The following is a 72,089-nucleotide window of genomic DNA, read 5'->3' on the forward strand; positions in this document are numbered from 1 at the left end:
TTCTCCAATACAATGAAAATGGAAAATTGATTTACAGTCTAAATGTGTCAGCTCTTCTAAATAGAGTTATAACTAGACTATATAGAATGTCAGATAAAGGAACAGGGGGCTGAATGAAGGAACAGATAACACTTCACTTTAAATGAAGTGTAATTGTTCAATCAATAGTTTGCTTTAAAGATTAGGTAAGATTTCATTACACATTGATCAACCACATATCACATTGTACAGAGATAGAGCAACAAATTGGAAGTTGATGGTAGAAAATGCACAAGGTACCCTTTGCACACACAAAAAATAGAATTAAAAGGATTAAATGCCACTAAAACACATTGCAGTGGATCAAACTAATGAAGGGTTTTTAACTACACCTAAACAGGCTCTCTTTCCCTCCCTCCATGTTAGCAAAGAGTAGCAAAAGTACGCTGGCTATTGAAGGGTGCATTCTAGTTTCAGGTGCTGTTGCAAACATGACAGTTGCCATTCTTTAAATAAGAGATGAGTTCATAAGGTATATGAAATGGTTAACAAATCGTTCACTCTTGAAGCAGACCGGGCAAATATGTGTTTGTCTGACGGTTAATGCCCAAAGTGCTGACACAGCTATTCTGCAACTTGCATAAGCAGGTCTACACCTGCTTTTTAAAAGTTTCAGCAATCTAATAGAGGAGCAGAAATAATGCCATGAGATTTACAGCAAGTTAAGGAATTCAAATGCTCAATAGTCACAGGAAGTAGTTGGCAAGCAATCCATAGGATGATATAAAAAACAAAGTCTAAGTCTAGTTATAGACACTTCATGAATGGGGGAAAAGGCTAAATTAATGTAAATATATTATTTGCTACATATATCTTGCCCATTTCTAGTATGAAGAATACTTTGAGTATATAGACACAGACCTATTTTCTGGACACAATTGGCCATTAGTGTCAATACAAACGGATTGAAGGCTATATCTCCCCAATGGCTCGAGTGTGCTATTTGCATAAGGGCCTGTGAGAGGGAAGTTCCTGGAGAGATTGTGCCTTAGGAGACAATCTCTACAGTCACTGTTCATCCCTGGACAATTAGGATGCTGTAAATTACTATTTCTGGTGCCCAGGCCCTGCTTTGCAGATCAGTGAAAAAGAGGCAGAGCAATAGCTCCATATCTTCCATGCCCACTATTTGCTCCCCAGAGGGACCAAGCAATCCCAGATCACAAAGAGTGTTATTATGATCACCCTTTCACAGGATGAGCAAGGAGGATGCAGGCTCCTTGCCTGCTGTATCACCCGTACAAGTGACAGTCATAATCTCAACCTAAACGCTGAAGTTAATCCATAATAAACCAACAGTCATACCAATTTGAAAGCTAGTATTTGAGCCCAGAATGCAAATCTAGATTCATTTGAGGGGTGCAAGACTTACTTTGCAAACAGATGAGGGCTGCCTTAAAATGTTTTTTTGTTTATGAGACCCTATTGGTAGTAGGGTTTTAGTTGTTGCGGGTTTTTTTTTACTTAAGATTATTTTACATCTTGGGATAAAGAATCTAAATCAGTTATTCAGTGGGATGGAGAAACATGAAGCATACTAATATTGAAAGAAAAGTAGAGTTTGCAATGGTTTGGCCATTTCCTAATTGTAAGAAATTCTTCTACAGAGTTCAGTGGGGCCAGGATTTCTCCCAGTATGGATTTCACATGCATGTAGCATCCTTACCTTAAAAACCTTGTAAGTCCTGTCTTACCACAACTGATACCAAATACATGTGATCATTAGTTGAGAGGAGCCAAAGTCTCAACCTTGAATATGAAACCCATTCAGATTTTCAGAGGATTCAAAATTTGGGTATCTAAAGTCAAACCTGCTCCTACATTTTTGGGATGGGACCCGTTCTAATCGCAGTCCTGAAGATGATGACATCTTTTAAGAAGAGTTGCTCTTATGAAATTTTGGTCAAAGATAGTTGAAATCTTGCAAGGACTGCTGATTTCACCATTTACACCATTTCACGAGATTTCAGCATCATTGAATGTAAATCCAGACCGTTCCAATTTGGCCACAAACCTATACCAATAGCCCTGGCCTAAACCCAATTTGGATTCATATCTGAACATGATTTTCTTGGTCCATCTGTAAATTATTGCTCATTAAGGGGCGGATCTCAATGAAGTTCAGTGACACAATATCTATTCACATCAAAGGCTCAGGACTGGAATACTTTGGCCAAATCCTTCCCAGTTTAATAACTTACCATTAAATTTTGTAATGACTACTACGTGTAGGTGTTACATGTCACCTGTTTAATTTATTATTGAAATTAGATAATCCTCCCCCAACCAAATCATAAATAATACTTTGGCATTATACAGTGCCTTCCAAAAAAAGGATTTCTAAGCACTTTACAATCATTAATGAATTAAGCTTCAGCACATCATTGTGAGGAACAGAAGTATAATTATCCTGGTTTTGCAGAGGCACAGAGAAGTTAAGAAACTTGCCCACAGTCACAAAACAAGTCAATGGAAGCACATGGATTAGAATGCAGGAGTGAAATCCTGACCACAAGATTCCCACTGACTTCACTGTAGGATTTCACCCTAGATCTCGTGACTTCAAGTGCTCTTATTTAACCACATGCCTACGCTTCCACCCACTTTGGACGCATAAGCATACAACACCTCTAACGTTGATTAATGCTATACAAGCTGCACTTGTTTAAATGTAAGATTTTCCATTGTTGTTGATTTATATTTTTATGGTAGACACATTTAAGTAAGAACTGCTGTACTGTGAAACTATCTAAAGTAATATGCAACAAAACTGAAAAAGAATGAAGCAGAAACCAGAAGTACTTACCATTTATAATGGTTCCCAACACTGAAGTGAATGCAAAGCAGATCTTCGTCGTGATTTATTGATGTTCAACCTCAGAAAACACTGAAAATAGAAAAGGTTCATTCAGAATACTAGTCTATTTATCAAAGTATTGTCACATGGCTATAGAACTGCAACAACAACTTTAGCTGCAATTTCACTTGCCAGTTAAATTGCTTTGAAGATTATTTATGTTTTAATAATTTAGTGGCATTTCATTTTAGAAGCGGTCAAACATGCATTGAGACTCATTAAAAGCACACCATATCTGAATTTCTAATAGATCTATAATGTCAGTAAAGATTTTACTACTCTCTGTTTTTTCCTAGAAATGGACAAGAAGTAGTATTAAATTTTTATTACAGTAGCCCACAGAGGCCTCAAATTAGATCAAAGCCCCATGGTGCTAAGCATTGCACAAACACAATCCCTGCCCTGAAGATATTGCAACCTAACCCAACAAGGCAGGCAGCATGTATAGAGGAAACAGAGAGGTGAAGTGACTTGCCTGAGATGGGGGAGGATCCAAGAGCCCGGGCTCCAGTGACAGCCCAAATGTCTGCACCTCTATTTTATATCCCCATATCTTGAGCCCGTCAAGCCTGAGTCATCTGATATAGGCCAGCCATGGGTGTTTAATTGCTGTGTAGACATACCCTTAATGGCGTGAGAGGAGCAGGTGCCCCTAGTAGGGTGACTGCATGTCTACAGGAGAGGGCTTGAGAGATAAAACCCCTGTGTAGGGGTAGGGAAGAGAAGAGAGATTTTCCATCTCTGGGGAAAGAGAAAACATTGCTCAACTCCTCAGAGGGAAGAGAAAGAGAATCAGAAATCATCCATCCTGTGTATGGAAGAGAAATAAAGAATCCCTCTACAAATCCCTGTGAGAAAAGAGAACAGAGCTGCTTCCATCCTGAAGAGAGAAAACTCAGGAGCACATGGGAGGTCTCTGTGGGTATGTCTACACAACAATTAAGCACCTGTGGCTGGCTCAGTCTCCAGGGCTGTAAAATTGCTGTGTAGGCATTTGGGCTCTCACTGGAGTCTGGGGTCTGGGATCCTCTCCTCTTGTGGGGTCCCAGAGCTCAGGTTTCACCCTGAGCCTAAATGCCTACACAGCAATTTTACAGCCCCGCGAGACTGAGTCAATTGACCCCGGCCAGCCATGGCCATGGCACAGGTGTTTTATTCCAGTGTAAACATACCTTTTAAGGCCTCTGTACAAAAAAAGCACTTAAGCTACTGTAAATAGCTACTTAAGCACTTAAGCCTTGAGGGTTTGAGTATGTATGTAATCCCTTCTCTATTCAGAAATAGTCTCTTAAACCCCAGAGAACATAAGCATGTGTTTAAGTGTTTTTCTGAATTTGGACCTAAGACTGGGATGGAGGAAGAGGAACTTCCTTTACCAGGTACTAAAACAAGCCAAACACAGTTAAGTCAGGAGGAGGAGAATGTTAGATGTCCGTAAAATCATGAATGGTGTGGAAAAAGTGAATGTGAATAGAGAAGTATGATTTACCCTTTCCCACAATACAAAAACCAGGGGTCACATGATTAAATTAATAGGCAGCAGGATTAACACAAAAAAGAGGAAGCACTTTTTCACACAGCACCTTTGGAACTAAGGTGCTTTGGAATTAACCTGTGGAACTCATTGCCATGGGATGTTGTGAAAGCCAAAAGTATAAGTATAGGTGGGTTCAAAAAGAACTAGATAAGTTTATGGAGGATAGGTCCATCAATGACTATTAGGCAAGATGGTCAGGGATGAAAACACATGCTGGCACAACCCTAAACCACTGATTGCCAGACCCCAGGAGAGGAAGACAGGTTCAGTCTCTCCAGCTGCACTGTTCAGTACAATCCCCTTAAAGCCCTGGTATTGGCTACTATCAGAGACAGGATGATGGACTAGATGGACCATTGGTCTGACCTATTATGGCAGTTCGTATGTTAAAGTGTTTTTTAACAGACAAATAGTAATAAAAAAGTACATGTCCAAACAGATTTGGATTAATCATGTCCAATAGTACTATATATTTACTAGGCTGTGAAATAATTTAAAGGGCAGAGTGTTTTTTTAAAGCCACGTCCATTGAAGTGGGGTTGGGGAAGTAACTAGAATCCATATGGGTTCCCATTCTGCTTGCAAAGAGCAGTCGGCTGTCGTTATACCTCATAAGAGGGTCAACACCCTGGCCTCTTTGAGGTGACTAGTTTGCTGTAGGCATTAACAGTCACCTAGAGACTGCAATGAGGGATCAGATTGTGGCTTTTAAGCCAGAAAGATGTAAGAGTGTAGTAAATGCCAATTGTGGCTCACAGAATCATTCTGCATGCAAAGAAGTTGAAGTCAATAAGAATGTGTCAAAATAAACAATGAGGAATTGGACCTTCCGGGTGGGAGGGGGGAAGAATAGCATCTCATTGAGTTAAGGATCTTGAAATTATCAAGATGCACTTATTCAGACTCTAATACTAGTGAAATTGCCCTCCCCCTCTCCAAGTTTATAAAAACTGTACTGGATTATATAACAATCTGGAATTCCTTAAAAATCTAGATTATTTTCTGTATAACTGCCTGTAAATAAGAGCCAAATTCTGAGTCATTTACCCTGGTGGTATAACTCAATAAAGTGAAGAGAATTATTCTCAATTTAAATCAGAGTAAGTGAGAATTGAAAACTGATACTAATGAAGACCTCAAGTAACAAAATATAAATCTCATCTATTGGGTATCTTTCTAAGGAAATCTACATCTTATGTTTTTTTTGTTTGTTTGTTTAAATTACTTATTCTTCTTATTCAAAAGTGATTTATTATGGCCTAACCCAAATCCTAATCCTTGCTGTAGCATGCTTTCATGTACTGAGATTTTGCGGTATTATTCTAAACAATTTAGCATATAGTTTCAAATTCAAGTATGGATGCAGGCTATTGGAATTTGAAACATTATTAAGAGTCAACCAAACTCTCCTTATCACTTTATATTGTAAAGCATAATGTTGTTTAAAAAAGAATGACAGTGCAATTATATTATATACATATATACATTTTAATATGTATTTTAATGTTATTTTAATATATTTTAATATATTAGCAAAATAACAAATACTGTAGACTTCTTTTTTAACAAAATTTACAATATGCTACAATGTATCTAAAAACAGCACTTGTTTCCCCACAGCATTTGAGGTGAGAGGCCATTAACTGATGATTGATTGATTGATTGACTAGAAAAGCCTTTTTTATGACTGGTGATTTTAAAAAAAAAACCCTGACATTATTGGGCAAGTTTGAATAATATATTCATCTTTAAATTGAGAAGAAATGCTGAGAAATTAGCTATGCAAATATAAGCCAGTTCATTTGGAAGAAAGATGTGCATGACTATGAGTGTTTGGATCACCATCACCAACTAAAATGAATACCCGAAGAGTTGTTAAAAACAAAACAAAAATATTAAACTGATCACAGCTAAGCAGCAATATACTGCATTTCATCATAATAATCGGGGAAGAAGAAGCATTAAAGGATGATTAATCCAATCTGGAAGCCAAATGCTCCTTGCTTAGAAACATTTTTTTTGGATGTTTTATGTTTTAGCCATTAATTGTTGATTATAGTAAATTAGACACCCAGATGTTTATCCTAGTAATATGTAATGTCAAAAACAAAACCATCCTTTCCCTTAATTGTTAAAATGCTGTAATTTGTCTCTACATACTGTCAATATGGCCTAATTAAAACAATCTTTATTTTTGTTTGAAAGTTCACAGAAATTCGTGACAGATAAGGAATTGCTATGTGTTTGGAATCCACACCCGTTGGAGCGGCCAACAAATATCTTGCATCATTTTCCTTGTGATAACAGTTAGTCTGCTGTGATAGCCCCACCTATCCTAATACAAATAAAAAAATAAACAAAATTCCTTGAGCCAGGGCCAGATTCTGCTAGCCATTGTGCAGAACCTGATCAAGAGTCCATTGAAATTAATGGGAAAACCCCAATTGACTTTAATGGGCATTGGATCCAGCCTCAAGTGCACAAGCAGAGGAGAGGATGCAGAGAGTTTGACACTATGCATGTGCTCTTGAGCAACAGGCAAACAGAATATTGATGCTTGCAGTCCCTCATTGCAGTCTCTAGGTGACTGTTAATGCCTACAGCAAACTAGTCACCTCAAAGAGGCCAGGGTGTTGACCCTCTTATGAGGTATAACGACAGCCGACTGCTCTTTGCAAGCAGAATGGGAACCCATATGGATTCTAGTTACTTCCCCAACCCCACTTCAATGGACGTGGCTTTAAAAAAACACTCTGCCCTTTAAATTATTTCACAGCCTAGTAAATATATAGTACTATTGGACATGATTAATCCAAATCTGTTTGGACATGTACTTTTTTATTACTATTTGTCTGTTAAAAAACACTTTAACATACGAACTGCCATAATAGGTCAGACCAATGGTCCATCTAGTCCATCATCCTGTCTCTGATAGTAGCCAATACCAGGGCTTTAAGGGGATTGTACTGAACAGTGCAGCTGGAGAGACTGAACCTGTCTTCCTCTCCTGGGGTCTGGCAATCAGTGGTTTAGGGTTGTGCCAGCATGAGGTTTCATCCCTGACCATCTTGCCTAATAGCCATTGATGGACCTATCCTCCATAAACTTATCTAGTTCTTTTTGAACCCACCTATACTTATACTTTTGGCTTTCACAACATCCCATGGCAATGAGTTCCACAGGTTAATTCCAAAGCACCTTAGTTCCAAAGGTGCTGTGTGAAAAAGTGCTTCCTCTTTTTTGTGTTAATCCTGCTGCCTATTAATTTAATCATGTGACCCCTGGTTTTTGTATTGTGGGAAAGGGTAAATCATACTTCTCTATTCACATTCACTTTTTCCACACCATTCATGATTTTACGGACATCTAACATTCTCCTCCTCCTGACTTAACTGTGTTTGGCTTGTTTTAGTACCTGGTAAAGGAAGTTCCTCTTCCTCCATCCCAGTCTTAGGTCCAAATTCAGAAAAACACTTAAACACATGCTTATGTTCTCTGGGGTTTAAGAGACTATTTCTGAATAGAGAAGGGATTACATACATACTCAAACCCTCAAGGCTTAAGTGCTTAAGTAGCTATTTACAGTAGCTTAAGTGCTTTTTTTGTACAGAGGCCTTAAAAGGTATGTTTACACTGGAATAAAACACCTGTGCCATGGCCATGGCTGGCCAGGGTCAATTGACTCAGTCTCGCGGGGCTGTAAAATTGCTGTGTAGGCATTTAGGCTCAGGGTGAAACCTGAGCTCTGGGACCCCACAAGAGGAGAGGATCCCAGACCCCAGACTCCAGTGAGAGCCCAAATGCCTACACAGCAATTTTACAGCCCTGGAGACTGAGCCAGCCACAGGTGCTTAATTGTTGTGTAGACATACCCACAGAGACCTCCCATGTGCTCCTGAGTTTTCTCTCTTCAGGATGGAAGCAGCTCTGTTCTCTTTTCTCACAGGGACTTGTAGAGGGATTCTTTATTTCTCTTCCATACACAGGGGTAAATCACACACTCTTGCAGGTACATCTACTTTAGGGCGGTGTGTAGAGTACAGGCACTGTACACCCAGCTAGCATAGGTGTAAACAGCAGCGTAGATGGTGAAGCATGGCTTAGGTGAATTGACTAGAGAGCTTTTGTGCCTGAACCCTAGGGTATATACCCTATTCAGTTCTCTACATGGCCAAGCCATGCCTTCCCCAATCTACACTGCTATTTTTATCAATGTTGTGTCCCACTTCCAGAGCCTTTCCCCAATGCCGGAGCCTTTCTCCACTGCCAGACCCTTTCAATGCTGCATGTACTTACACACCCCAGTGACAATTGGAGTTGCAGCTAGCAAGGGATATTAAGAGTAACAAGAAGGGTTTCTACAGGTATGTTAGCAACAAGAAGAAGGTCAGGTAAAGTGTGGGCACCTTACTGAATGGGGGAGGCAAACTAGTGACAGAGGATGTGGAAAAAGCTAATGTACTCAGTGATTTTTTTGCCTCTGTCTTCATGAACAAGGTCAGCTCCCAGACTACTGCACTGGGCAGCACAGTATGGGGAGGAGGTGACCAGCTCTCTGTGGAGAAAGAAGTGGTTCAGGACTACTTAGAAAAGCTGGACAAGCACAAGTCCATGGGGCTGGATGCACTGCATCCGAGGGTGCTAAAGGAGTTGGCGGATGTGATTGCTGTGGCCATTATCTTTGAAAACTCATGGCGATCCGGGGAGGTCCTGGATGACTGGGAAAAGGCTAATGAAGTGCCCATCTTTAAAAAAGGGAAGAAGGAGGATCCAAGAAACTACAGGCCAGTCAGTCTCACCTCAGTCCCTGAAAAAATCATGGAGCAGGTCCTCAAGGAATCAATTCTGAAGCACTTAGAGGAGAGGAAAGTGATCAGGAACAGTCAGCATGGATTCACCAAGGGCAAGTCATGCCTGACTAACCTAATTGCCTTCTATGGTGAGATAACTGGCTCTGTGGATAAGGGGAAAGCAGTGGATGTGTTATTCCTTGACTTTAGCAAAGCTTTTGATATGATCTCCCACAGTATTCTTGCCAGCAAGAAGTCTGGGCTGGATGAATGGACTATAAGGTGGATAGAAAGCTGGCTAGATCGTCAGGCTCAACGGGTAGTGATCAATGGCTCCATGTCTAGTTGGCAGCCGGTATCAAGCAGAGTGCCCCAAGGGTCGGTCCTGGTGCCGGTTTTGTTCAATATCTTCATTAATGATCTGGAGGATGGCGTGGATTGCACCCTCAGCAAGTTTGCAGATGACACTAAACTGGGAGGAGTGGTAGATACACTGGAGGGTAGGGATAAGATACAGAGGGACCTAGACAAATTAGAGGATTGGGCCAAAAGAAATCTGATGAGGTTCAACAAGGACAAGTGCAGAGTCCTGCACTTAGGCCAGAAGAATCCCATGCACTGCTACAGACTAGGGACCGAATGGCTAGGCAGCAGTTCTGCAGAAAAGGACCTAGGGGTTACAGTGGACGAGAAGCTGGATATGAGTCAACAGTGTGCCCTTGTTGCCAAGAAGGCTAACAGCACTTTGGGCTGTATAAGTAGGAGCATTGCCAGCAGATCATCCCCCTCTATTCAGCATTGGTGAGGCCTCATCTGGAGTACTGTGTCCAGTTTTGGGCTCCACACTACAAGAAGGATGTGGAAAAATTGGAAAGAGTCCAGCGGAGGGCAACAAAAATGATTAGGGGGCTGGAGCATATGATTTATGAGGAGAGGCTGAGGGAACTGGGATTATTTAGTCTACAGAAGAGACGAATGAGGGGGGATTTGATAGCTGCTTTCACTACCTAAAAGGGGGTTCCAAAGATCTAGACTGTTCTCAATGGTACCAGATGACAGAACAAGGAGTAATGGTCTCAAGTTGCAGTGGGGGAGGTTTAGGTTGGATATTAGGAAAAACTTTTTCACTAGGAGGGTGGTGAAGCACTGGAATGGGTTACCTAGGGAGGTTGTGGAATCTCCATCCTTAGAGGTTTTTAAGGCCTGGCTTGACAAAGCCCTGGCTAGGATGATTTAGTTGGGGATTGGTCCTGCTTTGAGCAGGGGGTTGGACTAGATGACCTCCTGAGGTCCCTTCCAACCCTGATATTCTATGATTCTATGAATATTCTGTCATCAGTAGAAGTTCTGCCTGAAGAGTGAGTACTAATTGTAAGACTTTACATAAAATATCAAAAAAACCATCTACCATAATATTTACTAAGCTGTCATCTTCAACAAAGCCCCATAAAACTTTGGGTTGACCTCAACAAGTTGTCATCCAGTCAGATACTGGATTGCTAAGGTTTATTGTCCTATGTGACTTAAATGTCCATGCAGATGCTGACATTTGTAAGTCATTCAACTCTCATAGAACTATATTGGGTAGTTTGTGCCTCAATGTGCAATGCGGGGTGCACTCTAGTTCTTCGTTTTTGGCATAGGATTGGATCACAGGAACTGCCATTCCAGGATGATCCTCTTGTTCACCTCACCCTGGATTGAACAAAGGATCTCCATAGCTAATAACATGAGCTGTTACAGCTTGAGCCAATGCTTTCTAACAATTTAGACTCTCTGTGGACTGAGACAGAGGACATCTGTAACATACACTCACAAGATCACTGATTTATCTAGTCCTGTCTCTGACAGTGACCAGTACCTGAGAAATAGTACGTGAGGGGGATGATCATTACTAATTATGAAAAAATGTGCCAACAGAGAACTTTCTTCCTAATCTCAGACAATCTAAATACACAGCACACAAGGTATAGTGGAAAGGGGAGGAACAAGCAAGCAAAGGGATCAAGGATCACATCTGGATAAGTCTCTGATTTTTTTAATGCAAAGTTTATCTTCCTCTCTTGCCCCAACCTGCAAATTTCCCCTTGCTGATCCACCGCAGTAATGTCCTAACTCTTATCCCCCATGTCCCTAATCTCCCTGCTCCCAAATACACATCCCCTCCCACAGTAAATCAGGAACAAGGATGAATAATTTAGAACAGCAACCAGCAAACAACAAAATAACTTTAAAGTATTTTAAGTGTCTGAATGTGCCTCTCTGGCAGCAAAGGAGGGAAGCAGCAGGGGGCTATTGCATAGCTGTCCTTCATCTCTAAAGTCCTAACAGCTCCAACAACATCTAGCCCCACCTATCTCTATCACCCAGCTGTCCTGGAATTCCATAGGTTAATTATGCATTAGGTTAAAAAAAGTATTTATTTTTCACCAGCTTTAAATGTGTTGTCTTTTGAGGTTACTGAGTTACTCCATGTTTTTGTATCGAGGAAGGGTATTTAGGAGCATCTGATTTACCTCCTCTACCCCATTCATTATCATGACACCTTGTGTCTAGGAGTCCTAATCTTTTCACTCTCTCCTCAAATTGAAATCATTCCACCCCTTGGATCATTTCCATTGCTCGTCTCTACACTCTTTCTTTTTCCACTGTACCCTCTCATCTCCAAAAGCAACTTCAAATTTTAAAAAATTCACTTGTTTCCCATGCTTTGCTTTACAGTTGGTTTGAGAAGGACACAAAGGCAGTCAGAGATGTGCAAACATTGAGGTCATAGATGGTACCTTTATGAAAGACTGGTGAACAATGAAAATTCAGTTCCGGTAGCAGCACCTATATGCCTCTTTAGAGCTAGTACTACTGCAGCATCTTCTCCCTACTGTCAAGTAGCAGCATCAGTAGCTGCCTCCTTCTACATCCTCCCACTCCCAGCTGTGGTTTCTCACTATTCAGGGCAAGGAATGTAGTGGTTAGCCCAGCTGCAGCAACTCTCCCAGTGGGGGAAGGGAGCAGTAGAGCCCCAAGGAGAAAGCAGAGAAGCCTTTGAGAAGGTCCTCATGGAATATGCCCATAGAATTTAATAAAGAATATCTTCTTTTTAAAAACCATCCTATAAAATGTAATAGTAGATAACATCATCCTTGGTATAAAAATCCTTTTTTTTTTCAAAAACCCTATAGAAAGTTCACCATGCCAATATTGGAAACGTCAATCATTCAAAAATCGTAAGTCAGGTCTCCAAAAATCTAGATATTGGTTTTAAAAATAAGAGATTTTCATACAATAATAATTTTGGTGTTCTCTTTTATTTACCTTTTGGTTTCTGAGTCCTTAGAGCGCAGTTGCTTCACATTTCTCAGCTTTTCTCTGAAATTAGCATGGCTAGAGACTTTGTTTTTTAAAGAAAGTTGAGATTCTCATGTAATCATCTGAACTGAGCTACTGGGGCTTGAAGATTCACACAATATCACAAAATTCACCATAAACATCATGCTTGGCAACACTATCATGCTGCAAAATATTTTTGGTTTCATTCCTAGTAAATTCTAGAGGACTCTTCCACAAGGAGTAGGAAGAAAGGCAAAGGAACTGGGATGAGGAAGGCATAAAGGATTGTAAGAAGGCAGATGAGGAGGAAATGGTGGGGAGGGGAACTGTGGGAAGGGAGGTTGAAAGGAGGGAGAGTTACTGAAGGGGGGTAAACTGGGGGAAGCAGAGGGCACTGGAGAGAATGGGAGACAAAGACGACCCAGGAATTGATGCTGGGATTCAGAGGAGACCTGGAAAGAGGACAGAGCACAGACAGGGAGGGAAACGAGTAGGAAAGAAGAGTGGTGGTGAAGAATGCATTGCATAGACTGGGCTGGAAAAAAACAGAAGCTTCAGGAGGTTGTGATGAAAGGGGCTAAGGGATTAATATGGGCTTGGAGAGTTGACCAGGTCAGAAGAGATCATGTAATGTGAGGGAATGAGTGCTCCCCTCCATATCCCCCACATATAGTCTCTAACGTACAGGACCCGCTCTGGCAGGCTGTTAGAACTGAAGTATAACTAATTTTCTTTCTTTGATGTATACTGCAGTTGAGTTTACATAAGAGCACTATAGTAGCTATGCCTCATCCTGCACAGAAGATAACTCCAAGTCTGAGGTCTTTGGGGTCTTGCTTTATAGAAAAAATCCCGATTATTTGCAGAAAAAGAGTTAATCATGCTCAGGCTGAATTGTGAAACCATTCAGTTAAAAAAGTGCTAACTAAGGAGTGACTGATGTTAAAATTAGAAGAGATAATCCTGCTTGAGACTGATAAGGACCCAAATCCTTATCATCTCCATTGCTGGTAGACAGCTCTGTGTCTCAGAGGATTAACTGAACAATTTCATTTTTGCAGCCTAAGCCTGCCAAGTATCCAGTAATATAAGAGCACTCTCTCTCTCTCGGATCCTGCCCAGATAATACGAGGGCATGGAGTCACTTAAGTGCTGGACTTGTGCAGTTAATGTCACATCTGTCAAGCATCAGCAGCTTAAAAACCTGGCAGTGCAGCTAATGCTGAACAAATACCCATGAGGATTGCATTTCATCACATTCTGCTCTCAGCCTCTGTGTAAGTTTTTAGGAAATTCAAACATATGCTTTGAATATGCCATTTGGCATATTGTGTTTAAGTTACACAACAAACCCATGATACACTAGAGAAGGTGCATGGGTCCTTGTTAAAATTCTGCAACCCAAATGAAGGACAGATTAGGATCCCCTTCCCTGGATACTGCCAAATCATCTCTGCCAGGGACAGTATCCTGGGGCTTATAAAAACTCTCCTCAAAAGTCTTATTTTTGCCTTTAAATGGATAAAATCCCCCACCCCAGTAGGTATTTTATTTTAATACTACTACAGTAATAATAAATAATGGTAATCCTAGCTTTTATATATTACTACTCCGAGTAATTTGTATTAGTATTACAATAGAGCTGAGAAACCCCAGTCAGAACTGGAGTCTCACAGGAGCATGGAGCACTTACATAATAAAAGACAATCCCTGTTCCAAAGATCTTTCAAGCTAATTTAAGACAAGGTGCAATAAGTGGACATAACAAGCAAATGGAGGATATGGGAGAGACAGAGAAGGATTGCAATAATAGATATATATGGCTACATACACCAGCTATCTTTGCAATTCACTGGTTTCAGGACATCCGTTTTTTATTTGTTACATTATGATATCAATATAAAATAATATTGATAATACTATTCCCTACTGATCACCTTCTATCAGTTGGCAATTCACTGTAGGCATCATGGTAAGAGTGGGTCTTCAAGAGGAATTTGAAGGACATGGTAGTAGCTTTATTGAGTAGTTCAATGAGAGTGTTCCTTGCATACGGCATGGCATGAAAGAAAATTGAAGCTGCTTGTAGGAGAAGTGGACACACTTTTTCAGGAAGGATATTCCCAATTCCCTCACTCAGTCCAGATCACTAGAAATTGTTTAGTTCAACATTGTTGTCAATATACTCAGTGGGCCAGATCTTCAGCTGGTGTGAATTGGCATCGCTCCATTGATGTGCTGATTTGCACCAGCTGGGATGCTATGCCCAAGTATACTAGCCAAGTATACTAGCCCTCATGTTTTTCAAAAACAAACATTTCAACAAAGTGTATTTGATATACATTTTTGACCAATGATTTTCCTTTTCACTTTCATTACAGGTATGAGCAGTTTTTGTTCAAATGGAAAAAAAAAAGATTCCACAGTCCCTTGTGATATTTTTTTCTGTCAGGCACGCCCACACACATCTGAGCATTTGGTTTGTAATCGCTGTCAAAGGAAGACATCTTTGTGGGAGTCCCTCCCTTGTTAAAATGTTGGCTGCAGAATCATTGCAGCAGACTGAGAACTGTTTAAGGTAGTCCAGTTCAAGGAAATCCTGTGAGCATGGACAAGCATGTGAGATACTAAACATCTTCCTTACACTGATGGGGACAGTGAAAAATAAATGGGACTTGGCCTTGCATCTGGGGACTCTAGGATGCATGGCTGAAATATGAGATATTAAGAAAGCTGAGGAGTATACTTAGTTGTGTGTGAGATTTTTGAAAGAACTGATGCAAAAATGTCCCTTACAGATATATTTTTGGGCATTAATCCAGATGATGTCCATATCCCTAAGACATCCCACTTGTACTAGACTCATGAAAATCACTGATACAGTTTAACAACTCCTTTCTTCTTGACCCTCCAAGCTGAATTTTGCCCAGTGGACAACACAGGTTAAGTGTTTTGAGAACCATTGTTTTCCTATCTATATACGGGAAATGGACGCTGAACCTCCACTTTGACACAGCTGTTCAGAAAAAGCAGAGTAGATATATACTCCAATGGGGAGGGGAGGAGGGGAAAGAGACACAGCACAAGCCTCCATGTTGGCACTAACCCCTTCGGAATTTGTGGGTGAACTGTTAACCCTTCCCATGGTAATTCATAAAAGAGACAAGAGACGAAGGAGGTCATCCATGTGACTCAATATTAAAGAACAATCCACTGTTACAAATAATACTAAATTATTAGTAAGTATATTGTTTGAATTATTTGCTATAATTAAGTTATCAGATAAGTTTAGTACTTTGTCAATCATTTTCAAATTCATCCTGATTTGTACAAATGTATTTGTTATTTGTAAGTAGTCACCAAAGTGTTTGGAACAACAAGATCCACACCTTATTGATTGACTTTGAACTGTTCACCTTGAATATTTGCTATTCATAGTGAGTGATTGGCACATGTTAACAAAAGAATGACTGTACTGGATCAGAACATTTACTCTAGTATTTTGGCACTGTCTGTGACCAGCACCTGATGCTTCATAGGAAGAAGGTTTCAGAAACACTTCAGTAGGTAGTTATGGGATAATCTGCCACAACAGAAAGATTCCTTCTAATCCCCAATAGGTAAAGGTTAGTTTATGCCCTAAAGCAAGGTTTATATCTCTTCCAAAATTGTTTGTTCTTTTAATATTTACTATTATTACTCAATTATTCATATACATGCTTATTTTTTTCATTCTTTTTGATTGGTCACAGAAGTCACATGGTATGATTTCTACTTTCTGATTGGATGACAGAATTGTTAAAAACCAGTATTATGAAAAACAGTTGAAACAGGCTGCACCAATATTTATGAATGATAAATAAGTGGCACAAAGTGAGTGAACTGAAGAGGCACTGGGAATTCAGACTAATATTTGTAAAAATAATATTTGACCATTTCTAAAAAGCAAGCACAAAAGCACCAAAATAAATACATAAATTCTGTTTACTGTCTTCCTCAGTGACACCTTTTACCATTTGCAGTGATTCAAATATGCTAGGATGCAGATGGTATTTCCCATTCTAAAGGTTATTTCATATATACTGTGATAAAAGTAAATAACAGGATGTAATAAAAATCTAATATTTTATTTACAAACTCTTAGATAAAAATACCATGCAAAGGTTTAGGCTATCATGAAGAAAGCAGGAAGCAGGGATAGGACATGTGATTTGTTCTTCTCTCTAGACAGCTAGATCAATAAGTTCAGAATGTGGCTAGCTCTCTCTATTATGGTTCATATAAAACATAGAAGAATTGTATTTATATTATACTGCAATACTGTATTTGAGAAATTGTATAAGACTATATCGTAAAATTATTAAAGCTTTAAGTAATACATGGCAGCTCCTCTAGTCCAATCCCCCTACTCCCCCGCAAAAAAATATAACTGTTATTTCTCCTCAGAAATAAAAGGTGAAGAGAAATATTCTCAGAGAGTTTCTGCAAATTCCTCACTCTTCAAAAGGCTAAAAAAAACCCAACATCTACACATAATGGAGAAAACAGAAAATTAGAACAAATTTTTGCAAAATGTATTAGTGCCAATGGTCTGCTTAGTAAAGAAAAAGGAGAGAAAACAATTTGAATCTGATTATTATTAACCAAAGGGAAATACTGATCAGTTAATATTTAGAAGGAAATGTTCTTTACAATCAAACAGCCCTGTCCTACTCCTATACATTTTTAGCAGGAACTTTTCCACTGACTTCAGATGGGAATTGATTTTTCAACTATAGAGATTCGCCATTGTGGGGTCACTCACTGGCCAGAGCACCCCCTTGGGGCCAAACCCAACGCTGTACTGCTTCTGTGTCAGGCACCCCCTGCCAGCATTTGTTCTCCAGGCCCACAGTAGTCTACTGCTTCTTCAGACTCATCTCTACGAGTGGGTCGCTTATCATCTTTCCCCTTCAGGGCTACCTAAAGAAGTTCCAACAGAACCAAATGTCCAGTGACCTTAGGTTCAGGGGTGCTGGAACAATTGGTATAGTGTGTGTGTGTGGGTGGGTGGGGGGCTGAGAGCCATTGAACCAAACTGTAAACCCTGTATATAATGGAAACCACTTCAAGCCAGGGGTGCGGCAGCACGGCACCCCTAGTTCCAGCACCCATGCTTAGGTTAGGTCTTCAGCTCCAACCTGAAGCTCGATAGTTCTTGCCCCCTAGTGCTCAGGAACATGCACCTCCACTCCTGTGGAAGTTGGAACGAGAACCCAGGCCCTTCAGGTTCCAGCCCAGGGACCTTGTCTTTAGGCAGCTGCTTCTTAAGATCCCTTGTGGCTTCCCTAGGCTGTTCCTACCTCTTGCCTGCTTGGAGACTTTGGGTTTGTCTATACTGCAAATAAACACTTGCAGATGGCCCATGTCAGCTGATTTGGGTTTGTGGGGCTCAGGCTGATGGCTATAAAACAGCAGCTTAGACTTCTGGACTCAAGCTGGAGCCCAGGTTCTGGGGACCCATGATGGAAGCGGGTCCTAAAGCCCAGGTTCCAGTCCGAGCCCAGACTTTGTTCACTGAGCTGTACTCTCTGGTTCTCTCCCCCTGGAAGTCTGGCTCCTTGGGTGGGTTTCTCCCAGTCAGTTGGTGGGGAGTTTCTTCAAAGGAACTCCCAGTCATCTTTTCCTACCTCAGCTATTGCCTTTTATTCCAGCAGTCATCAGACAGCCATTTAGTTGCAGGTAGTGAGATAATTGCTCTACCTATTAACCCTTTTGCAGCTGCTACTGTGTGCACTCTATACACCCCTTAACACAGCTGTCGATGGCAGGATTTGGACCTGACCCTATGTACCACTCTTGCATATTTTAGTTACCCTGATAGTTCTTATTTATGTGAGTTGTCAGCTAGGCTTCCGGGGGACTACTCACATAAATAGTGGTTGTGAGATCTGTCTCTATATAAAGGAATCACTTCACTGCACAATGAAATGCAACTGTATCTGACTCAAATAAGAGATGACTGTAACTTCTAATATGAATAAGCATCAGGTTCACACCTGATACCTCATGATCTAATCCTGTTACCATTGAAGTAAAGGCAAAATTTCCACTTCACAAAAATAGAAACAGGATCAGGCAATTGGATGGTAAAGCATGGGTCGTAAATCAAAGATTCTATACAGTGTAAGGCAGGGGTAGGCAACCTATGGCACGCGTGCCGAAGGCAGCACGTGAGCTGCTTTTCAGTGGCACTCACACTGCCCCTGTCCTGGCCACCGGTCCGGGGGGCTCTGCATTTTAATTTAATTTTAAATGAAGCTTCTTAAACATTTTAAAAACCTTATTTACTTTACATATAACAATAGTTTAGTTCTATATTATAGACATATAGAAAGAGACCTTCTAAAAACGTTAAAATGTATTCCTGGCACGCGAAACCTTAAATTAGAGTGAATAAATGAAGACTCGGCACACCACTTCTGAAAGGGTGCCAACCCCTGGTGTAAGGTATCAGAGGGGTAGCCGTGTTAGTCTGGATCTGTAAAAAGCAACAGAGGGTCCTGTGGCACCTTTAAGACTAACAGATGTATTGGAGCAATACATTGCTCCAATACATCTGTTAGTCTTAAAGGTGCCACAGGACCCTCTGTTGCTTTATACAGTGTAAGTAATCGTTGTTTAGCTTCATTTAGTGGTAACTACATTCAGAGTGTTTACACTCATCCTTTCCCTTCTCTAGTCAATGGGATCATTCCAGGAGTAAGAAGTGCATGACCAGGACCTATATCTTTTATTTCACCAGAAATGTAATAATCTCTGTAGTAAAATCTGGCAACTTTTTGAAAGCTCACATCGGCCCTATTCAACAGTTTAAGGCGGTAGTGAGATTTTCTGCCCCTACGTGGCAGGACTGAGTATTTATAAAAGCCATGTTAAATATTTTAAATAGCTGATCATGCAGGACTTCCTTGGAGTTTTTTAAAATAGAAATATTCACTGAAACCTTCAAAATCTGAAGCTAAACTTAGAAAAAAAGAAAAGAAATCCCTGTTATCCATATAGTAACAAAAGCACTGCAGATACTACATGGGATTTTCTATTAAGAAAAACATAAAAAAAATCAATTGACTGGAAGAAAAGTGAAATAGAAACAGAAAATTCAAAAATACACGGGGCAGATTCTGAAATCCTTAATCTATATGCCTCACATAGTCCCATTAACTTCAATGAGAGAACCCAGGGAATAAACTGCTATACACTTGGAGTAAGCATCTAAGGCCTGGTCTACACTAGGCATTTATGTCGAATTTAGCGCCGTTACATCGAATTAACCCTGCACCCGTCCACACCACGAGGCTATTTAGTTCGACATAGAGGTCTCTTAAATTCGACTTCTGTACTCCTCCCCAACGAGGGGAGTAGTGCTAAATTCGACATGGCCATATCGAATTAGGCTTGGTGTGGATGGAAATCGACGCTAATAGCTCCGGGAGCTATCCCACAGTGCACCACTCTGTTGACGCTCTGGACAGCAGTCCGAGCTCGGATGCTCTGACCAGCCACACAGGAAAAGCCCCGGGAAAATTTGAATTCCTTTTCCTGTCTGGGCAGTTTGAATCTCATTTCCTGTTTGGACATCGTGGCGAGCTCAGCAGCACTGGCAACGATGCAGAGCTCTCCAGCAGAGATGGCTGTGCAATCCCAGAATAGAAAGAGGGCCCCAGCATGGACTGATCGGGATGTCTTGGATCTGATCGCTGTGTGGGGCGATGAGTCCGTGCTTTCCGAGCTGCGCTCCAAAAGACGGAATGCAAAGATCTATGAGAAGATCTCTAAAGCCATGGCAGAGAGAGGATACAGCCGGGATGCAACGCAGTGCAGCGTGAAAATCAAGGAGCTGAGACAAGGCTACCAGAAGACCAAAGAGGCAAACGGACGATCCGGATCCCAGCCCCACACATCCCGTTTCTACGAGGCACTGCATTCCATCCTAGTTGCGGCCGCCACCACTACCCCACCACTGACCGTGGACTCTGAGGATGGGATATTGTCCACGGCCGGTTCCTCGGACATGTTAGCGGACGGGGAAGATGAGGAAGGAGATGAGGAGGATGAGGCAGTCGACAGCGCTTACCAAGCTGATTTCCCCGACAGCCAGGATCTCTTCATCACCCTTACAGAGATCCCCTACCAACCGTCCCCAGCCGTTAACCCGGACACAGATTCAGGGGAAGGATCAAGCAGTAAGTGTTTTAAACATCTAAACATTTATTTTTAACAGAACTGGAATATTAACAATAACAACAATGTGTTTTTCATGATTTGTTTGCCCTAGGCGCTTAATGATTCAGTCCCAACTATTTAAAAAAAATCTAACAATGTCCGGTTTTGCATGATTCTGCTGCCCAAGCTGCTCCACTCTTTAGTCCCTGCCAGTGCAGCTATATTAAAATGCGGTCTATATGTCCGGGGATAGAGCTGCAATCCTCCAGGGACATCTCGAGGAAGCTCTCCTGGAGGTAATTGGAAAGCCTGTGCATCAGGTTCCTGGGGAGAGCGGCCTTATTGGGTCCTCCAAAGTAGGAGACGTTTCCGCGCCAGGAGATCATCAAGTACTCCGGGATCATAGCCTTGCACAGCATGGCGGCATACGGCCCTGGTCTTTGCAGGCTTTCCCGAAGCATTCGTTCTTTATCGCTGTCTGAGATCCTCATGATTGTGATGTCGCTCATGATGACCTGCTTTGAATTAGGTAGGGGACTGTTAGTATTGGGACTGCTTGCCCGTTCCTTTACAGAACTGTAACCGCCGGTTTACAGCCACGCGGTGGAGGCGGGAGAGGGGCAGCATACAGGGATCTTTCCCTGGGACAGCCGCGAGGGGGTGGGACAGGGGCAGAGTTCATGCTTGGCCGATTGCTGGCAGCAGAGACTGGCATTGCTTTCAATGTGAAAGGAGGCCAGTGCTACTATTAAAGTTTTAAGCAGCCACAAGTCTATGGCTTACCATGTCTGCCTGCTACAGAAATTCCGGTGTCCTGCCCCGCTTCCCAGATCGGCAGTGCAAGACCCCAGGCACTGAAGGCGAGGTCCGAAAATTCGACCTTGTCCTGAGTGCGCATGTGATAGGTGCAGTGCATGGTCTTGTTCACAGAGAAAGACAATGTTCTTTGTTCACAACTACATTTATCTTTCGGAGGAATTCACTACCTTTTTCTCATTCCCACAGCCACATCTGCGACTGTCTCCCAACCCAGCCTGGCATCACACTCCCAGAGGCTAGCGCAGATTAGGCGGAGGAAGAAGAAGACGCGAGAGGACATGTTCTCACTCCACCCCTGCAGACTGCTCAAGCACCAGAAGGCTGTCATTCCCCAAAATTTGAAAAGTCCTTTCCTTCCCGCCTCACCCAAGCCCCCGTCCAAGTTTCACCCCCCAGTTTCATGTGTGGTTGTTAATAAAAAATACGTTTCTGTTCATTACTGTTTCCATCATGTTCTTTTGGAGGACAGTCTGTCTGAAGGGGGGGAAGGGGCTTGGTAATTGGACAGGACAGTCACCTTTAGCAGGGTACAGAGGCGGGGGCAGGTCCAGCAGCAGGGCACATACACAGTGCAGTGACTAGTTACCCTGGTCAGTCTGGGAGGTGGTTTTCATGTTCTGGGGGGGGGGGGTGTTGCTCTGTGACTTTGTGGCGGGGGAGGGCAGTTACAGATCTTATGCAGTGGTCCTTTTCCTGGATCACAGAGCCACGCAGCAGGGGATCTGTAACCCTCCTCCCCCTGCCATAAAGTCACATAGCCCCCACATACACGCAGTCCCACTCAGGAGGGCTGGCAGGCTCCGTTGAAACAACCAGTCCGCCACTGCGAATCCTGTCATTCCTGGAGTTTAGAAGCATCATTTGCATCAGTACACTACACCCGCTCCCCACCACAGTCTGCGTCCCAGGTTTAAAACATTCCCGCGAAAACAGTAATAAAGACAACAGTGTTCATTAACAAAATAAAACTGATTTTATTTTTTTGGAAGGGGGTGAAGGGGATATGTAACTGGAGAGGATAGTCAACATTAACTGGGTAAAGAAACGGGGGCAGGTTCAGCTTCTCTGTACACAAACTGAAAAGTCACTGGTAACCGTGCTCACTCTGGAACCTAGCTTTCAAAGCCTCCCGGATGCACAGCGCGTCCCGCTGGGCTCTTCTAATCGCCCGGCTGTCTGGCTGGGCGTAATCAGAAGCCAGGCTATTTGCCTCAACCTCCCACCCCGCCATAAAGGTCTCCCCCTTGCTCTCACAGAGATTGTGGAGCACACAGCAAGCTGCTATAACAATGGGGATATTGGTTTCGCTGAGATCACAGCGAGTCAGTAAGCTTCTCCATCTCCCCTTGAGACGGCCAAAAGCACACTCCACCACCATTCTGCACTTGCTCAGCCGGTAGTTGAACAGTTCTTTTTCAGTGTCCAGGGCGACAGTATAGGGCTTCATGAGCCAGGGCATTAGCGGGTAGGCTGGGTCCCCGAGGATCACTGTAGGCATCTCCACATCCCCAAGACTTATTTTGTGGTCCGGGAAGTAAATAACTTCCTGCAGCCGTCTAAACAGACCAGAGTTCCTGAAGAAGCGAGCGTCATGAACCTTGCCCGGCCATCCGACGTTGATGTTGGTAAAGCGTCCCCTGTGGTCCACCAGTGCTTGCAGCACCATTGAAAAGTAGCCCTTTTGGTTGATGTACTGGCTGGCCTGGTGGTCCGGTCCCAGGATAGGGATGTGAGTTCCATCTATCGCCCCGCCGCAGTTTGGGAATCCCATCGCGGCGAAGCCATCTATGATGACCTCCACGTTTCCCAGGGTCACTACCTTTGAGAGCAGTACCTTAACGATTGCGTTGGCTACTTGCATCACAACAACCCCCACGGTAGATTTGCCCACGCCAAAGTGGTTCGCGACAGACCGGTAGCTGTCCGGCGTTGCAAGCTTCCAGAGGGCTATGGCCACTCGCTTCTGGACAGTCAGGGCTGCTCGCATCCGGGTGTCCTTGCGCTTCAGGGCTGCTGAACAGCTGATGGCAGCAGGTGGAAGGTGCTGGGAGGAAGGGTTAGGAGCTGATTGGTGCCCCTGCTCCACGCCAGGCCCCACCTCCACTCAACCACTTCCCACAAGCCCCCCACCGCCTCTTCCCACTCCCTCTCCTTCCCCCTTACCTCCCCCCCTGCACCTCCTGCACGCTGCTGAACAGCTGATGGCAGCAGGTGGAAGGTGCTGGGAGGAAGGGTTAGGAGCTGATTGGTGGGGCCGCTGGCAGGCGGGATGTGCTGGGAGCGAGGGGAAGGTGCTGATCTGTGGGGCTCCCGGTGGGTGCTAAGTACCCACTATTTTTTTTTCTGTGTGTGCTCCAGCCCCAGAGCACCCATGGAGTCAGCACCTATGTTTGAAAATGTTGTGTTCCCAAATCATTTGGGAATTTTGTAAAATCTGATGCTTAAGAGCTTAATTTTAAGCATTCAGGTTTGAAAATTTTTGACTCTGACCTTAAAGCATTTAGGTGCCCATACTGAGGCCACTTAAGTCAGTAGGAGTTTTGCCCAAGATTTGAACCGAAGCAGGATTGTGTTCTTTTTTTTTTTTTTTCCCCGGAACTTGTGTCCAGTGCCCCTTCTATGCTGCATACCTTATTTCATCTGAAACTGTGCGGATAGTGATTTATTGTTTGGATATATTTATGGAAAGATGTTTGGCACAGCCCCAATAGTGTAATTTCAGTCAACATTGAAGTTTCCTAAGCATTTTAAAATATACTGGTACAATTTTCAGGGACTAATGTCTCATTGAGGAGTCCATGCCCTTCTGCTCCGAGCTGTAGAAGTCTGATTTTCTCCTCTGTTCTGAAGGATTCTCATAGTATATGATTTTGTTGTTTGCCAAAACTAAACTGCTTGCAGCTATTGTATAAATAATAGATATAGGGAGCAAGTTTTAAGTTGGGCTAATGTGATTTTTATAAATTGTATTTATTTAAGAAATGTTTTATTATTATTTTTGCCTGAGTACTGATTTGCAATCACTAGACACAACCAGAACATATAAAGTTCCCAGCACAGCTAAATTAGAATGCCTCTGTATTCTCCTAGCTTGCCAGGAGTAGTGGTGCCCATTAACAAGGAATACAACCCCAGAACTTCTTAGAAACAAAAATGACAGAAGTCTATACAATTTACAGATAGAACAAGAGAGACAGAAAGTGAATTAGAATCCCAGGAGAGCCGGAGGGAGTGTGAAATAATGACAAAGCATCGTCACAGCAGGCAATGGCACACAAACGACATTCAGAGTGGTTTTTTGTAAAGGAAGTAAAGCTTTGGATGCTTGGTGAAAGAAATGCAGGTCACTAAGGAATAGTAATCAAGCCTCCCAAACCCAGTTTGATTGAAAAGAGACTACCTGGTGGTTAAGCAGAAAAGGGATTCATACAGACGCTAAAACAGGTCAGTTAGGTCAAAGACAAATAGCAGTTTATATGGTCTGCAAAAGGCCAGAACCAGTCTGTGGTTCTGAATGGCAAACAAAATCATGAAAGGGGAAAGGAAGACTTTTACATGAAGAAACCATCCTGTTATAGTAATAGGTGAGATTTTTTCATCAAATTACAGGAGAAGTCCCAGAAGACTGGAGAAGGGCTAGCATAGTGCCCATCTTTATGTGGGGAAAAAGGAAGAGCTAGGGAACTATATACCAGTCAGCCTGACTTCAATACCTGGGAAGCTATTAGAGCAATCTATAAAACATTCAGTTTGTAAATACCTGGAGGATGAAGGGGTAATAGCTAGCAGGCCGTATGGATTTACTAAGAACAAATCATGCCAAACCAGCTTGATTTCCTTCTTTGAAGGGTTACTGGTTTGGTGGATAGCGGAAATGCAGTGGACATAATATACCTGGACTTCAGCAAGGCTTTTGACACAGTCCCATATGACATTCTGATAAGTAAGCTGGCGAAATGTGGGCTCAACAGAACTACCATTAAGTGGACACAGAATTGGTTAAACGACCACAAAGAGTAACAATTAATGGAATGATGTCATATTGGAGGAAGATCTCAAGTGAGGTTCCACAGGGATCTGCTCTGAGTCTGGTGTTGTTTAACATCTTTATTAATGACCTGGATATAGGAATAGAGAGCATACTGATCAAATTTGCAGATGACACAAAGCTAGGCGGGGTTACCAATGGTTTGGAAGATAGAGCTAAAAATCAAAGGGATCTTGATAAATTGGAGAATTGAGCTATAGACAACAAAATGAAATTTAACAGACAAATGTAAGGTGCTACACTTAGGGAATCAAAAACAAATGCACAAATACAAAATAGGGGATAACTGGCTTGGCAGCAGCACTGCTAAGAAGGATATGGGGGTTGCGGTGGATCACAACCTCAATGTGGGTCAGCAATGCGATGCTGTTGCACAAAAAGCAAATGCAATTTGAGGTTGCATGAACAGAGGCATAGCATGCATATCACAGATGGTGATGGTTCTGCTCTATTTGGCGCTGGTTAGGCCTCAGAGGGAGTACAGTGTCCAAATTTGCTCACCAATATATAAAAAGGATGTAGAAAAACTGGAAAGGATCCAGAGGCGAGTGACAAAGATGATCAAAGGGATGGAACACAAGCCATATGAGCAAAGGCTGAAGGAACTGGGTATGTTTAGTTGGGAAAAAAGGAGATTAAGTGGGGACATGATAGCTGTCTTCAAATATTTGAAAGGCTGCCATAAAAAAGATGGAGAAAAATTGTTCTTTCTTGCGACAGAGGGCAAGACAAGAGGAAATGGGTTCAAAGTACAGCATAGCAGATTTAGATTAAATCTCAGGAAAAACTTCCTAACTGTAAGAACAGTAGGACAATGGAACAGACTGCCTATGGAGGTTGTGGAAGCTCCTTCACTGGAGCTTTTTCAAAAAGAGGCTGGATAGCCATCTGTGTTGGATGGTTTAGACAGAACAAATCCTGCAGGGATGACCGTTACGGCATCTTTTAACTCTACGGTTCTATGATTCTAACACTGAATTTGCACTGCAACATTGAGAAAGCAGATGTTGCATCTCATGCTAACCGATAAGAGCGGGTAGATTAATGCAATACATACTAGTACTTGTGAGGTAATTCTGTGCCAAAATATAAAAATTCTGCATATAATATTTTAAAATTCTGCAAAATTCTGCATATTTTATTTATCAAAACAACATAATATAATCACATCATTTCAATTATTTTGGTAATTTATTCCAAAACCCCTGACAGCAAGTTTGTCTGTAACAATACAGACAACTAAAAAGATTCAGGAAATGTTTTTTGACAAATAGATTCCTTACTAAGCATATTAGCACATTTATATGGCTCCACAGTGCCCAAGTGGGACAGTCTCACATGCATGCCTAGTCCTGCCCCCCTGATCCAGGCAGGCTCAGCCCAGCAGGATCCAAGTGTCAAGGGGCTTAGTGTGGGTAGATCCAGGTGTGGGATGAGAGGGTTCTGAGTGGGGCAATCTGGGTGTGGGTGACTTGGTGGGGCTCCAGGTGCGGGGGCAATCTGGATGCACAGGGGCTTGTTGGAGGGTTCCTGGTGCAGAGGATATGGGACGTATGGAGACATCCAGATGAAGGTAGCTGGGGATCAGCACTGGCAATCTGGGTTCAGGGGGCTCAGCGGAGGATGTGTGTGTGTCCGGGTGCTGAAAGAGAGGAGTTTGGTGGGGTAGTGGTCTGGGTGCAGGTGGTTGGGGCTCAGAGGGGTGGGAGTCCAGGTTTGGGGCACTTGGTGGGTTCGTCCAAGTGCAGGGGCATGGGGTTTGGTGGGGTGGGGGTTTGAGTGTGGGGGCTCAGTGGGGAATGGCGTGGGTGAAGGGGTGGGGGGTGTGGATGCAGGAGGGTGGGGCTCAGTGGGGGCAGGGACTTGGCATGGGGGATCCGGATGCCTGGGGGTTGGATAGACGGGGGGGGGGCATACAGTGACCTTCCCCCCTGTGGCTAGGAAGCGATGGTGGTAGGAAGTGGCGGGAGGGTGCGGAGCTTCCTTCAGCAGGGGGAGGTTCCTGGGGATGGGTCTGACTTAGCCCCAGCTCCAGCAGGGCCCATGCAGGAGAAGAAGTTGTCCCATACTCCGGGCCACAGCCCAGCTGGGACTAGCAGCAGGAGCCCAGTGCACGGTAGGAGCCACCAGCCAGTGCCTCCCCAGCCCTGCCCCTCCCTGGCTCCAGGCGCACCGCAATAGTGAGCAGGAGAGACAGAAAGAACCAGGCTCTGCCCCCTGAAGCAGTGATTTATATCTTCTCTGGCCGCTTCCTACACCTGAACCTGACATCCTTCCCCCCTCCGGACCACTGCCCAGGAGGGGCACATGAATCAGTTTTTCTGCAGGGAAAGAGTAAATTCTGTTGGGGACATTATTTCTGAGCACAAATCCCATTGAAATTCACTTAGGCAATTTTGAAAATACCACTCTGGGTGCTTAAAGTTAGGAGATTTTCTTAAGTGGGAGATTTTTGTAGGTAAAAAAATGAAATATAAATGCATTTTTAAAATCTGGCCATTGCACACCTATCTGCATCGTTAGACACCTAAACATTAAAGAAGAATGGGGGGGGGGGGGGAGAGGAGGAAGAGCAGGGAGAACAAACTCATGTTCTTTTATCTTTGGGAGTCTTTCAGCAGTGCATAGCTTTTTTGTATGCTTCTTGTAGCTCTCAAGAGGAGCTTTTCCTATTGTGACATATTGTGGCTACATTGTGTTTAAGAGTGTGACATGCAACAAACATACATGATTCCCCCCACCTCTCAAGTTCTCTTTTATATTGGCACTATATATCAGTGCCCCTGATTCACTTGAGATGTTTAAAAGACTTTAGTTTACCAAGGCACTATAATTCAGGATTTAGATTGCCTGTGTGTGAATTATTTTACAGTAGAACCTCAGAGTTATGAACACCTCAGGAATGGAGGTTGTTTGTTACTCTAAAATGTTCATGACTCTGAACAAAACATTATGGTTGTTCTTTCAAAAGTTTACAACTGAACATTGACTTAATATAGCCTTGAAACTTTACTATGCAGAAGAAAAATGTGCTTTTAACCATCTTAATTTAAATGAAACAAGCACAGAAAGAGTTTCCTTACCTTGTAATTTTTTTTTAAACTTTCCCTTTATTTTTTTTAGTAGTTTACATTTAACACAGTACTTTACTGTATGCCTTCTTCTTTTTATTTATTTATTTATTTATTTTTGGTCTTTGCTGCTTCCTGATTGCATATTTCCAGTTCCAAACGAGGTGTGTGGTTGACTGGTCAGTTAATAACTCTGGTGTTCATAACTCCAAGGTTCTACTGTACTTGCTGATCAAGAAGATCGTGTATTGACACGTTTTCTACAGGATAAATGGAATGTGAATAACTTGCCCCATAATAATATGATTACTGTGAGGCATTAACAAATGCAAATATAAAAATTAGAGTCCAGGAGGTGCTCAATACCGTAGATATAAAAGTCCAGGTTATAGCATCCTCGGTATCACTATCATTTCCCATCTTAATACAAATGTTCATGCAACTATTAAGTACTGTGGTTTTTTTCAGGTAGTCTGGTCTCCATCATTGGATATACATCTCAATGATTTACAGAAATATGCGGGGCTTTGTAGGTGGCAAACCTTGCCTTAACCAAGAAATGAATGACTTTTTAAAGTCAGTTCTCTGGGATAATTCTAACTATGCTGTAAGCTTCCTGATTTTCCACCAGATGGAGCTCTTTCACTATTTTACAGCTCATCGCTGAACTAATACATTGAAAAAATTACCCTTATTGCTATTCTCTGGTTTGTATAAACAGAAGTCAAGAGCACCAAGTGTAATGCAATATTTCTCTGTTAAAAAAGAAGGAAAGAAATTTCTGCTACAAGTCAGATCAGAAAAAGCTCTCTGCAGCAACACCGAAAAGTGAGTTCTGAACTGCAGACTTAGGGTTCAGATACATTCTTATAACTTCTCCCCTTTCTTGAAACAAACCGACTTTATTAAATCACAGTTATTTAGACTCAGAATTCAATACCTGTATATTAGATCACTCTTTAAATTTTGTCATCCAAAGTGATTTCCAAACTGTGTGACTAGATCAGATTTCATCCTTGATCATGTACAAGAGGAACACCACCATTAATGAGAGGATTAGATTTTGGATCAGAATTAAGCCCTGGTAACAATATCCTTAACAAGCGATTTCCTTAGAATGTGTCTTGATTATGAATCTTGCATTATTACAAGTGGAGCATACTTCTGCAGGTCCCCACTAGGGGGAGAGGTTTTGCAATTGCAAGGTGTTCCTCACCGTTTGAGCCACATTTAGTATGTATGCTAAACATATTGTCTGTGCATGCAGGGTGGGACAATGCACTTTAGCTGCCTAGCAGGGGAAACTTCTGCAAAAAATGAAGGGACATTTCTGACTCAGTGTTCCTCCCCACCTCCCACCCAGGTCCCCCCAGTGCTGGAGTCCAGCTGTCTTCTTCCCCCTCCAAATTAGGGTGGGGCAACACATGCTAGCTGCTTAGCAGTAGACCTACTGCATGCCTATTTTTAATGCTCCCTGTACTCTTGTCCATATCTGCCACTCCTCCATGGCTCTCACCACATCTTTCTTCCGTATCAAATCATCTGTCGTTCTCCTTCCCTTGCCCTTCTCCCCACTGGTCCCATTTCCCCATCCTTGTTTCCCTCACCCCTCTACCATTCCAATGAGCTCTTCCTGCTCCTGTTCCTCTCTCCATCCCAATCTCCTCTCTCTTCCCACCATCAAAAATCCAGATCCCAAATCCACTCCCTCCTCCTCCTTATCTCTGGTGACATTTGCCCCTTGGCCTCTCTTCATCCCCACCCTCTGCACCTGCTACATCCATCCCTGCCACCATGGCTAACCTCACACCCATCCCTCTTCTCCCCTGCCCCCTCCCTCCTTCTTTTGCTGTCTGTGGAATGCACACTATCTCTAAAAAGAAAACAGCCCTCCACAACCACTTCATAACTTGCTCCCTCCAGCTCCTGGCTCTCAGAGACCTGGATGCCTCTCCAATTGCCCTCTCTTACAGACGCCTCCCTTCTCAACACCCCCTGCCCTGGATTCGACCGTGGTGGCTTCTCACCCATTCCTACTGCTTCCAACCCACCCCTTCCTAACCTTTCCCCTCTTTTGATCAGCCTTGCATCAAACTCTCCTATTCTCTTCCCCTTCATGTTACTGTCATCTATCGTCCAACTAACTCATCCCCACCAGCCTAGCTCTCTGATTTCAACTCCCTTTTCTCTCTTCCTCTCTTCACAATCTACCACATTCATCCTCAGGAACTTCTGCTTCCATATTGATGCCTATTAGCCCTCTTAACTGCATGTTCCCTCACCCTCATCTCTTCATTTGACCTGCAGCCCTGGTTCAACTCTCCCACTCACCAAAAGTGCTGTTAATTTGACTTAGTCATCACATCACCAAGCAGTACTCTCTCTCTCTCTCTCTCTCTCTCTCTCTCTCTGTTGCCCCCCTGTCAGACCCTGCCTTTTGGCCTTTTTGTGACTTCAAGGTCATCAGTATTGATGACTTCTTATCTACTTTCAGCCCTCTCCTTCCCGCCCCTTCTTTTATTTATAAGGTTCTTGAGTCTCTCTCCATGGTTCAGTTTCCTCCATCCTTGACTCTTCTGCCCCTCTCTCTCATCACATGGTGCACCCTCTCAACCCCCAGTCCTGTCTCACTTCCAACAACTTTTTTTGTTCCTGCTCTCACACTATGGAGTATTTTTGGTGGAAATCCCATGACCAGGCTGACTCCCCCTCTACAAACTTGTTCTGTTTTATTTCAGTTCTACCATCTTCCTAGCTAAACAACTCTACTTCTCCAACGTAATTGAATCCTACGTCCTCAGTCAAGGCCACCTTTTATCTCACCCCTCAAACCTTCTGGTCCTCCTGCCTCCACTTCTCTCTTTGCACAGGATCTCACCAATTTCTTCCATGAGAAATTGACAAAATACAATGTATCTTTCTCCCTCCTCTCAGTTAATCTTCCCTCCCCCTCCTACAACTCTCACCTCCTTCTCCTGTCACAGAAATAGAAGTTTCTCATCTGCTCTCCTCTTGTAAGCCCAGAATACTTCAAAAAATGAAATTTCTATTCTTCACACAGCTCTAGTGTAAACACTCTTTTCCTCTAGGAGTTTGGTCTGCAAGATGTCAGATGCATGCCATTTGCACTGGAAAATGTATCACAAGCAAAATATAATCTAGTGTGATAAGAATCTAAAGCCTTTATTGCAGAGGGTTAGTGATGGAGCTGAGTTTGTAGAGCTGAGAAATGCTATGTGGGTTCTGAAGATTGGCTTCTTTGCTCTAATATGTTATAGTCTCATAACTTCTGTTGTAAGGCAACTCAGCTACAATATTTGTATTGGCAACAGGAAGTGAAACTCTGAGCCTGCCTACTCTGAATTTAGTGGTAACACACATGACATGGTTTATTAAATATTATAACAAATACTTGGTATGAAAATTTATAATAACAGCACAGCTATTATTTAGATATCACTTGACTACTCTACAGAAGACTCTGATTTTAGATACATACAAAAGTCAACCTAAAGGTATGTGAAGAGTAATTCCTATTAGGAGGAAAGGATTTCTCCAAACAGATTTTTTTTAAAAGTGTCCTAAACCCAAGTCATTCAGTTATGCAGATGCACACTGGCTAGATAGACATGCATATTCAAGACTCATAGTGTTTTCTGATTCCAACCACGGGAGAAACTACTCATGAAGCCCGGCTGCAGAATTATTTGCCAACCACACAATTCAGAGGATTTAGGAGAGGAGAGTACCAGTAACAACATTCTTTATTTTTGAATTATTAATTTAAAATTTTTGTCAATCAACATTTCTTAATGATTGAAATGTTATGTTTACACCCTTGTACTATCGCTATGTGTATAAGTTGTATTTAGATCTGTAAACCACTGGGCTACCCCTATTTCACCCAAAATTGGACAGCATGCTAGAATAACTTTACTGAAAGATAACACAGCATGTTATTTGCTCTTTATGGGTTTTAACTGACAGAGTACTGCAAGCTGTGAACAGCAGGAGAAATTGAAACTGTTAACCTCAGCACTGAAAAGATAGTGATGCAAAGATGCCATAGTTTTAAACCTAGATCTTTACCAATTTACCTGCGGACCTTTTGCAAAAATACAGGGCACTAATGGAGGCCTTCTTTTTAAAAAAGTATTCAGAATGCTTTTGATGGATATACTTTATATGGACATCATTATTGGCTGCTGCTGCTTCTTTCATAGCTCTGCGTTCACCCTTGCTTGTGTAAAAACACCTTCTATGAAAGGTGGTGCTGCCTTGCTTGTGGAAGTGCCATGAGCACAGTGAAACTATGTCTAGAACATCCGAAGACTGCAGGCCTCTCCATCAAGTCAGAAAATAAGACAACTTTATCTTTTAGCTAGAGTTCATTGAAAATATTTCATCATTTTTTTCACACACACACCCCACCCCAAAATGTGTTTTTGACTAAGTGGAACTCTTCCCAGGAAAATGTCAAGTTTTTAGGGGTTATTTCAGGGGCTTTGTTAAAAAAAGTTTTCAGTTGTAAAAAATTAAGAAATGTGAACTGTTTGGTTATTCGATAAAATTTTGGGGTTTCTGATGAAAAACCAAAAATTCCACAACAAATATTTATAACAGAAATAATTAATCTTTGAAGTTCCTCACCCAAAATAAACTACATTTTTGACCAGCTGAATTTTGAACAGCTAAAGTACAGGTGCTAATCTGGACCTTAAAACCTACCCATTTATTCAGTGTGATTTTAGCTGAAGAAGCTTTATTGATGAAACACCTGAAATGAATCATGAGAGCACCCTCAAATATTTATCTCCTTTTATTTACTCCTGAAGCATAGATTGAGAAATGACAGTAGTAGTGGAAATGTAACTAGTAAATAAATGCACCGTGCATTAAAAAGGAGCGGAATGGCTGAAGATGCCTCATATCGCTAAACAGGGGGCATTCATCAACACATAGGCAGAGAAGTACTCTTTTTAGTTTTTTTCCTTAAACTTTTCTTTGAGGATGAGATTCTGCAACCCTTACTTACATTAAGTAGCACCTTACTACACAAGTAATTCCTGGCAAGTGTTACCTCAATCTGAGGGTAGTCCTATGAGTAAAGGTGCCAGAATCTGGATCCTACTTATTTATTTATTTATTTTTACATACTGTAACTCACAACAATACATATCTAATACTTTCCATGGGGGCAGGGGGAAATAAAGTTCTATTGATGGATTGGTTTACTGCATTTGCTTTCATTTACATAAAACATTTGTTTAAGCTCTGGCAGTACAGTCCTTACATTTTCAATGTTCAAGGGAAGTACTCCCATCACACTTGATAGTTGTATTTTTATCCTGTGAAACCTTACAAAAATACTTTTAAACATATGAATAAAACATCATAGCCTTAAATTCAGATGTTTCAAATACCGCCATTCTACTGCATGTCAGAGAAAAGAAATGCAGCAAGGAGTGAAGCAAAAACAAAACAAAACCAAAAAAAAAAAGAAAGCGAAAGAGAGAGAAGACAATGTTTAACCAATCATCCAATGAACCATTAATATGAAGTTATCCCTTTCTTGTTATCACAGTAGTAATCGTCAATAAACATGTGCATCATATGCTGCCAAAGGACTGATGGTACAATGAATTAAACACTACATTATAGATACTTGCAGAGTTAAATAACTGCCTTTTTGGAAATTTTCTGTTAGGCTCATTGTGATGAGTAATTGTATTTTGCATCAGTCAGGAAAGCTGGTTTTCATTATCAGTGCAGACCATTTATAGTTGGCATGTTTCAGAATCACTTGCATCTATTTGAAATATGAAAAAAATAGCTAAATACAAATACGAAATGCAACAAAAACACAATTAAGTGATGCAGTTAATAGCTTAGTGGGAGAATAGTGGCACTTGGATGAGAAACGGATGTAGTGCTTTGAATGCTTGTTAACTGTACAGTTCAGAAACCGAATGGGACAGACCCAAGATTCCAATCCTCAGTTTGGCAGAAAAGCAAGGAGAGCACTTTTTGAGACGACAATGTCCAGTTCTTACTCTCTTTTTTTATTTAATTTGGCTTTACTAGTCTGTGTGTGTGCTCACTGATTTAATCATACACCACTATATGTTATTGCTCCTGAAGTGTTATCTCACACTTAGAGACAAATGGCCCTGTGCCAGGCTGTCTCTTATGACTCCTGTGCTCTGAAAGAATAGGTGCATTGGACAACTGAGTTGGAGATCCAATTAGCATGCAGAGAACTGGGTTGATCATTCAGTAAGATTCAACTAGATACAACACTCTTCACTTTCTGACTTAAACTGTCATATTTCTTGGATTTGTTGTCTAAACCTTGATCTCGTAAACTGCTCCATGCTTTCAGAGCCTTCACTTCAACGGGGCTCCACATAGGTTGAAGGTTCTGCCCTTGCAGAGTGAGTAACAGGATCAGGACCTAAGTTTGGTTTTGATACACTAGCGTGTATAATCTATCAGTGATACATCCTGACAGTGATATATTACTCTGAAAAAATGCACTACTTCACTTCTTTTAATAAGACAGTTTTCCTCAGAGTTAATCCAATTAACGAGCATCCCACTAACTCTCTGCAAGAGCAGAAACCAGACAAACAGGTGATATTTGCTTTGCTTATTAGTGTCAAAAAATTTCAAGATGTGCACACCATGTTGGCTATGTGTTGTTCAGAAGGTCTTTAATTACCTTTGTTGAAACTTTCCAAATAACATCAACGGAAAGCACAGCAAGTGACCTTTCATTTGGTCATTACTTCTGGTAAGCATATACGGTTGAAGAACTTCAAAATCATTAGCTGCTGAATTTGGCTGTTACACAAGTGGAGGGCAGAAGAGAAAAATATTAAACACTCTAACAAAGCTACTTATCCGTCCTCCCAGCAGAAATCGTACTCTTCATCATGAAGGAGACCAAATTATGCCAGCCATGATCATAGATAGGAATTTTAATTGAGAGCTAAGCAACAAAAATAAGAACACAATGCCCTAACAAATTTTGCCACCAGCTCAGGATCTCATAATCAGGAGGGATTACAAAGATATCCTGCGGATATACAATGTAGGGATATCAGATAGCCATGGTGCAAAGATGAATAATTAAAATTTGTTCTGGTAGTCATATTATGTGCGTCAGTGTGACATACTAGGGTACAATCCACCAGACTAATGAGTAGCTATGTCATCCCTGACCTGAAATCTTGGGTGCCTTGCAGTGGGAAATAGCTCCCAACGGGGCTGGTCACAAACAGCCTTCCAGCATGCAAGCCACACCTTAAGTGTCTGTGTGTAACTGTCTGCTGCAGCCTGCCAGCCACATTTGGGTTACATTGTGGCTCTCACCAGTCTTGGTTATACTGCAGGGTGACCCCAACACACCCTCAGTCCCAGCCCTCTCCTGGAAAATACAAAATATTTAAAATCTGTTATTCCTTCAAGGGAATAATATGCCATCTGATTATCTTAATAGTTATCCAGACACTTTAATTTAAACACATTGGATCAGATAAAACAGTAATATAAGTTTATTAACTACACAGAGATAGATTTTGCATGAGTACAAGTAATGAGGCATAAAAGTTAGAATAGTCACAAGGAAAAATAAAGATAAGACATTTACTAATACCTAAGTTAGCAAAGCATATCCGATTCAAGCAAAGTTTCTCACCATATGATTTCAGCAGTCTTACTGACCAAACCCCGTAGGTCAGGACCCCTCCCCCAGGGTTCAACGAACGTTTCCTTTGTCACTTCAGCTGCAGTGAATATGATGGATGGGGGGGTCTTTGGGGTGTGTTTTTCCCTCCTTTTTATAATTTCAGTCCCTCTCTTCAAAAACATTTCCAGCTGGGCACTAGAAGACAAAGAGTCTATGTGGAAGGATGTTCCCTGCTGGCTTTTTCTCACCTGTTTGAGCTTCCTTTGTTTCCCTTCCTACTTGATGACTCTGTGCTTAAATGCAAATTAAGAAGAGCGCACATTCCTTTATTTAGGGCAGACCTGTTTGCCAGCCTCAGTTTGGACAAGACTGTGGGGCCTGGAATATGTGTTAATAGCATGATTCAGGGAAATCTTATAACTTTGTATATAATGTTGCTACACATATTTTATCAGGACAATACTGACCAGCAAATTATGAGTTTCCGAATGATACCTTACAAGACATGCCTTTTACATAAATTATTACAATAGTGTGTAGGGTGTGAACACAGGGGTATATTCTGTCACAATCACTCTGCCCAGAGTAGTGTCAATGCTCTGTATCACTTCCAGGTTGTCTCTAATAAAGCACTTCGCCTTGCTGAAGCCATATAGACCGCTGTGAGCTCCTTGCACCACCACATGATAAAGTTATTGTATTAGATTGATGTAGTCAAAACCCACTCAGCTGCAGTGAATGAACAAGACCAAGGTCCACTTATAGACATGCTGCAGCCATAAAGGAAACTCAGTGAACCTTCCTTACAGTCACAACTGCACCCACCCATTCAGAACAAGCAGAACTATTTTGTGCAGTAAAACAGCTAACTGTCCGAGAACACATAGACAAACACTTAAATACCAAGCTCTGTTCATTTCAAAGAGTTCCTCCACAACTGTGCAGACAGTCAACCAAGTTAGAATAGGCCCACAGGCACTGGCCTTTTCCTTTGCCCCGGGGTGATCAACCCCTGCTCAGCCCCAGATCCTGCCCCCACTCCACCCCTTCTCCCTAGGGCCCACCCCAACCCACCTCGCCTCTTCCCACCCAGTTCCGCGCCCTCCCCCGAGCACGCCCCGTCCCCACTCCTCCCCCTCTGCCCCAGCGCCTCCTGCATGCCGCAGAACAGCTGCTCATGGTGGGCGGGAGGCGCTGGGAGGGAGCGAGGAGTTGATCAGCTGGGTGCCGGTGGACGAGAGGCACTGAGGGAGAGGTGGGAAGCTGGCTGCCAGTGGATGCTAAGCACCTATTTTTTTCCATGGATGCTCCAGCCCTGGAGCACCTACGGAGTCAGTGCCTATGAATAGCCTCACTGAGATAGAGGTAGCCACACCCTATCCAGGAATGAAACCCAACCAATTAGCGGTGGCAGAATTTAGAGCAATTACCCAATCAGAAGCCCTGACGAATATCTCACCTACCAACCCTGTCGTTCATGGCTGGTGAATCTAGGGAAGAGTATCTGACTTTCCTGATACTGGGATCACCAATGCCTCCTTAAAAAGGGAAATTACTAGGCATGCTAAAGAATATGTTGCTCTAGCCAATACAGAAGAAGCCTTTGGGTAATGGAAAGTGCCTTGCAAACTATCAGCATAGTTTTCACCCTCATTCTTTTTGAGGAGTTTAGAGAGAAGATGATGTCATCCAATCTCTTACAGCAGCTATTCTCTGTCTGCATCCTTTAACTTCCACATTCAGATTTCATGGCAGAAATATGGATCATTTGGCACTTGTAGATAACCTTCTCCTACGTTTGGACAGGAAATAACCTTGTATGCTAATAATGCTATACTATTTCATTTTAGAGGTTTGACACCATTCATCATAAGGTGCTGATGACAAACAATACAATGTATTGTAAGAATAAAAGGAAAAGCATTCATCTTGATCCACCCTTTCCCATCAGATAGATCCCAGAGAGGCATGATAGGCACTTTGCTTGTTCTACCCAAGACTCCTATTACACAGTATCCTGCAGGGCTATATATTTTTTCTCCTCTGTAAAATCTACATGGTTTGTGAGATGCCACAGACTTCAAGATAGCTATATTGTATTAAGCTAGCACATTCTCAGCAGGATCCCAGCTATGAAACTGCTGGAGGGAGAAAATCTGATTGAATCTAACCCTGGATGCATCAAATCCAAAGTGTAGAACACTTTTTTGATAAACCTTTCAAAGGAATGATGCTCATAAATGAAATATCCTTCAGTGCATAAATTCTCACACTCTTTGGGAATGGGGAGAGACAGGGCCGGCTCCAGCATTTCTGCTGCCCCAAGCCAAAAAAAAAAAAAAAAAAAAAAGCCGCGATCGGCGGCGGCAGTTCAGCGGCAGGTCCTTCGCTCCTAGAGGGAGTGAGGGACCTCCGCCCCCGAATTGCTGCAGGTGCCGCCTCTCTCCCTTGGCCGCCCCAAGCACCTGCTTGTTAAGCTGGTGCCTGGAGCCGGCCCTGGGGAGAGAAAACACCATTCATTCTCAATGTGTTCTGCTTTTTCTGCTTCTTCATAATTTTGTTGGCACCCATGTACCCCAGTAATAGGCTTCTTATAAACACCCTAAAGTGGACAGATAGACTGTGATTTGGTGCAATTTGAGATTCAATTTGTGATAGTGAAATTCAAAGACACATTTAAAAATCCCTTTTATATTACTTACAAAACATTATAACATCAATGGAAAGCCTCCCAGTGATTATGTGTTGCACAGTAAGGTATTATCTAGGATAATCCACTCCTTTGAGTCACCTTCATTTTTCATCATTCTTTATTTTGAAAGTGACATGGTTCTATTTATGTTCTTCCTGCCGATATTCTTCTTGCTCTATTCTAGCCTGTTTGAGGTAAGTAGTGCAAGAAAGAAAGGAAAACAGCACTGCTAACAGCATAATTTAATGTATGCTTTCCATATCATATGACTTTTCCACCTCTATATTGGTAAACTGCCCTTATAAGAGTAGGGTACAGGGTGCACTCTTTTAGGCCTCACATTCAGGGAGCAAAATGTTGCAAACTATTGTAGGCATCCACTACAGAACATTAAGGGATGTCATTCTGACCTCTGTGTCTTCTAATATGTCACATATGCTCCACTTTATAGTTCTATGCATACACTTGAGTTGCAGTTCATTTGGTACAATCATAAAATGTCAGTAAAAGTCAGATTGGTGCTGAGTAAATAATTCCCAACAATTTGCACTTCTAAAGTCCTTTGCATGTAGTAGTACAGAATCCTCATCAACACAAGGGTGATGAACATTCCAACAAAAAGAGGCATTTAGTTGAAGTTGTGTCACTGAGTGCTGCTATACTTCAAGACTGTGATTCTCAAAGGTGCATAAGGGAGTTAATTGACCAACTCCTGTAAATTTTAATGAAATTTGGGTAACTAACTGCTATAGGCTCCTTTGAAAGTCCCCACAGCAAAATGTATATTTACTTACTCTCTCTATCACACTTACCAACGGAGGGCTAGATTCTGCCTCCCTGTCTCATGCTTAGTACCAGAACTGGTCGGAAATTTTCTAACTGAACATTTATTTCTTATTGGAAAATGATGATTTGTCAAAAACAAAATGTTTCATGGGAAGGTGTTGATTTTGATGAAATTCCTATGGAAACCAGGCAGGTTTCTGATCAGGTTTCGATTACAAATCTGCTTGGTTTCCTGCCAGCTTGTCTGCCTGGCTCCTCCAAACTGGCTGGTGAGCTCATGGGTAGCTTGCAGCCTAGATGAACCAGCTCCCAAGCTCCGAGGCTCATGGGTTCTTAGCAGTCAGGTCTCCCAGGTTTTTGACTCCAGGGCATCCAGCCAGGCAAGGTATTGAGGAGACAGTGCTTCCAGATGCTGAGCTATCCAGATTCCCTCCTGGTATGCTTTGGGCAGCTCGGGGAGCCAAGGAAAACTTTTGATAATGCCACAATGAAATTTTGTTTAACATTTCTGGAATTCCTGTTCTGTGGGAAATTTCTTGTTTTCCTCCATTTCAGATTTTTTTTTTTCAATTTTAGCACCAAATGAGAATTCCAGTTTCTGGCCAGCTGTGTTTGAGCATTTGGCACTATATTTTTTATCAATATATTCTCTTTTTTATGATTAGCAACTTGTTCACGACTTGATCCCAATATTCTTCAAATGTATTCTTTCGAGACAAGTGAATAGCCAATAGCTCTGGTGTGTATTTTTAGACCCAACCATCATTTGTGCTATTGTGAAACTCTAAGGATTGCCAAAATATCTCATCACTACCAGGCATCTGTTTGATTATGTGCAAATAATGAGTAATATGATTCCACAAAGAATAGAACACTGAAGTCAGTGATTTCATTCATGAAAATATTCACAAATCAGAGTGGGGTTGTTTGACGTTTTTTTTTTTTTTTTTTTTTTCAATGCAATCAACCCTTTCTATGAGTGAGAAAGGATCAGATGGACAATTAAAACAGATTGAGAATCTGGAACTAAAATTAGACCAAACAAGTAAAGAACTTGTGATTGAAAAGCACTGAGAGTGGTAAATTTTTCTTCAGTGGTATGATTATTTTATAATTTACATTACCAATACCAGGGGTTAGGATGTTCTGGTTACTTTATCATTTAGACACCAATTGTGGAATTACCCATAACCCTAAGTAAGGGGCAGCATATAAGTGTGCTGCTTCAGAAGCACCCCAAGTGTGATTCAGAGAACCACTCAGCGGAGAAGCAATTTGTATTCGCCCTTTACTTGGGGCATATCAGTCTCCCCTCACCCCTCGCATCTGCTCTGCTGTGCTGAGTGGTGTGTTTGAGGACAGAGGCCAGTTTCTACTTCCTCCCAACCCCGACCTGCCCACCTGAGTGGGAGAAGAAGCCAAATAGAGGTTGCTTTCCCCTTACCTATGCTGTAAACCATGATGCAGGTAGCCTGCACAGGACACTATGGTGGGCAGTTTTCACCCTATTTCTCCCCTGCACAATGCTATAGAATTAGCCATGATCTTTTCCTTAATTTTGTAGAGTTTGACTGTATTATTTGACATTCTGATTTTTATATTTAAGTCCTGTTTGAAAAATACAGAGCAACGTTATATTATTTAAAAAAAAACAGGACTTCTTAAAACATGGAGGAAATAATATCCATTCTGATCCCTATAATCATAGAATCATAGACGATTAGGGTTGGAAGAGACCTCAGGAAGTCATCTACTCCAATTCCCTGCTCAAAGCAGGACCAACACCAACTAAATCATCCCAGCCAGGGCTTTGTCAAGCCGAGCCTTAAAAACCTCTTAGAATGGAGATTCCACCACCTCCCTAAGTAACCCATTCCAGTGCTTCACCACCCTACTAGTGAAATAGTGTTTCCTAGTATCCAATCTAAACCTCCCGCACTGCAACTTGAGACCATTGCTCCTTGTTCTGTCATCCATTGCAATGAGCAATACATCCTTCTATTTTGTCACTCAGACCTCTAAATTTAAAGTGATTTATCCTAAAGGATAGGATTAATTTCTTTAACTTGCTTAAACTTTCTATAGACAATAAAGAGCATGAGAATAGCTGGTTATGTGTGGGATGGTAAATTGGACTATTTTATATAATGAATATACATGGTATCACATAATTCACTAATTACATGGTATCGTGTACACTCATTATACAGAACATTCCAATTTCCCGCCATCCTACTTTCAACCTGCAGTGGGGGATATGCTTTATGTGTTGGTCCAGATTTGCTATATCAGTTGCTCTTTAATGACACTGAGTTTCAAAATATAAAGAAAAAAAAGTAGAAAATACCATGGTCTAACTGTAAAAAAAGTAGTAAACTTGAAATTGACTGTGAAGGCTGATCCAAGGCTTTCCACTGATCTTCAATGGGCTTTGGATCAGGCCCCAAATCATTATGAATAAATGTGCATTCAGTTTGACTAAGAGAAATGGCTTGTTTTCTGATGAGACTTATTTAGGGGTAAGGCTGGAGCCTGGGGGGAAGTATTAAGGCCTGATCTATCAACTTCTGTGGGCTTTGGATTAGGCCCTCACTGTGCAATTTTATGAAAGGTTTGTTTGTGATCGGAAGTTTTATTTTTGTTTATCTGGCGTGTAAAGAGAAATTGTCCATCCACCTGATTAGGTTATATCAATTTCTTTCTGTTCAGTTAAGAACAAAGCTGTGACTATACTACTGCTACAGCTGGCTAGGGAAACAGCTAACCTGTATTCCACCATTTTCTTTAGTTTAAGGGCTGTGCACAGATGAACTCGAGACTGTGCCTGTCCTCTTTACAGCTGCCTATGTCTCATCTGTCCATTCGGATAACCCATCCTATTTCTTAATTGTCCTGATTTTTTAAATGTAATGTTGTGGTATTACATTTTCTATTAAATAACAGATTTTCTAAACCTCCCCCTTTTTTCCCCTTCCTTTTCTTCTTTTTGTATTCTCCTTCACTTTTCATTTCTGCTACCTGTCTATCTTAATGACTTTTCCTTCCTTTTCTCTTTTCCCACAAATGTATTATTATTCATGGGGTATAACTTTTCCCTCTTCCTTCTTCCATTAAACTCCTTCTCCTTCTCATATTTCCTGCTTTCTTCTTTGCTGCATACTCTCTCTCTCTATCATTTCCCCATCATTTCCTCTTTCTTCTTTCTCACCCATCCACCCACTGCCCCCACATCCTACCACAGACATTCTGTCTCCTGCACCTCTAGTTAAGTGAGATTTTTAGGCACCTGCATGAAGTGCCCCTGATGTCAACAGGGCTCTTCCCAAGAAGGGGCTTTCCACAGAAAGTAGTTGGCTGACCAGGCCTTATATACCACCCATCTTTGTGATATCCAACTGCAGATTCTGCAACGTTTTTTTTACATTATGTAGTACTTACTCATGTGAGAAGCACAACTGAAGATTTTAGGTTCTTCATGATGTTAGAAAGTAAGGCCAACAAAACATGTTTCTCCATGTAATAATACCCCTGACTGAATGTTTTTTTTTTTTTTTACTTGCAAATACCTGGTAAGACACAATGCAAATGCTCACCTATGTACCACTAAATTAAGAATTCACAGAATTACAAATTAATTCATTAATCAGCATTCTTTATCCTCAAATAATTTAACATTTATGATGCAAGCCATTACTAACACTGCCTCACCCCTGGGGCTCTGCCCGTTTAACCAAAGCCATGACAGTTTATTCAAATGAATATTAAGAAGAAAAATAAGGACAGTTTTGCATTCACATGGTGATTCATAATAGGACTTGGTACCATTTTTTTCCCTTCTAATTCATCATTCAAATTGAATAATGTATTTTAAATGTATTCCTAATGTTGATCTATTGTAGGTTACATTGAAGACTCCATAAAGGTACTGTGATTAGTGTCAGAGAAATAAAAGATGCATAATCCAGTCTATAAGTGTGATTTCAGAGAGCAGTTTAAATTAGTTTCAGAAATGGTGAAAATCACCCTTTATCAACATAGGATTGTTTAGCGCTAGTTCATTACTAAAGAAAAGGTCTCTTCCCCTACATCTTAGAGTTTAAATTATGAAGGTTTAGGAATGTTCAGAACACCCATAGGAGGGAAGTAGGGATGGAAGGCTCAGACCAGACGATGTTGTGCTACGGATAATGAGCATCTCTGAGAAAATTTAACCCTTAGTCTACAATAAACCCTATAATCTCATGGCTGTATGTGCTTGAAGACAGGAGGATTAAGGGCTGGGAAATCATTTCATATGTTTTCTCACTTAAATAAAAAGGCAGTCTCACAACCATGAGTAAGAAAGGAGGCAACACAGTTTTATTATGCTGCCTTTTGCTGGAAATGTTAATTATATGAAAAATGTACCGAATGAACAGATGGTGTAGGATGGAGCTTAGATTTTATCTGTTGAAATGATTGTGACAGTGTAGGAAGATTTGGGAGTGTACTCCCAAGGATATACTTTAAACATGAGTCAGGAAAAAAATAAAACATTCTTTAGATCTTTTCTGAGCCCTAGGGATAAGTGGCCTCTAGAAGGGATGGGTTAGCAATTTCCCAAGAGGCATGAGAACCTTCAGAGACAGGATAACCACTTCAACCTTCCACTCTGTTTAGTGAGGGAGCTTCAAAAAAGGGCTTCTAGAAAGCTAAAAACCCCATATTAGTGAATCACTGAGATCAGATAAGCAAAGAATCAATGCAAAGGTAAAAGTTAGCCATTGTTTTGGGTCACAAAAGCTCAGATGTTTTTTGGTTTTGTTTTGATGAGAGTTGTGTTTCAAACCATTTCCTGGTTTCAGACTGGACTAGGAAGGTCATTAGCAATGTACCATGAGAAAGTCAGTTGTGGTAGGTTTTCACAGCCTCGCCAGAACCAGGAAACATTGGCAATTCCATGAATTTCCCAGCCCAATTTCTAGATCCAAGAGGTTTGGGTAAGACAATTTAAAGTTTGGCTAAACAGCTGGAATCTAGGGTGCTCATATGAACCAAACACCTAAATCTTTTTAAGTATGCCCAACCATTACCACTCTTGTTATTAGTAATTTTCTGTCTATTAAACCTGAGAATGGAAAGCATTAAGACAATGGAAGTTAGTATAAAATAACATAATGGTATCAAATATGTATGACAGCACACAAAAACATGAAAAGTTATTTAAAGGAAAGAATAATCGACATGCTAATTGATTCCAGCTACTGCCGATATGGATTAAGCAAGAAAAGTATATTTAGGTAGCTTGAGGATCATAAAAAATATGTATTTTTAAACCAATAGCTATAAGGCATCAACACAGCTAGGATGGCAAAGTGAATATCATTGAAGGCACATAGCCTGGAGTTGTATCTGCAGAACAGTTTACTGCTGACTGTGACATCTGAGTTGAGGAACAGAGCATGGATCCAAAGCTAGAATGGTGAGCTGGACCATGCCGTGATTAGTCTGTGGAAACAAAACCAGTAAAAAGAATTACTAAAAGAACAGGAAGACAGAGATATCGTAGTTCCTATTAGCTGAGAGCCAAAAGGTAATGTTCTCATTGTCTTTATCAATCTCTTGATTGCTGCTGAAATTTCAATAAAACATATACACAACGATGCAAACATATACCCACACATTATCTGTGGTGTGTCTGTATGTGTGTGTGTGTTCGTTTTCTTGTTCATTTTTTGTCTTCCCATTTTAGAAACTCAGAAAAAAAAAATTCAAGCACAAGACATTTTCTGCCAGTCCTGAGCCAGCAATGCCAATTAAGTCATTAACTACTTCCTATTCATATCTGCTGGAGAGTTTATTTAATTTCTTAATCCTACTATAGACCATCCTACCTTGCTACCTCTTTACCTCTTCTTTCACTTTTCCCCTCTAAATTGCTTCTTCATTAATATTAACGTTGGACATCTTTTTATGGCCTGATCAAAAGTCCATTGAAGTCAATGGAAAGAATCCCACTGACTGAAATGGGATTTGAATCAGGTTCCTAAAGCACACATAAATCATGGTGATGGGCATAGTATAAAAATCTAGGATAGGTTGACTTTTGAAGATGCCACACAGTTCTATATTCCAGTTCTACCACCCATTATTTGCCAAATATCTGCCTGTCAACTTCTTGATATAACTTCTGAATGCTTCAAAAGATTGAAGTCTTCCTCCTAGAGAAAAGTTTTCTTTGTTCCAAACTTTATATTCTTCTGCTACTCTTCTTACTTTAGAACTTCATTTTGCTTCCAAAGCCAATTTTTTTAAGACATCCTTGATCTCAAGCTTTAAATTTAGTTCAAGTTTTCCCTTGGACTTTAACTTTGCTATTTCTACTCCTATCACAATTCTTTAAGTCCCCTCTTCCTAACACAACTAATCTCAAAAGTTCAGGAGGTCCAGAATGTTGTGGTCAAGCTACTCTCTCACACTGGAGAGTGGGAGCAAATAAACCCCCATCATTCATCAGCTTCCTTTAGTTTCTAATTTGTTTTCAAGTCTCCATGGACTTGCTCCAGCGTACTTCTCTGAACTCACTAACTACTTTCCTTTAGTCGCTCTCAAAATGAGGTCACACCTTATGCTGACCAATCATTATGGAACTTTTTTTGAGCCACTCCCTTTCTTTAACCCTTTAATTCTCGATTCATCCCCCTCCCCAAGGAGTGAATGTGTGTGTGTCTTGTCAGCAGCAGGAAGAGCTGGGATATGGTGGGAAACTAGAGCAATAGGGTGCAGTGAGGGTAACAATACCAGTTGACCACAGTGGGAATACACTTTTGCCTTTGGGCTGCAATAGCAAATATAGCAGGAAACCAGCATAGAGCACAGAAGGCAGTGTACTTTTATTGTTGTATGATTATTTTCTACTCCAGGTAAAGCAATATTAATTTGCACAGGAGTGAATATTTTGTTTGTTTTACCTGAAGTGTCTGACCTCAAGGGCAAACCAGCCACAAAGGTTTAGAAAGGTACTGAGTTACATTTCCAGCAGAGATCTGTGTTATTGCTTCTCAATTTAAATAATCTTTGCAGTATTAAAAAAGACCTATTTGATACTCAATGAAAATTTGTGTTTCCTTCAATTCTAAAATGTGTTTCTAAATTACTAGTATATTGATATGTGGATCTTGCTTTTTAAGTAAAAACAGAGTAAATTTTGGATAATATGCCTCTGTTTTGGTCACTGGTTTATTCTGACTTCAAACTCTTAATTGTTTCTGTACATGGTGTCATTATTTCTTGTAGGAGATATGTTTGATCTATGTAGAGCACATGCTGTTGTTTGATAATAATGACCTTGGATTAAGTGATGAAAGCAGTGCAATATCCAAAAAGCATGCAGAACAGAGATGCTTTTATATCCAGACGGTGCCAAATTAGTGGAAAAATGCTCAGCAGGAAGCAAAGACTTATACTACTCATTGCTTAGAAATTTTTCACAGAGTGTTCTGAAACATTCGTTTGAGGTATTGCCAATAAATGTGTAGTAAGCCTATGGGCGGAATTATGGGAAAATGAGCATTAAAGAGGGATGAATAATGCAAACATTTTTAATTAAAGTGTCCTGACTTTAGGCTTCAGCCACATAGTGCCTTTTTACAGTCTAAAACTATAACCATTGAAGTCAACAGACATCTTTTCATTGACTTCAATGGACATTGTATCAGGCCCTTCCTGGTCATTTTTTGTGAATATTTGAGTGACCCATTCTGCTGGCACAATGTTCATGGAAAGTAAATGCCAGAACATGTTTGGATGAGTATACAAGTCATACTCAATCAGGGCAAAGAAACAGTAGCATGTGATATAATGAATCAGTTGCAACTAAGCAAGACAAATTGAATGTAGGTTATTCACAATCAATCCACAGAGTAAAAAAAAATCAAGATCTTCAATCAAGTAAACTCAGATAACACACACATTATAGGAAACTTATCTAATAATGGATATTACAGTAGCAGAAAGAGCATCTAAATTTGCTGAATGAACTGTATGCTGTGAATTATTCACTCCAGTCTAGAGGGAATGAACTTCTACTGCTCAGATTAGTGATGATGTCATAAACTGTACATTGTGTATTAGCTCAACGTTATCTATGTATCTCGTATTTGACTTGCTCTTTTACAAGATTCTATTGGAACCTTGCTCAATGAGCCAACAAAAATGGAGGGCTTTGTGTAACTTTTGATTTTGCAAACAATTATTTCTAGAGTTAAGGAAGTTAAGAGCATTCAGACAAGCTGATATAATGTTGGTTTTATATATTTATTTTTAGTCTTTTGAATTTTACTACTTTCTCACTCTTTCTCTTGTACTGTAGCTGCCCATATTTCTCTTTGATCGATATCTTACATTCACTGTCCACGAAGGACTGCTACTCCATATCCACCATTTTCAGTACTTTAGAAAGGTTACTTACCACAAAAGTGCCATCTTGTGAAAGAGTGCTATGATAAATTACACTGAGAGCCTTAAAAAGGCTTTTATGCCTCTCATCATACAATTCCAGGAAATGTCCTTTTCCAGAACGGTCCATGGTAGCTGATACTATTTCTGTGCAACACAACATTTCTCACCTGATTGACAAAGATGCTGAGGTTCATTTGTAGGAAGATTCTTTCTAAAATATTTACAATCTAGCACTAGTCAGAGGTTTAAATATCAGGAATAACAATTATATTCTTACTGATAAAAGAGCATTCAGTAGATTTTTTTCATAGATGTAGACAGTTATTTAAAAAAAAGCAAATATTGTGTCAGAAACACTGAAGACACAATTTAAAGTCATGTTTAAAATACTGGACGTACTGTGCAAATAATCACCGTCTGACCAAGACTTCACTATGCATGATTGTCATGCATTAGCCATAGTATATCTCTGGAATAAAAAAATAGAAACTTCCATACAGTTTTAGGCTCTGATCCTGCATTGGGATTCACCAACACCCTGATTCCAGTTAGACTGTGCATGAAGACCTGCATTGGGATCCACCAGCACAGGCCTCCATGCCGAGTGCAATTGGAATCAGAGAATATCCACCCAAGGGCAGAGCTCTTGGTACAGGATCAGGTCTCAAAACTATATGAAAGTTTCTAAAAGGAAAAAAAAAGATTCAGATTATGGCCTCTTGGTATTTTCATAAAAAGGAAGAGCAAAAAACAAAGAAAGACAAAAAAGAACCCAAACCCAACCCACACAACTACTACACACTTTAGTGCAGTTTATAAGTTATTGGTGTAACTGAACAGACATTACTAGCAAGGATAAAAATCATGCTTGAGTTTCAGGCTAGGTCTACACTACCCGCCTGAATCGGCGGGTAGAAATCGATCTCTTGGGGATCGACTTATCGCGTCTCGTCAGGACGCGACAATCGATCCCCGAATCGACGCGCTTACTCCACCAGCGGAGGTGGGAGTAAGCGCCGTCGACTGGGAGCCGCGGCAGTCGATTTTGCCGCCGTCCTCACAACAGGGTAAGTCGGATCTGATACGTCGAATTCAGCTACGCTATTCGCGTAGCTGAATTTGCGTATCTTAAATCGACCCCCCCCTGTAGTGAGGATGTAGCCTCAGTTTCCATATTATGGGTGAAATTCTGACAACACTGAAGTGAATGGGAGTTTTACCCACTGACTTTGATGGAGCCAGGATTTCATCCACAGTCTGAGTAATTCTGTTGTTTTAATGGAACTACTCTCAGAGTGTAAAAGTTAAACACACACATGTTTTTGCAAGATCAGAGACTTATTTGTCATAGGATGTTCAAGAAATCTATAAATTGATAATGCATTTGTGATGTGTGAACAAAATGGTGAAAATACTGAGTGGCTATAGCTAGTTTTTTTAGTTGAATTGCCAACACTTTGCTGAGTGAAACCTAGAATTTTCACCTCCAGCTGACAATGATGAAGATATTAAATTCAACATTCTGCTTCAGAATGCAGAAGAGAAGACTTACAATAATTCATTTGTTTTTATAATCTTATAACAAGTGTAAACCAAACCCAAACTGGAGTTTCCTGACAGAGATGCAGCACAAAACATTTCTAGAACTGCCATGTTCTTTCTTTAATAATACAGAGGCTGCTTGCTGTCAGTGATATTCCTGATTTCTGTATTCATGGCCCTATCTTTGGATGTGAAAGCACAGTTAACTTGAGTTTCTAAGTGATGATGTATGTTCCATTTAAAGAACAAATGATTATTTCTCCTATTTTACCTAGAAATTGACTCTTGATTGACTGAGCTAAAAACCTCTTTGCATCATAAAATCTCTCACTTGAATCACGATCATACAGATTTTGAAGTGTAATTTTTATTCTTGGTCTAGGATAGAAAAATACGATGAAAAAGGGCTGATTTCACATTGAAATAAACTATATTCCTTTATCATTGGAATGTCCAATCAAGCTAAGCACTGGTTCAGAAATAGTCTATTAAATGCTTTCAGAAATGTGACAAAACCCAAATTTCACTACAGAGTGACTTGCTATTCAGCAAAAACTGAAAAATGGGGAGAACAGAAGCAGGATGCTGAGCCAGCTGAATAGAACAGAAGTCAGTGTTGGAACCATGATGAGATAAGATGGAACTGAACCATTGTGGGGACAAGGGAAAAGATAAGGTCATGAAGGGTGGCAGAAGGTAACCAAAGTGGGGTAGGAAGAGGAAAGGATTCTGGAATTGGGGAAAGATTTCCAGGAATGAGTCAGAGTAGTGAACAAGAGACACAAGATAGTATCCTAGAACAGTAAGAGCAAGGGTTTGCTAATGAACAAGAGGGAAGTCTGACTCTCCCTCTCATTGAGGAAACCCTTTCCAATGCTGTTCACGTTCTTCCAAATCTCTAAAAAGTTGCAGATGGATCAGATTTCTGCTGTATTTTTTCCAGCTCCAGTAAGAAATATATAGGGCCAGATTTCAGCCTAGATCCAACTGAGCACATTGTCTACCAGTGTAAAAGGATGGGGTATGTTTCAAGAAATTTATGAAAATAGTAAGGGTGGTCATTTTATTTAAAGCAAACTCCATTTTGGAAAGGTTATGGTAATACTTGACACAGCCTTCAAAAAAATAATTAGAGGATGCATTATACTGTCAGCAGGTAACAACTCTAATCAAGTTTTCTAATAAAGCCATGACAGAAGCTTTATTGTATTGCATTAATTTTAAATGAACTTATTGATTACAATTACTATATTCATGTAAATGAGAGAGCTCAAGTCATCTCAACAACAAAATGGGCATCAAAATGTGAATTTATTCTATACAACCGTGACACAAGTTTGATGATAATTTCTGTTCCTTGTCTTTAAGATGCCCCTTCATTGATTTTTCTAAAAGTTGATTCATCATTACCTTTTTTCACTGGGAAAAAACAAGTACCTTATGAAAATGCGGCATGTAGCATAATTGAACATCAGATACATCCTGATCTTAATTTCACTATTGTGGTATGATACAGTATTCAATAATAAATTATGGGAGGATGGCAGGTAAAAGCTAATATTACATAAGTATACAATTTCAGTTTAATAATATGCATTCTATAATGGAATTATGTAACAAGGTTTGCCTGGCAATTGCAATATTTGTTACCAAATTCTACTATGGTTTAGACCCTAGAAATGATCATCCATAACATTTTCTCACTTTTTAAAAAATGAAACTCCAAATGAGACATATGTTCAGATAAGAAAATGTTGCATGAAAGTTATATTAATTTATAACTTAACACATTTAATAGTGTCAGACATACTCCGGTACTCAGTGATCATGCAATGCTTATGGCGACTGCAAACAAACAATCTCCTTTATTCTACATCTGGTTCCAACTGGCTGTGAATAAGAACAAGCACTTCAAAGCACCCCACCCAGATTCTTCGACTTGAAAGCTCAATCCTTAAAAAGCACAGTCTCCAATGCCACATATACCAAGAAAATGATTTCTTTTAGGGTATACCTTCACTGCAATTAGGAAGCGTGATTGCAGCTTGCATAGGTATATCCATCCTAGCTTTGATCAAGTAACCATTACAGTATGAAGCAGAGGTGGGAGTACGAGCTAGACTTCTGACTACAACCTGCCCAGGACCTTCGCTCATACTCAAGTGGCTATCATAGAATCATAGAATATCAGGGTTGGAAGGGACCTCAGGAGGTCATCGAGTCCAACCCCCTGCTCAAAGCAGGACTAATTCCCAACTAAATCATCCCAGCCAGGGCTTTGTCAAGCCTGACCTTAAAAACCTCTAAAGAAGGAGATTCCACCACCTCCCTAGGTAACCCATTCCAGTGCTTCACCACTCTCCTAGTGAAAAAGTTTTTCCTAATATCCAACCTAAACCTCCCCCACTGCAACTTGAGACCATTACTGAGAACAGTCTAGATCCATCCTCTTTGGAACCCCCTTTCAGGTAGTTGAAAGCAGCTATCAAATCCCCCCTCATTCTTCTCGTCTGCAGACTAAACAATCCCAGTTCCCTCAGCCTCTCCTCATAAGTCATGTGCTCCAGCCCACTAATCATTTTTGTTGCCCTCCGCTGGACTCTTTCCAATTTTTCCACATCCTTTTTGTAGTGTGGGGCCCAAAACCGGACACAGTACTCCAGATGAGGCCTTGCCAATGTCGAATAGAGGGGAATGATCACGTCCCTCGATCTGCTGGCAATGCCCCTACTTATACAGCCCAAAATGCCGTTAGCCTTCTTGGCAACAAGGGCACACTGTTGACTCATATCTAGCTTCTCATCCACTGTAACCCCTAGGTCCTTTTCTGCAGAACTGCTTCCTAGCCATTTGGTCCCTAGTCTGTAACAGTGCATTGGATTCTTCCGTCCTAAGTGCAGGACTCTGCACTTGTCCTTGTTGAACCTCATCAGGTTTCTTTTGGCCCAATCCTCTAATTTGTCTAAGTCCCTCTGTATCCTATCCCTACCCTCCAGCGTATCTACCACTCCTCCCAGTTTAGTGTCATCTGCAAACTTGCTGAGAGTGCAGTCCACACCATCCTCCAGATCATTAATGAAGATATTGAACAAAACCGGCCCCAGGAACGACCCCTGGGGCACTCCACTTGAAACCGGTTGCCAGCTAGACATGGAGCCGTTGATCACTACCCGTTGAGCCCGACAATCTAGCCAGCTTTCTATCCACCTTATACTCCATTCCTCCAGCCCATACTTCTTTAACTTGGTGGCAAGAATACTGTGGGAGACCGTATCAAAAGCTTTGCTAAAGTCAAGGAATAACACATCCACTGCTTTCCCCTCATCCACAGAGTCAGTTATCTCCTCATAGAAGGCAATTAGGTTAGTCAGGCATGACTTGCTCTTGGTGAATCCATGCTGACTGTTCCTGATCACTTTCCTCTCTTCTAAGTGCTTCAGAATTGATTCCTTGAGGACCTGCTCCATGATTTTTCCAGGGACTGAGGTGAGGCTGACTGGCCTGTAGTTCCCTGGATCCTCCTCCTTCCCTTTTTTAAAGATGGGCACTACATTAGCCTTTTTCCAGTCATCCAGGACCTCCCCCGATCGCCATGAGTTTTCAAAGATAATGGCCAATGGCTCTGCAATCACATTCGCCAACTCCTTTAGCACCCTCGGATGCAGCGCATCCGGCCCCATGGACTTGTGCTCGTCCAGTTTTTCTAAATATCCTATGCCACCAGACCTGCTTCTGTGGCTACACTGCTACTGTTCCTTGAACTAGGTTATCTGCATATGCCTATGCAAGCTGCAATTGCACCACCTAATTGCAATGCAGACATGTTTAGGGTGGCTTAAAGTTAGTGGTATGGTAGCTTGTGACATGATTACTTTAAGTAGTGATGCCAAGACAAATGCACAGTCTAGCAGTAGTGAAAGGATTAGGGGGCAAAAAAAATCAAAAACAAAATCAACCATGTGCTTCCATTGCTATCCCTTCTGCATTTTAGTGGTGTATGTTTCACATTAACAACTAGGTTAAAAGATTGGTGTTGTAATAAGCTTAATGGCTCCTTATTGGTCACCTCTTACTGAGATCAAGAGTTGAGCGAAAGGTCAACCTAGAACGAACAAGGACCCAGATTAGTACATCATCTATATGGGGACCAGGCAAAGGAAATACAGAGAAAAGGCAGTATGTTTAAGCAATAGTCTGGAGTCAGCAGCTGGCTACAAAGTGGAGACCTTGCAGCAGGGCCCAATAGGTCCTGCAAAGAGACCCGGGAAGAGCCAAGTTTACAAAAGACCACACCTAAACGACTGGAGAATGATGCAGGCTGTGAGGTGCAGGCTGTGAGCATGGCTAAGAGGAGAGCAACCAAGAGGACTAGTGCTGGTGGAAGACAGCCAATCAGTAGCAAGTGAGGCACAAAGGGCTTATGCATCATATGTAATCAATCATTACGAACACAGGCAAAAGCAGTTAGTGGAAGGAGTGGCCTGAGTAGCTACTACCAAGGCATGGAATAGGGAGGCATCCTGTCAGACAAAGAGAAGTTTATTCTTGACCTCTTGTCCTGGATCTCATACATTATAAACCAGCAGCTAGAAAGTGCTGATTTCCCCTCCCCGCCCCCCACGCCCCAAGAAAGGAAAATTGGGGGCTAACACACAGATGTTAAAGCTGTTTTTCCTACAAGCATTGTTGAATTCATCAGTAGAACAGAGTGAATAATTGATTTTTTGGTGTGGTGGCGGAACTGAAAAATATATAAAAAAATTGTTTTGTTTCTAACGAACACTGAATTTCAGTATTTTCTTGCCAAAATAAAAAATAATAATAATTTGGGTCGAATAAAATGTGTTAAATGCCGACTTGAGCCGGCATTTAGTTTCAGAAATGTTGTTTCCAAAATGACCATTGGAATGGTTTGCTTAAACCACTGTAAATACAAAATGTTTCAACATTTCTGATTTATTTTATTATTTATTTATTTACTATCCAAAGCCATTCGCCAAATTCTCAAATAGCTTCAATGCCCTGAAAAATACACTTATTTATTTATTTTGAATTTGCTGGGGAAAAATATGTCTTCCATCTGTTACTGGATGCTTGTGTGGGGGGGAGATGCCTTTTTGTTTTGTTTTATTTTTTGTGGTAACAATGCTTTTAAAGGATTTGCATGTGCTCATGAGAGTTGCTTGCTGTCAGTTCATCACCTTAACATGTTATCATTCTAACTGGTTTTCTATGGCATATCTGACACTACCAAAATGTGGTATCTTTCTTTTTTCCCCTTTTTGCCTGCTATTTCTATAAGAATGTGATGCTTCCATCCTATTTCCCCAGCTGTGCTCCTTCCCGTGAAGCAATTGGAACTGGTCAGTATCAAAGCAGAACACTAGACTAGATAGACACTAGTGCAAACTGGTACAGCAATTGCTGTATTCCTCTTGGAGAAAAGCTGAGACAGATTCTAACACATTGCACAACCCTTGTTTTGTTGTTCAAAGACAGACATTGGCTTTCCAATTACCCACTCCTGACATCTACATGGAGACTTTTTACGTCAGTGTCTAACAAAAATGGTGTGCTGTAGCAGAGCCTTACTCTAACAGTGATTAATCCTGTAGTGTTTAATGTCTTGGAAGGATTACAATACATTGGAGGACCAGAATTAAGAGGATTTTCTCACTGAACTATCTGACCCTTGATAATTCAGAAGGGGAATCTTCCCTATGATTCTGGCATTGTATGACTAAGTTCTTTATAATTTAACCAATGCTTATCTTAGGTTTATAACAAAATCTCTTTCATGGCTGAACCGCCCCAAAATAAAGTCTTTTTGCTGAAAATGACAAGCTTTATGCAAGTGCATTTCTTGGAGATTATGCAGGGAAAGATATGTGGAAATTCCTTCTTTTTTCTGCAAAGCAGGATGCAAATTAACATCTAAATACAAAAAAATCATAAACTCATAGAAATACAATGTTGGAAGGGACCTCGATAAATCATGTAATCCAGCCGCCTGTGCTGAGGCAGTACCAAGTATACCTAGACCATCCCTGACAGGTTTTTGTGCAACCTATTCTTAAAAACTTCCAATGACAGGGATTCTACAACCTCCTTTGGAAGCCTATTCCAGAGCTTAACTTACCCTTTATAGTTAGAAAACTTTTTCCTAATATTTAACCTAAATCTCCCTTGCTGCAGATTAAGCCTGTTACTTCTTGTCCTACCTTCAGTGGACATGGAGAACAATTGATCACCATCCACTTTATAACAGCTCTGAAAATATTTGAAAACGGTTATCAGATCTCACCCCCCAGTCTTCTTTACTAACGACTAAACATGCTCCCCGCCCTTTTTTTAACCTTTCCTTAGATCGGGTTTTCTAAATCTTTGATCATTTTTGTTGCTCTCCTCTGGACTTCCCTTTTTGTCCACATCTTTTCTAAACTGCGGTGCTCAGACCTGGACACAGTACTCCAGCTGAGGCCTCATGGTGCCAAACATAATGGGACAGTTACCTCCTATGTCTTACATACAGCACTCCTTAGAAACAGATTGTCATAAACATACAGATAAGAGTAGCATCAAATCCCTCCTGGGCAGCTGTACTGAATCTTTACCTGTAAGGGGTTGAGTTAAATAACCTGGTTGGCACCTGACCAAAAGGACCAATAAGGAAAGAAGATATTTTCAAATGGGGGGGGGGGAGGTTTTGTTTGTGCTCTTTTTGTTGTTCCCTCTCCGGATGGAGAGAGACACCAGGCAGGGATAACATCTCCTGAAAACATACCTGAAATGATTCATCTAAGATTACAAAAATTGTAAGTAAGGCAAGGAAATATGTTAGATTATCGTTTGTTTTAGCTTGTGAATTTTCCCTATGCTAAAAGGTAGTTTTATTCCTGTTTTTGTAACTGTGAAGCTCAGCCCAAAGGGGAGTCCTCTGTGTTTTACATCTTTTTATTACCCTGTAAAGTTACCTTCCATCCTGATTTTGCAGGTGTGATTCTTTTATTTTTCTCTTTATAATAAAGTTCTTCTTTTAAGAACCTGATTGATTTTAGTGTCCTAAAAATAAAGGGTTTGGTCTGTGCTCACATTGCTAACCAATTGGTTGGTATATTATTCTCAAGCCTGCCCAGGAAAGGTGATGAAAGGGCTTGGGGGATTTTTTTTTTTTGAGGTGGGGGATCAGTCTCCATGTGGCCCTTCCCTGAATTTTTGTTTAAATCACCTGATGGTGGCAGCAATACTGTCCAAGGACAAGGAAAGGCATTTCTGCCTTGGGGAAGTTTTAACCTAAGCTGGTAGGATATAAGCATAGTGGGTCTTTCACCTGGATCCCCACATCTGTACCCCAGAGTTCAGAGTGGGGGGGGGACCCTGACACAGATCCTTTCTCTGGCGTACTGAATCATGTAAAACACGTAAGAAAAAACACAGCAGAGACTATATCTAATAAGAAAATGAATATACTAGATACAAGCACAGCTGGAGCTCAGCATCTAATGTATTTATTTCCACGGTCTGTGAGGAAGTAGTCAGTTCCTGGGCAGCTGGAAGTCCACTGATTTAAATGTCTGGTTCTATTTTCTGTTTATATTCTGATATGGCCTAAAATAATAACAGTAACATGAGTATTGGTATACTTATATATATATACACATCTATATAAAGTATGTTGAATTTTAACCTATTAGATACAAGGGTTTAGTAGCTGAGAGTCTTCAGAAACAGAAGATGTTTCAGAAGCTTATTCACTTATTTCTCAATATTGTTTTATTCAAGATTAAGAAGTGAGATTTTTCAGGAGTGCCTATGAGGCTATGGAGGATGAGTCTGATCGACTTCCAGTGGGACTTTAACTCCTTAGTCACCTTTGAAAATACCACTCAAACAGTACCTAAATGACAAAATCCTTAGGCAGACTGTATCATCCCCTTCTCAGGTAAAACACAATGGAAGTGCTTTGGGGGGAAGAAATCTCTGTGGATTGAGATCCCCTAAATCACCACATCCAGAGGGTGGGGCTTGCCTTCAGAGAGAGAAAAGACCATGAGGCTCACTGACACAGCTGGAAAACAGGAGCTCAGGGCAACCTGGAAGGAACACAGTGTTCTACAACACTGACTCCTGCTCTCAGCAGCCCCTCTGGTTCCCTAGGCAGATGGCTCCCTTGGAATTGTGCTATCAGGACCACCCCCTGATAACAGCTGACCATCTGAGGCTCAGAGGCAGGGAAAAGGTAACCCATGAAAAAGATGATATACCCCCAACTATCGTCTTTCTGGCTAAGTGCTACAGGGCTGGAGAGGGAGACTGATCTCTGCCCCACCCTGCCTACTCCTGGAGACTGTGCCCTTGCAGCCGTGGGGATAGTTCCTGGGGCTGTAGGTGAATGGAAGTGGCTGAGCCTCTCCTTCTGTGCAGAAAGGGCAGAAGAAAGGGGAGATATGCACATGAAGCCAATAGAGCCATCCTGACAAGTAGCCCAAAGAGTTTCTGACGCCTAGGTGGTCCTAACTTCCTGTGGCTCCCTACGGATCTGCCATGATTGTGGGTCAGCCCTGACCCCATTTTCTGCAAGGAAGTGAAAAATTCCCTTCCCCTTCGATAATATGGGGACCTCCACATATGATGATCTCCTTTCTGTGAGACCTATCCTGTGGGATTTCCATGGAATGGAATAATCTGGGTCCTCACCACACAAAACTGCCACTTAAGTCAACGAGAGTTTTGCCTCAATGAGGAGTGAGTCAGGATTTAAGATTTGGCTCTAAGAGAGACATAAATGGAGGTTATTGGAGAGATGATCAGTCATCCAGAAATTGTTCAGATATTCATTTTTCTTATGACAAAAAGCCATCCCTATTTTCTCAATGTTCCCTGAGATTTGATTCCCCCCATTTGTCCTTATAGACAGCCCCAGAGCTAAGAATCATTTGAGTGTAAAACACCTAGCGCTCATAAAATGCAGCCCATTACCCCTGAAATGCTGGGAGATGCTGAGTAATCAGTTAATACATCGTGACAAAATATGACCACAAATATCTGAATCAATTGCATATTTCAACCTGTATTCCAAAATGTGATTTATGAGCTTAACCTCTAAAATGGGATGAGACCATTTCAACACACACCCCTAAGGAAAGAAGGAGGCAGCTCTCTCTAATGGCTTGCTTACATGGGAGATTTTTCCAGTTACACTGGTATAATAATGATGAAACCCCTATAAAAATGAAGGTTACTTCCCAGTAACCAGAGTCTTCAAGATGGACCTGCACATTTACACTTATGGGTTCTACACCACCTTATGGTGCCTTGTGGTAGAATCCTCTTCTAGCAGTGTCAGTTAGAGGGCTCTTGCACCTCAGATCCTCCCCTCAGCATCTTCACACATGGCATGGAGGGCTAAACTCTATAGCGGCAGAGCACCCTCTGCATGTCAGTTTCTTCCACCTCAAAGCCAGAGACAATATGAGCACTCTGACAGAGATGGGGAAAATGATGGAAAGTGTAAATATGCAGAGCCATCTAATTACAGGTAAATAACATTCATTTCTTCTTTGAGTGGCTCTGTATATTACTATTTAAAGTATAGATTGATAAGCGGTACTGAGACTAACTTGGAGTCTTCCGTGAATACAGACTGAAGCACCATCTTGCAAAACCCAGCACACACTCTAGAAGACAATTCTGGGGTGACTGCAAAGAGATTATGGAGGACAGAATTAGCATATGAAAAAACAAAGATTACGGATATTCCAGTTTAAATTCTCTCAAGTCTAATATTGGCTAGAAACTCCCCATCCTTCTTTTGGACCAGAAAATATTGGGAGTAAAAATCCTAACCCTTTGGGTAACTAGGAACCGACTTGATTGTTCTATCAGAAGCAACTTCTGCACTTCTGTGAGAAGACTTGCCTCATGAGAGGAGTCCCTAAAGAGAAATGGGTAGGGAGAGTTAGAAGGAGACAGTGTTTTGAATTGTTTGGTAGAGCCCTTTTCCATGATCTCTAAGAACCATTGATCTGATGTAATTTGCCTCCATGTGTTGTTGAAGTGTGCTAGCCTGTCTCCAAAGGAAGGGGAAGAAAGACACTAGTTGTCTGGCTCTGGACTCTCAATCGTCTCATCCAAAATGAGGCTTGGTGTTTCTGGATGAGAATGCCGACAAGGATTGTTTGGAACCCTGACTGAAGGCTTTCTCCTGCAATGTGAGGCTTCAGGTTGTTGATATTGTTGACGTCTTTGATTGGAAGGAAAGTGAGACATCGAGAGTTGGGGGTATTGATGCCTTTAATACCTAAAGAGGGAGTGGAGGGCCTCCTTTGAGTAGAAGGGATCAGCCTTAGAGATAGGGATGTTGATCTTGTGTCACTGAATTTTTCTAATTCATCAGTTTTTTTCACTAAAAAGACCCCCCTCTTCAAAGGGGGACTCTTCCGGCATGCTCTGAGGGAATGTTTAGCTACATTCTGACCTTCCAATAGGATGGTGTTTGCCAACCTTATCCTGCCAATCTTGGAGGAAGGACAACATTTTCTCCCATAGATGGGATTGGTAACAGGCCATCACTGCCTGATAATTCACTACCCTGATACTTAAGGGTAAGGAGAACACCTTTCTCCCCAAGAAGTCCATCTTTTCCCCTTCTTTATCATGTGGGATGGAGCATGGTTGTCCGGAACTAACTATGTTGCTGGCAGAGGCCACCACCACCAGAGGCTGGGTATGGAAGTAGGAGAACCCTTCAGAGAATATCTAATGTAGTTTGTCCACCTTCTTAGAGATAGGTTGACAAGAGACGGCGGGGTTGGACCACAACACTTTGCCTGGCTGTAATACCCATCCAGGATGGGCAGTGATATCATACTCTTGGCAGAAGCACTTGGGATATTGATTACCAGGTGGGAAGTCTCTTCAAGAGAGAGGGAGATTCAAGGTGGACATCATGCAATCCAACAGATAGTGGAACTGCATAGCATCCTTGGAAGGGGAGGAGGCTGAAGCCACCCCCATATGCTCATCTAGAGACAGATCAGGCTTGAGGTCAGTTTCTAGCAGCCCCTTATCAAAATTAGTAGCTCTCTCTTCATCCTCTTCCTCAGACAGAACATCTTATACCACTCTCTGTAGTGTCACTGGATCTGAAGGGGTCAAATCCAAGTATCTTTTGGCTTTCCACATTCTTTTCAGATGAAATACCACCTATCCATACATGTGTGTGTGTGGGGGGGGGGGAATAATTGAAGAGTTCCTGAGGTGGTCCCCAACTGTCACAGGCCTAAGTCTCCCTAACAATTGTAGTTTGGGAACATATCAGCGGGGGTGGGGGGGAGGGAGGAAACCTTGCTACAGATCTTCACTTTCTTCCTCTCCTCCAGGGTCCAGATCCAAGAAAGAAGTAATGGACATAGTAATTGATCTGGAGATGAGAATGGGAAATCTGCTGTTTGTGGAGACCCTGATAGAGTCCTAAGAGGAAGTAGTAGGAAGCATTCCAGAATAGAGACAGAAGCAGCATCTGGTCTCTTCTTCCTAGCAGGAGATGATGAAGGAGACTCTGGAACCAAGGACGCCTGCCTCCTTTTATGCACTGTACGCATCACATCTGGATCTGAGATGCCCCAGAGCTGAATGTTGGGCTTAGCCTGCCATAATGACAGAACTCTCTGGAACTGAAGAGGTATCCAGGACCAGAACAGAGGCTGGATGAGGTAACAATAGTGAGTCCAAAGGTTCAAACATCATTGGATCCAAAAATACACAATGACTCATTTCCTTCCTTACTGAAACTGTAATCAGAACAGGTCTCTTCTTTGGAACAGTAGAATTCCTATCCAAATCGGATGGATCAGAGAATTCTGAAGTGCAAGAATGGGCACTGCTAACACTGACTGTTTTGTTCTTATGCTTTTTTCTCAGTGCCACAGCCTGAAGTTGAAGGTGCTGGTGTCCCTCACTCAGAGGCACTGCTTTTATCCATCTTCTGGGATCCAGAAGACGCAGTCAGTCTCCCTAATGACCTTGGTCCTGCAGCTGCAGGAGTGACATCAAGGTTGGATCACTCTGAGAGACGAGGTATAGAACCAACAACAGACACTGAACTGGTGCTCAACTTTTCTTCCAGAACCAGGGTAGTGAGACCCAACCACACAGCCCTTTGTTCGGACACCTAGCGCTTTATGGGCTCAACTGAGGGAGCTTCAGGAACCAAGCCTGGCCCTAATAAGGAATATGGTTTCTTGGAAGGTTGAAGTCAACTGGAGCTGAGGCCACTGGGGCTGAGGCTAACTTCGTAGGACTCTGGAGCCAAAGCCTGAATAGGTCTAGAGGGTTTAGCCTTGAGGGATTCCTTGAGTGGAAGGAGCTGCAGACAAGTCTCTCTGTCCTTGCGGGCTCAGTGTGTGTGAAGGTTCATCAGATTGAACACCTAGATGATGAGTGGCCTTCTCCCAGACACTCCAGGCACTGCACTTTGTCATCTGATACCAGGAAGATAGACGGATGGGAAGTGGACCTCTTAAACCTCAGCTTTTTTTTTTTTATTTCTACGGGTCTGCCATACCCCAGAACCTAATTATTTGCTGACTATATAAACTAACACTAACACATTAACTAGAAGAAAACAAGATGCCAGCTTCAAAGAAACCACATCTGTTGTGGCATGTGGTTGGAAGGAACTGAGGTGAAGAGGTGCTCCTCTCCTATATAGCCTCATCCTCAATGTGTCAGGATGCTAAGGGGAGGGGCTGGGGTATGAGAACACTGTAGCTGACAACTGTTAGAAGAGGGTTCTACCACAAGGCACTGCAAGGGGGTACAGTAACTATAACTGGGAGTATGCAGAGCCACTCGTAAAAGAGTGGATGGTGTCAGAATGCAGATACACACCAGGTGAAATCGATCTCTAACATAGCCAGGTCCTTTGCCCATTAAAATAATTGAGTAGGCAGCCAGTATATAGAATTCAGGGTGAGTGTAATAGGATTGCAGCAGCTCAACGGCAGAAGCAGGCAAGCTGCTGTGATATGAACTGACTGTAAATAGCTAAGAAGCCCTGCTGGGACCTTTCCTAAGTGGGAATTACAATAGTTGAGCCCTATGGTCACAGTGATAGGTATATAGGTTTCAAACTTATTGAAGAATAAATAAAAATTCATCCTGGATAAATTATACATTTTGTGGAGAGGATGAAGTAAAATAAATAAATAAATAAATAAATAAATAAATAAATAAATAAATAAATAACAGGGTTCTTCACTGCTCCCATTCTGTGACGGGCACATTTGGAAACAAGAAGGGAGAAAGCCTTCTTCTAACAATGATCCATTATACATTTCACAAGTTTAACATGATTAGCTGTGAAATATCCAGTCAAAGATACTATCCAAACATCTCTTCATAGTAGAGACCAATGTGCTAAGCTCCATGTGGCAATGTACGTACAGCCAGTATTCAGATAGGTTACTGCCAATAGGCAGTATATGTTAGGCTTAGGCATAACATAGAACCTTTGAGGGGCACCACATTTCAAATCTCTTGGAGAAGGCACACTTTTCTCACTACCACCAGTTAACTTCTGCCTTCCATATGTGACTGGAAAGTCTGGAGAATGGTTCCAGATATATCAGCCGGGTTCCATAGTTACCAAACAACTTATCATCCCTGTCTTCAAAAGCTGCTTAGAAGTCTAGTGTAATCAAAATGACCATTGACCCAAACCTAAAATCAGCTGAAGTTCATTCACACTGCTAACTAGCATACTTTGAATCCAGACTGAGACTTGCGGCTTGAGTCTCATTTATGCTGTTTTATCCTGCCAGAGTGCAGTGGCCACAGTTAAAACGGAACCAAAGTACAGAGGGAGGCTGTGGTATCTGAAATACCACTGTGTGGTAACTCTTGGTAAATACTAGCATTTAAATGGTGGCCACAACACTTTTTCCAAAAAAGTAAAGATGCAAGACAAAGTAATAATTGGAAGATAACTCCTTCTGGTACGTATAAATGACTGAGATGTAGGGTTTCAATATGTGTCCTGGTCTTCTGCATATCTACTGATATCAGATCCAACTTGGAGAAAAAAATAATCTTCAAAAGGAATGAATCTAAATTCTCAAATGTCTAATTTCCTTTTGTTCTATTAGCACAGCACACCATGACAATTTCTGCTTCTGTGTCAAGTACAGGAATTATTTTGTTGGATGACAGTGGCAATTTGTAACTTCCTACATCTCTGTTCTGGAATAGTGTGATTTCCATTGAAGAGCTCCAAGATCTCAGATTTTTCCTAGATCCACAATGATGGACCTGATAAAGAGATGGACAAGTGTTTGTTGATCTTATAGATATGAGTATTTTGTGTTTTCTGTCTGCAGTAGCTTCAAATAAGTGCCTGCTTGATATTGTGATATTCTCCAAAGCACCTGCATCAGTTTATCTGTTGGCTACTGCAATTATACCCACCCCAACATGGATGCACTTTGCTTGTATGCATTTGTATACATTAGCCGCAGTGTCACAATTAGCTGAATTAAACAATCTTTATTGGACAACAAAAAAGATATATTATACCAAACTAAAGGACAAGAAGTAGGAGCAAATGTCTTTTTGGTTTCATTTTGCTTTATAGTTAAAAAGGCCAAAGATGACATAAATAGTGCTTGGTTCAGAAGCCTACACATTCACTGGATTTAGTATTCACAACCATCTGTCAAAGAAGCTAATATTCTTTGTTCACTGAGCCAGTCTAATACCTTTTCTAAAAACGATTAGCTTAGAGATAACATGCAAGTGTACTTGCAATATTTTGGAATGCATTTCCTTATTCAGTTGAAACATTTCTCATAATTAATAAATATTTTCAAACAAATGTTTTAATTTTCCAATACTTATTTTCTGATTTTCCAGTACTGATACTGATTTTCACTAGAGCTGTGTGTATTCAGGGGAAAGAGAGAACATGCTTCTTTGCAAAATTCTAGCAGGAGGGAGGCCTGGGTCTTTTTTTTGCCAGAAGTGAAAGCCAGCTTTTGCCAGTAAAAATTACTTTAACTTCATGAAGAGGATAATGGGCTGAATACAAGGTATTATGAAAAGGACTTTGAAGTTAAATGGATATATCATAAAATCTGAGGATATTTTGTAAATTTAAAAATCTAATCATTGTAAATTCTAAATATTTACTAATTATTTTATTTTGTCTATTTCAAATATATATATATTTTATCAGAAATTATACAAAATATTTCACCTAAGAGGAAGCTTTGCTCCAAACAAAGTAATCCTATTGAAACTGATTTTTTCATTCTTTGGATCCAAATACTTATTTCTTCCCCACTGCTGCACATGAGAATCTGGAGAATTTTATGTATTCCATGCACTCTAACACTAGTTTAACATTACTTTTATATGCATCTGTCTATGTAAATATTTAGAAGAGAAGCTGAATACCATTATTTTAAACAAATGTAACCAAAATAATCAAAATCCTCAGCTTCATTTTGGATAACACACAAGTTCAATGAAGCAATGTTGATCACTAATGAAAAATATTAAAACAAAGTTGAAAGTTTGATCTTATGGTCAGAGAACAGGAAGAGAAGTCCTGGGTTCTGTTTCCAACTCTTTCACTGCTTCACTCTTTATTCTTGGGTAAACCACATAATAGGGATAATCATTACATGCTCACATGGATGTTCTGAGTCTTATCTTGTCTCAAGCATCGTGAAGTGACCCCAGGAAGAGAGAACATTACTGAGGATGCCAAAACCCAGACCATATAAGTCAAACCCAACATCCTGAATTGCACCTGAAATGAACTGGAAGACAGTGTAGATCACCATTCCGAAGGGAACAAAGGCATAACAACTATCTACATCTGGAAAGAAAGGTCACAATTTTCTTGCAAATTGCAGACGGGCAAAAACCACAACACTCCTGGCCACTCTTCCTAAGTAGATATTTAGAAGCACCTAATGATCCAAACACTCCCCAATCCTCCCTGCCCCTCCGAAACAAACCTGAGTTAACAACAGATGAGCAAACACATTCAATTCCTATAAGCGTTTCCATTTCCTGAAGTTCATCAATTGAGCTAGATCATCAGCCAGCTAGCTCACATCTGATCATGGCTTGAGGCTGGGAAAAGCAGTTTACGACACTGTGTAGGTCTGAAGAAATACAGACATATAGTAGATTTGGGTATCATCTGCATGCTGAATGCATTAATATAATTATTTTTATTATATATTACAGTTAATGTGTGCATCACTGCCTCTTTTTTCTTCTCTCTAAAAGGTTAAATTCCATTCATATCTTGGTATTAAAATGTAGTTGATATTTTACACAAAAGGCAGTACTTTGAAAGTTATGGTTCCCACAGCAACCACTACTTAGCTACATTGCACATATATATTAAGAGCCTGATCCTGAAATGATCCTCAAGAGAGATCTCATTGATACAGTAGCAGTTCTGAATGTAAAGGGTTTGTATTATGGAGCCCAAAGGCATTTCAGGTATCATCATTTAGCAACTGCTACATAGGGAGCAGAATCTGAGTTGTTGGAACTGTTAAGTATAAAAATTCAGGGGTTTTGTCTGTGCTAAATCTAAACCAAAAGCTTTATATTAGTGGTAGATTTTAGTACTTAATGAAACTTCAGTTCCATTAGTTACATACTAAGGTGTGAAGTATACTGTACCTGAAGCAAATATAATTTAACCTCAGTAAAAACAGCACTGATCCATCTTCTTGCAGTAAGAGATCTGAGAATTATCAAAAAAACCTGTCTCTGCCAGCAGCTACAGAGGCACCTTCAAAAATCGATTTCATATTTTTATATAAAAAGAATGAATTAATTTAAAATAAAACCAGGCCAAAAAGTTCAGAGAGTTGCTTACTCCACATCTGACCCCCTAAAGAAGATAATCCGTATTTTTCTCCGAAAGACTAGAAGATCATGAGGTTTAGCTATGGGATATATGATCTAATGACCTGAAACCAAGAGAGATAAAATATGACCTCAGTAATAAGATAGACCATTTCCAGTAAAGCCGGTTTCTCTTCTCGCAGAGGCATAAAGGATAATGTTTTACCTTTGTTCATCAAATTTCAATGCTCAAAAGTTGTCACTGAATTGAAATTAATAGAGAGATGTGAATTCTATGAGTATGTTGAGTAATGGTCAAAAGCAAACAACAGGTGCTCGTGGAACATGCCCAGGCAAACAATTACCTACTAAAATATTTCAGAAAAACGTCAGATGTGCTGTAACATTTGAGATTAGGTGTCCCTGCCAATATTGCACTGCATTATTATTGGATTAAGACACCGCTAACAGTGAGTGGTGAATAGTATAATATATGACATCTGGATCTTCTACTAAACTAAATCTGTAGTAAACCCTGCAGTATTAAATCTAGTAAATTCTCAACACAATTTTGATTTAAAATATCTTTATTAGAAAGATCAGCTTAATCTAAATTCTAATCTTATTCACCTGCATTATTGAATGGCTTTATATATTGTCTTGAGATTTAAAAACACATGCATAAACTATTCCAGCAAATTGTAGCAATAAGGGTAACATACGGTAGTGCTATCAATTTTTATGCTGAATTTCCCATTGGCTTCAATTGGGAGTTCTAGTCAGACCAACAAACTGATGGCATGCTATAGTCCTACATTTTCTAAAATCTACAAACAGGTGTTCTGATATAAGAAGCTGAGTTAAAAATCCAGACAGACTTGGAACACTTCTTCCTATTATTTGGCTTTATTTTCAAACTTGGGCTGTTTGACTAGGCATCTAAGGACAGATTTTGAAAAAGTATTTAGGTGCCTAAAGATATAGATAGGAGCTATTGAAAATTCAGGTAGGTGCCTAAATGCCTAAGTCCAGTGCCCAGGTGCTTTTGAAAATCTCACTAGATACCCATCTGCATCTTTAAATGCCTAAATGCCTCTAAAAATCTGGACCCTAAATACCTACTTTAGAAAGCTAAATCAATATCCTGGTGACTAAAATTCAGATTTAAGTGCCCATTTAGGCAACTAATTTAGGCTTTCAAACTGAAAATTGGGAGCATACATGGATTTATAATGGATCACTGGTGCTCAAGTAGGCAATAGTAATAATCCTTTTTTGTCACATTTTATGGCACACTTTGGGTGTGGAAATCCTGAACAGACCATTATCTCCCCAAATCATACATAAACAAACAAGTGATAGTCCTTATTGGAAAAAAAGGAGCAAAGCTCTCTGTGATCCTGGACAAAATACATTGAATGTATTCAGGCAGCATTAAGGGGCACTGTCTGATAATGATGCCATTCAAATAAGATCTTTTTATGATTCACTGCAGGACGGACATCTTGTTTGGGTTCCTCACAATCAAAGAACTGAATGCTTTGTTGCTAGATGGAGGCAAATACAGTAAACAGCTTCCCTAAACTAAGCAAAGCTTTAAATAAAATTGTGTATGAATATCCGATAAAACTGAAAATTATTGCCAAAAAAAATGACATGAATTTAGTTTGATGTATTCTGCTGCCACTTTTCCTAAAGATGGGAAGAATAACTCCAGAAAATTAACAATCTAGAATTGATAAAAACACCAGTGGATGAGCCTACAGATTGTTGTTTCCATGTTGTGCTGGCCCTAAAATTAAGAGAATAAGTCAAGAGGCCTGATTCTCATTAACAGAAAGGCCCTTTTACACCAGTAAGTTACTTTTACATCCACCTTAAGGCCCCTATATAATGAAAGAGCTGTGCTCTGCTAGTGTAAAAGACCCTTAATGTACATGAGAGTCAAGATTAAGATCTGTACACCATTCTTTGATTTGACTGAATCAGAGAAGTCTGTGGGGTAAATATATCCTATACTCAGTGAACCAGCTTCAAGTAACATGGGAATGCTAAGTGTTTTTTTTTAAATCAGGAAGCAAAAGTAAGGCTATTGACAAATGCCATTATCGATAGACATAGGTTTAACATTTATTAGGCCATTTGAACCAGGTTGTCTTAATCATCTCCTACTTATGCTATCATCTGTCCCTGAAAATACTATTCTGACATTAAGGATTAAAATAAGTGATTTGTTAGATGAATATTTCAGGTAAATCCCCAGAAATTCGTAACAGACAAGACAATTCGAGATTCTTAAATAAGTTAAAGCATCTGTAATTGCCAGTTTTCTTGCAATAAAGGTCATATTCAAAAGACTATGTGGTTTCTAAGACACCTTATGAGCTGTATCAGAACTGAGACAATAACTTACAGGCCTCTGTAGAAGCACAAGCACAAACTGTACTGAAGTATCATGATCATTGAACCAATTCATTGCATTAGCATATTTAGCTCAGACAACCAAACCCTTTAAAGTGGAAAGGATCAATGCTTTGGGGAGAGCAATAAGTATTTAATGAGTTCAAGGGAAAAAATTGAGGGCAGCATCAGTTTTAGCTTTCCCTATAATCTTGAGAATAATCAGGGGGCTGATTGTTTCGCTCTGATACAAGCAAAATTCCCAAATTAATGAGAGTTTTGTATTATTAAGGAGAACCAAGCTGTGACTATGTAGTGAAGATTTATTCTTTGGTTTGCAAGCAATGCTGTTACAGAGACAACCAGGGGTTCAGAGGAGACATTATAGATAGATCATGTAGCTCAGTGGCTGCCAAACAGGTGTGAATGCTTTAATTTTCTGTTTTGAAACAACTTTTTGTTTACATTTTTTAGAATGTTATAAAATTTAATATAAAATTTAAAAAATGAAAACCAGAATGACATATTTTGATCAACCTGAAATGCACATTTTTGTCAGAATTTCAGTTCATGAGAAATTTCAATTTAAATCATTCTATTCCAGAATGAGGAAATGTGTACTTTATGCTGTCTCCACAAAGGGGGTTGGGGACTGAGAGGGCTGTAACATTAATTATACTAGTATTGTGTATCTTGACAAGCCCTAAATAAATCACAAAGTTCTGATTTCTTTGTTAATTTCAAATAATTTGGAAATCTTACTATGACTAATATGATGGATGGATCCATATCATATTAAAGAGGTTTCCTACAGATGTAAATATCATGCAAGACTAGGCACTGGAGATACCTGTGGCAAAATTACAATAAGCCCTGAATGACTTAGGAGCCTAAATCCAATAGTTAAAATCGATTTAGGCATTTAGGAACCAAAGTCCTATGGATTTGAAATGACACTTAAGCTGCTAACTGCCTAAGGGTATGTCTATATGGCAAAGAAAAACCTGTGGCATCAAGTCTTCGAGCCAAGGTCAATTGACTTGGGGCCGCAGGGCTCAGCTGTGGGGCTAAAAGCAGCAGGGCAAATGTTCCCACTTGGGCTGGAGCTCAGGCTCCAAGACCATCTCTCCTCTCTGGGTTTCAGAGCCCAGGCTACAGTGCGAAGCTGAATGTCTACACTGCTGTTTTTAGCCCCATAGACTGAGGCTCCAGGGTCTGAGTTAATTGAACCAGGCTCTGAGACTCAGAGCTTTAAGTTTTTCTTTGCCGTGTAGCTCTACCTTAAAGTCACCTCTGAAAATAGGACTAAGGTGTCTGAAAATATTGTCCCTAGTTTAGAGCAAGTAACAAATGCTTCAGCAAAATGTGAACCAGACACAGTATTACTAACTATATTGTAGCCAGAATACATTATATTAAAAGACTTGAGAAAGAAACCCTAGAGTCCATCAGAAATTACAGCCAATGACACCTACAAAGTTATTCTACACTTCCCATTATAAGATTCTGTTTTTAGCTGCCAAACTTAAACCATTAGAGCTGAAATTGTCCATGTCAGGTATCTGCCTCAAGCTGATGATTATTAATTGTTATGATTATTTTAAAAGTTTCAAGCTAAAATGATTCATCTGTTTCTCAGAATGAAAATATGTCTTGTTAACCTTTCAATTTTTTGTTTTTTCAAAACAGGGAAAATATGTTTTGCCCACATTAAAAATAAGTGTTTCATTGAGAAGCATAAGCTAAAGCCCTTAAAGCCCAAGGAGAAGATCTGAACTGGCTCATTGTAGTATTAATGGAGCCACCTTGTGGGTATGAAAGGTGATATATTACTCCAGGGGTCGGCAACATTCGGCACGCGGCTCGCCAGGGTAAGCACCCTGGCGGGCCGGGCCAGTTTTATTTACCTGCTGACGCGGCAGGTTCGGCCGATCGCGGCCCCCACTGGCCGCGGTTCGCCGTCCCGGGCCAATGGGGGCGGCAAGAAGCGGCGCGGGCGAGCGATGTGCTGGCCGCGGCTTCTTGCCACCCCCATTGGCCCGGGATGGCGAACCGCGGCCAGTGGGGGCCGCGATCGGCCGAACCTGCCGCGTCAGCAGGTAAATAAAACTGGCCCGGCCCGCCAGGGTGCTTACCCTGGCGAGCCGAACATTGCCGACCCCTGTATTACTCAGTATTCCCTTGGACCAAACCCCGGGGAGGAAACCCTTAGGTTCCCTATAGGCAATTTAAGTTTTTTTTGTGTGTGGACCTTACATGGGTTCTACTCCCCGAAAAGGGGAACTGAAATCCCACTGTTAATCCCCCCCACACACACACACAAATATGCCACATATGCTTTATTACAGTGGCTCTCAAACTTTTTTACTGGTGACCAATAGCATGCCTCAGAGTGCGACCCCCCTTATAAATTAAAAACACTTTTTATATATTTAACACCATTATAAATGCTGGAGGCAAAGCGGGATTTGGGGTGGAGGTTGACAGCTCGCGACCCCCCATGTAATAACCTCGCAACCCCCTGAGGGGTCCCGACCCCCAGTTTGAGAACCCCTGCTTTATTAGGATAATACCATAGGAAACCCTGAACACCTTAAGCCTAACTGGCAATGGTGCCTGTGCCCATTGGACCACCCCAAGCTTGCCCGCCTACCGTGCCTGTGTTCTGTACCTCATGACCTGCTTCAGCTGAGCCAAACCTGCGGTTGGCACTCCACCCACCACTAATCCTGTTTTCCCCTTGCGATCGTCCCCTACCGCTCCGGCAAGAGCGAGCTGAATGGGTCCCAAAGCATATCTCACACACGTGTTTGAATCTACAGGGGCTGCAAAAGTAACCATTAAATGCCCAGGAAATATTATTATGTGACTTGTCCCCCTTCTGAGCTTGCAGTGGAAGGAACAGGCCACTATCCGTGTGAACTCCTGGCAGGGCCGGCTCTAGCGTTTTTGCCGCCCCAAGCAGAAAAAAAAAA

Source organism: Emys orbicularis, chromosome 2 (assembly GCF_028017835.1).
Source record: "Emys orbicularis isolate rEmyOrb1 chromosome 2, rEmyOrb1.hap1, whole genome shotgun sequence".
NCBI lineage: Eukaryota > Metazoa > Chordata > Testudines > Emydidae > Emys > Emys orbicularis.